Source organism: Platalea leucorodia (genome assembly GCF_965183815.1).
Source record: "Platalea leucorodia genome assembly, chromosome: 17".
NCBI classification, from domain to species: Eukaryota; Metazoa; Chordata; class Aves; order Pelecaniformes; family Threskiornithidae; genus Platalea; species Platalea leucorodia.
The window spans coordinates 6,707,419-6,771,657 of record NC_138839.1 but is presented as its reverse complement, the minus strand read 5'-3'; the positions used below and the strand labels follow the sequence as shown (position 1 = coordinate 6,771,657).

General features: G+C 39.7%; 2 protein-coding genes across 2 annotated transcripts; one reads left to right on the top strand and one right to left on the bottom strand.

Moving 5' to 3' along the window:
- Nucleotides 1-4,382: 4,382 nt before the first annotated feature.
- On the bottom strand, nt 4,383-19,929 carry PDPN (podoplanin; the record flags this gene model as incomplete). The annotated part of the gene is made up of 5 exons (XM_082328714.1): nt 4,383-4,498; nt 4,889-4,924; nt 6,945-7,074; nt 7,671-7,756; nt 19,860-19,929. The coding sequence occupies 5 exons, from the start codon at nt 19,927-19,929 to the stop codon at nt 4,383-4,385; spliced, it is 438 nt and encodes a 145-aa protein (XP_082184840.1).
- Nucleotides 19,930-39,612: 19,683 nt separating this feature from the next.
- Nucleotides 39,613-53,732, top strand: LRRC38 (leucine rich repeat containing 38; the record flags this gene model as incomplete). Its single annotated transcript, XM_082329203.1, has 2 exons — nt 39,613-40,363; nt 53,479-53,732. 2 exons carry the CDS (start codon nt 39,613-39,615, stop codon nt 53,730-53,732), a joined length of 1,005 nt encoding a protein of 334 aa, XP_082185329.1.
- Between the last annotated feature and the right edge of the window lie 10,507 nt (nt 53,733-64,239).

The following is a 64,239-nucleotide window of genomic DNA, read 5'->3' as shown; positions in this document are numbered from 1 at the left end:
CCGCCATTGTTCTTGAGGTTTGCTTGAAGCTGAATGGAATGTTCTACACTTGAGATTTCTAGGCAGGAAGGCGGTGTGAATCATCAGAATATTAAATGTATCAGTGTAGCAGCAGTTGCTGTTTCTTCATGTTGACAGAATAATGGAGGTCTTCTGATTCTTCAGAGCCCTTGCTTTCTTTAGCCATATACCGAGTATCCTGTACTTCAGCTGATAATCGGAAGGAAATTAATATCTTCACATTTTTGCAGGTTCAGATTTAGTACAGCACAATATTTAATACTGAGTCTCCAGTGCTGGAAGCCCCCCAAATTATGTTTCAGTGGAGCATGGGGCCATTTGGTTAGGGCTTGATTTCACCTAAGATTAATAAAACTTTCTTTAAACTAGAGGGCAGAATATAAAGGCACAGTTAAGACCAGAAAACCTAAATAGTTGGTATATGAAGTTAAAATTGCTCTTAGTGAGAGATTCTGGAGTAGGAGGAAAGCACACTTTACTTGAGCAGAATGCAGGCTGTTCAACTGGTGTTCTGTACATGATCCAGGAAAACTCCGAACTTCCCCAAAAGGTTGTCTGCTCTAATGCTATGCATTTTTCAAATGGGGTCTTGTTACTTCTGGCTTAACCGATATTCAGAACAGGCATAAGAACGGTTTTCTCATTTTGTGGTGTTTGCAAGTTAGCAGCAACTGAGCTAGTGCAGAAGGAAACTGGTGACATCTGTGCTATTCCCTACAATGCTTGAATAATTCATAATTCCATATGGCATGCATTTGGTCAGACATCAAGTGCATCTTACGGGGTAGATTCCAGTACAGACAAGAAATTGTTAAATCTAGAGTAACAGAATATTCTTTTATGTTGCTACAATAAGAAAAAGCTGTAATCTTCCTGCTTTCATATGAGTTTACATGCATTTTTAGCTAACTCAAGAAGTCACACAAGCAAACAGAACAGTCATTCATGAAACTTAGTCCTAATTCTCTTTCAAAAACCAGTGGGATGTATGGACACTTGGAAACAAAATACCTGAAGTAGTCTGGCCCCCTTTAAGTCCTCTAACCTAAAAGTACAGGGGCAAAGGATGTTAGTGTGAAAAGTTAAACTTGTTCTAGCCAAGACAAATGTCTTCAATGGAACAGAGTCACAGGAACTGGGAAGTGTATTAAGGTGTGTGTGAATTGTATTTCAGGGATGGGACCTCATCTGTAGGAGACTGCAGACTTGCTTTCTTGGAAGATAACTGATCTAATATACCAGAAATTTCAGAATTGATTGGGTAAACTGCATGACACTGTTACATGAGTAATGCTGCAGAATGCAATGAGTCATAGGTAAAAATTTACTGATGCTTAAGTTAAATAAAGATGCCTTTAAAAAATAAGAACTGAGGCCTCACGGCTTCAATAAAGGTAGTGAAAACTTTGCAACCTACTTCAAGCCCTCTTTTGGGCCTTGGATTTTGTACTTGAAAAATGCCCAATACTAACTTAGCATTAGTAAAGAACTGACTTAAGATATACACTAGGTTTAAACTTGTTACAGATTTTTATATAGTGCATACATGACTTTGTACAGTGGTATCATTAATTTTCCCCTTACTTTAGTTTTATGCAGCTTTTGAGTGTAAGCAGAAATAAACCAAATGAGATTATGCTGGAGGTGACATGGGAATGTATTATTCCATGATATTGTACTACTGTGAACAAATTCTGGGATGCATATGCCCTGGTATCTGAAGTTTCACTGCATGGGATTAGTACTTAAATCCAAACACATGGCAAATTCCTTAATGTTAACTGCATCCTTGGGTGGGTGCCTATATACTCCATAATGTCACTCTACATGTAACAACCTCGATTGTGTTTTATCAGAGCAAGGTATACAAGTAAAGGTATATTTCCATTTCATTATAAATTGCCTACCTGTGGATACTGCTTGTAATGTGATGGGAATAGTTATTCAAAAATAAGTCATTTCCTGGGGGAAAACTAGTTTAGAATCTTCGTTTAGTAAGGAAGAGAATGACTGTTCCAGGTGCAGTATTACTAGGAGTATAGGCTCAGCAGTTTGGAGACAACTATATTTACTGACAGTGAGCTACAAACCAAAACCTTGTCTCCAAATATGCTTTAATTCTGAGATTGACAAAAAGTTTAAATTCAGCCTTCAGAAAAGTAGTTGCTTTTTATAGATGGGACAAAAAAAAAGCGCACCTGTATCTGCACATCACAGGCTTTGGATCTAGTCTGCAGTTCTTCTCAGCATAGACCAGTCTGAACATAAAGCTTTCTACTCATCGGTCATCACAGACTGAGTGCCCCATTACATGAGCTTAAGAACTGCACTGAAAAGACTTCTAAATTATTTTTTCTTGCATGTTTAGTTTTGATGATAGTTTCATTTATCAGTGTTCAATGAGTTGGTTGTAGACACTGCACTGACAAGACAGGTAGCAAAATAATTTAGGAAAATTGAGGGAAGCTTAAAACGTAAGTTTTTTTTTTTAAAGAAAATAAAGAACAATTATTGTAAAATAAGACAATTTACATTATAATTTTTATTTCCAAAGCCCCAGATTGATATGATAGTTCATGGCACATAAAAGAAACAGAAAGGCAAATCTAGGTAAGTTGACATGTTTAACAAATATTGACCATATGGATTATGATTTTTACCCCAAACACTTACGTGCCTCAAAGATCAGAAAACGTGATGCATTGCAGGCACTTGACATATAAAGCCTTTGCTCTGAACTCTGTGCATTTAGGTACTGCTGCACTAAATATGCCATAGAAAAGCTGTAAAGTCCGAAGATGCCTTATACCTCTAACATGTTCTGATCTAGTGTTGCACACAAGTTATCAAACAAGCCAACTATACAGTCAGAAAATGAGACAGTTATAAAGAAAAAAAATTGTATACACTAATTCAAAAGCTTCTACATGTCAGCTCTAAAGCATGCTGAGTAACTGGTTAAAGTGACCCATCAAAATTGGGTATTTTCCAAGCACCCTTTAATTCAGGATGTGTATTTCAATCTCTGCATGTTTCTGTAACACGAGAAGACAGGAAATTCCTGGTGCAACAGTCAGATGAGCAAGCTTTCAGTTGGTAGGTCAGTTCCAGCTGGGCCTACCATATTTTGCCACATAATAACATAAGTATCAAGAGCAGAAAATCTGTATCAATAGTGGAAAGATTTTAGCTTCCAATATCTAGTGTTTTCTAAATTTGTAAATAATTGGTTCTCTCTGAAGCTAATTCTTCCTTTTTGATGTATCATTTGGTAGATAAACATGCCACAAGCACTTAACAAGCCAAAAACACTTAAAATATTCTGGATATCATTTTTAAAGAAATGCACAAAGTGTAATGAGAAATAACCTTTGGTAGCGTTTAAAAATCGAGCTAGCATATATTACCTGCAAATCACATTTCAGATGTAAATCTCATTGCTGCTGGGTTTTTTCTTACTGCATAATCTTTTTCTTTCTTCTAGTAAACTCCTGGTTAGTAAAAATCCTATGAAATGTTCCATACTCTGTAGTCTGGGGCGGGGGGGGGAAGGGGTGGGGGGAGAGTCCTTGGAGTTGTGTGGGATCCCCATAGATCTGGAATTCTTGGACCATATTTTCCATGGATCATCTTCTCACACCAATACAGGCATAGTCTTTAGTTCTTATAAAATAAGAAGCACTTGTATTTTCTGGTGTAGAATGGCATGGTTGCTTGTTTCAACTATTTTCAGGGCCTGTAAAACGAAAGACACAGACATTTTCATGTTCTTCGTAGTTACCCAAATGTGTTAATTACGTGATCTTTTTTCCTTCCTCTCCTTGTCTTTCCTGTTATTGCTTTATTTCTCTTCCCAGTTCATTTTTGCTTTCTCCTAATGCTGGGTGAATAGTATTTCTATAAATGTAGGGTGGTTTTCTTACTATTTTGGAGTTTGTAAAGCACTGTAGATTTGCATGGCAGCAATGAATCTTGTTGGTACCAAAACAGCTTCCACAAATGTCCAGAGTAATAAGGTAAAGATCACTTGTCAGTGTTCACATGTTACCCAGCACTTCTAGAAGTTGGTCCTGTAATACTCTGTAGTGAATTTTACCTCTGTGCAGTAGAGTAATCCAAAACCCATGCACCTGATGAATATTATAACAGCATGCATGCAGTATCTGGCAAATTTTTCTGAAGCATGTGAGGGGGTTGAGATCACCCACATCACACTGGCAGCTCTTGCTGAATCAACAGGCACTGTATAACATGAAAATAGGTTATTTTGTCAAAATAGAAGCATTAGAAACTTCCAAAGCGGTTCCTGTGACCTTGCTCAGAGGATGATGCTTGTTTGAAAAGCCTGATTAGCAATTTACTTACGAGTACCTGCCTGACATCTTCCTTACAACAGCAATGATTATTCCTGCAAGGATTCCAACTGCAACTATGATTCCAATAATTATTCCGACCAGTGCAATTGTTTCCAGACCACCTGAAAGAGGAAATCGGGAATGTTAGCATGTTTCTCCTAGAGACCACTGATAAGAGGCTACTGATAGAACTGACACTGTTCTGCTGCATCGCACTCCTTGGGGAAAATTTCCTTTTATCTTGTGAACTCTGAAGTAGGTTTGGGAAGTTCAGCAGGCTTATTTGTAGCCTGCAGGCCTGCAAGTGTGCCTTGGGGCTGGAGGGCTCCACGTAGATGTGGCTATGGAGACAGTAATCGGGTGAACCAGAGGAGGCAGATCAGGAGCAGGTTGTGGCTCCTCCTGAAACTTTTATTTAAGAATAGCATGGGCATGGCTAGTGGCTTCTAGAAGGGTATCACCTGGCAGTTAAGTTCTCCCTTGTCTTTATAAGAAATTCTTCTGGTTAATACCTTTTTCGGTGTTCTCTGGTTCCCTACTCAGTCCACCTGTAAAGCCAGAAAGAGAATAATTACTTAAGTACTCACACTGCTTTGTGCAGGGTTTTGCATCCCAATCTATAATGCTATATCCAAGGAAGACTTTGACTATATCACAATGGTTTGAGGGCTGCATAGTAAGTTGTTCTTCTGATAGGAAGTGAGCAAATGAAAAGCTTGAGAGAATGAGTGCAAAGAGCTCTCTGAAGTAATAAAAGAAATTAAAAATCTAAGAGACTGATTGTGATCTAATATATACTAGTGAAACTTAAGTGTGATCACATTAAGATCAATAGAATATACCAGTATAAAATAATCATAATTAAGACAAGAATCAGATTTTAATTGTCTGAGATTGATTTATACTGATAAAATTTTGCCTTGCTCTCAGTGTATTTGCTGAACTATTCTTTGTCTATGTATAAAGGCTTTTTGTCAGTTTAAAAGTTCCTCAAGTTCCTTAAGTAGTTTTTTTGTGTATGGAAGAGTGTACAAAATCTGTTTAGTACACTTCCCTAACTCTGGAATTGAATTTGTAGCTGAGTCCCCATCAGAAACGGATGAAACACAAATGCTACTTTTAATGAATTAAAAGTATGTCATCCCAAATCTTTAGCATATCGTTCAGGAAAAGTCTGAAAATTGTATCTAAAATTCAAAGCTGCTAAACACTGCTTCTATTATTTAACGGTGAGCCAAGACAAGAGGTCTACACTCTCAGCAGAGACAAGCAGGCTGGGAAAAGAGATAAAAGCGTGCACAATTTTTAAACAAGTGTGTCTGATTTATTGAGGGATACGAAACTGCTGTAGAACATGGAAGCTTCAAAAAGAAGCTAGCCAAAGAAAGAGAAGTGTTTGCTATGGCTGTTGTCTAGAGGTAATTGGCTTAGGCTACTTAGGGGAGAAGTAGTAAATAATATCCATACTACAGGGCTTTGTAGAAACACAACCACCACCAGATTTGATTTGACTATCTGTTTTGAAGCAAAGCCTATATGCTTAAAAACAAACTGACTTGAAATGTGATTGACAGACTGCCATTCATGTGAATTAAGTCTATCACTAGTGCATTCTGATAGGTGAATGTGACATACTTGTGAGCCTCACAGACTTCCAATATTTGTGATCTGGTTTTTGAGTTTGTACTTGAGGTAAAGTGCACTCTGAAAATCTGTTGGCAACAGCCACTACTGTTCACATAAATTGGAGAAACCATTCTTCATTTATTTAGACATTGTGCTAAATTTGCATTTAGTGATCAAAATGTTGGTCTGGAAACAAAGACCTCTTTTCTCATAACTTCCTCCTTACTTTTTACCGGTATGCACAAGAGGCAACTGCTAAGAACAATCCTGGTCCAAAAGAGGCTGTATCAAGCATGTGCTCCTTTATTTGTGCCCATATGTTCCTCTGTATGCCGTCAGGCACAAAGGCATAGGTACTCAGCAAGCTGTCTGGAAGACAGCTAAGCAGGCATACGGTAAACAGGTCAGAATGCATTTAATCCATCTTTTGCACTGATCTCTGGCTTGTTGACTGCTGTATGGATGTGGGTGCAGTTTGCTTTGTATGTGCATGACAGTAATTTGTCTCTCCAGGGAAGCTAAGGCAAACAACTTGGCAAAAATCGAGGGCAGCCAGGTTGTAACAGTTATGTTTTCTGCATTTGAGGATCTTTGAGTTGGTCAAATTTTTTTTTTCTGGAGAGCTGTTCCCTTTTTATACTTATCTGAAAAGGAAGTGAAGGCTTCAGAGAGTTATTGCACTGCCCGTTCTACCCCCAAGGCAGGCACTGGTGAACAAAGTGGTGCAGCTAACTCATTCCTTTTGTCAGCATGTGTTACGAAGTTAGGATGCTGAGTGGTTATTAAGGAGTAATTTTAAGAAATCTTACTTTTCCCTTTCAAAAATCAGCAATGCTACCTTTGAGAGCACCTTAAACTTGGTATTTGAATTTTCCAGGTATTGTTTAGTAGATGGCAGTAGAACTTTGATATAATAAAATAGAACTGAAAGATTTTTTTTACCATCACCATTTTCTGTGTTATCTTTGTAACCAGTAGAATTAACACTGTCTTCATGTGGGGCAGATGCACTGTCTGTAGTCATCAGTTGTCCATACAGCCAGGGACTTGTTACATTTAGTCTTGCAGGCAACTACAAGAATTGGGGTGAAAAAGAAGGGAAAAGAAAACCTCAGTACATTGAGTCTACGTGTGTGAAATAAGCATTTAAATCTCTTGGTCTGTTAGGTGCCCCGTGGATGCTTTTTTAGCTATCACCTGTCATCTTTGACTTGTGCACAGTGACCAAAAAAAGAAAAAAAAGTAAGCTGATTTGTCTTCCCTGCTAGAGGCTTTCTAAATCAGATGACCTCTCAGCTGGTCTACAAAATGTGTAGGAGACGACTGCAGAATATTGCAGACCTGCCTTTTTTCATGTTTTTAGCACTAGTTTGTCAGTTTGGTTTCACTGAAGCTAACGGAGAGGTACTGAATTAGAAGAGGCAAGTGGCAGTAAATAGCAGGTTATGAACGCTTTTTGCAGTACAGAACTGCCAAAAACATTTCCAACTTTGTTACCTACAACCTGATTGCTTGCAAAGCAAAAGCATTGGCATTAGATCTTTATGTTAGAACTCAAGGTTATTCTTTATAATTTATCATGATTATTCAAAATCTAAGCCACAAGACATTATCAGGAATATGAAATCAGGGCAACTTAAAGGAACCTTTATTTAGACTGATACTCACCAGGGTTGGTAATTCTTCAAATTCTGTGTCATTTCTGTCTCTGAAATCAATTGTTGCACTTTCTTCTCCTTCTAGAACTGAGCTTGCTGAATAAAATTTTAGAAAATGAATTAGGATTTTACTTGGTAGTCGTACGTTCTGGCTACTTTGACATGTAAATTTTGTTAAACATGAGATCTATGTAGTGTTCAATCTCCCTGCCTCTGCACATTTAGGTTTGCAAAAGTCTTTGGATTAACTTTGAATTCTGCTATAATCCTGTACAAAGCTGTAGCACAAAGAGCTTAAGTACATATCACTTAACCCTGGCACAACCTTGAAACATATTGGTTACTAAACACTTTGTCCAAGAAAAGGTTTGGGGTTTTTTTTGAAGAAAAGATTCTCCCCCCCCCATGGATGCAACTACTGCAGATTTCAAGTTAAGTATTAACTTATGTATCTGGATAAATTACTTCAAGCATCTTCTGTTTTCTAAACTAGTAAGAGCTTTCTCCCATCTTTCAGCTCAGTCCCAGTTGCAACCTTTATTTTTAGAACTGTCATGAATGTTTATGGGTGTAGCTATAGTTCAGAAAATATTCCTACACAAGTCTATTCAGAGATCTTTCTAAAGTGGCAAACCTTACTTGCCATAATATGATTTTTTAGGAAACAATGTAAGGTCTCAGTTTTTATTCTAGACCTATATATGTCATCTGTGCTCTTTAGTATAACAGACATTTAAATTTTGGCCCACGCAATGCTTTTTCTTTACAAATACAGTCAAACTTCATCAGTAGGAAAAATGAGATGGAACAAGTAGAACACGAAAGATATGGATATGTGAAGATAACTGGCAGTATCAAGAAAATGTTGAAATCATTTGATTGTTTCATGCTGATTCATAAAACTAGGACCATACACAGTATGATGTTAATGTACTGTGATATCTCTTGGGAGTTTCTAATTCTCCATGATTATAAAGCTAGGTGAGGCTGCTTGTTATGCTCTTGCCTGGGGCATAAGAGTTCTGCTAATTCCAGATACCAGTGTTTAAATTTAAGCAAAGAGCTAATAATAGACATTGTCCTGAGCAAAAACTTCAGGCAAAAAACCCTACAGCTTCTGGAAAATTCTTTCCCGGATTCAAACCTTGCATATGTGAATGAGAGCCGCGGTCATGCTCTTCAAAAGGCAGAGAATTTTTAGGGGGGCTGGATGCTCACACATCACTTGCCTATGATGTATGTAAGGTAACAATTGTCAGCTGCTAATAGGTTAATAATGAACAAAGAATACATAATCCTTTTTTCCTTTGCAAGATAGTTTGATACCTCTGTAATTTGGTAAATAGTAAGTGGTAGATTGGTAGTGCTGTGTAGTGATCTCTTTGGGGAGGACAGCTATTCGAGTTATTTTAAAACAGGGATTTACCGTACCATTTGAATATTTTATGTAAGAGAAATATTCATGACCGGTTTGTTTTATTAATCTTAACACTGTTTCTACTAATTTCACCTGGTTTTAGTGACCTAAAGCATTCTCATCTCTTCTGCATTTGAAGTTAGACTATTTCTGAATTGTTAGACTAGTTCCAAATAGTTAGACTATTTCTTATGAAAGACTCTAATACTCCTAAATGCACCCTACTTGTGTTGTATGTGATATGATATAGCGGCAAGTAAACAGAATTTTTGTTCTGTGACTGAAATTAGAAAGAATGGGCCTTTTGCTCGATATCAGTCAAAACTGAAAAAAGGATAGAATCACTCTGAATCAGCTGCAAATATATCACTTGGAAATTATTTTTCTTTAATTCTGAGTTCCATTTAACTTTTGTTCATTTCTTTAACTGCCCATTTTAAAATAAAAATGGTATTTCAAATGAAAAAGCCAATGCTTAATTTTGAAATGAGTGGGGAAAGAAAAAGCACTGGCACTGTAAAGGAAATTTTTCATACAGAGGATGAATGATTTAACATTGGAAAACATCTCTGGTTTTGCTTGAAACTGTCATCTGAATTCTACTGGAAACTTGCAAATATTTTTCCTTGCTCCCAAAACTCAGTTTTGAATCAAACTAAAAATCTTTCATCCATCTCTAGCAATGTAAGACTGAGAGCTTTGTCCCATTGCCAAGAGACTAAACACTGATCGAAACTTAGATTTCTAATTCCATGTTTACTCGAGTAAATAGAATTTTATATTTTTATACCTTTAAAAGCCTGAATACAGATACACTTTCAAAAGGGTGTGCAGTAGTACTTTAGGCACTAACAGATGAAGAAAGTATATCCATGTTATGCTAACATAAGGCCTAAATGTAGTGGCTAATTAAGCCAGCCAGTCTCCCAAAAATTGCCTTATAATCCATGGAAAGACTATAACAGGCCAGCGTAAATCATATTTCTAAGTTAGATGGTAAAAATAATGTTTTGGTCATTTTCGATTGAAATATCCCAGGAGAACAGCCTTGAAAACTTTCTGTTGAGATAGCATAAAGTGGGCTTGACTTTTAGGTGTGTTGATTTAGCCACCTTCTAAATATCAGGGTATTTTAAGATATGGCACTACTTTTACAATACTTAGTTTTTGCTTATAAAGTAATGTCTCTAAGTACAATATTGGGATTATGCTATGTAAATGTTAAGGGTAAAGAAAGAAATAGCAATAGAGCTCAACAACATGAATTGTGTATGGATCAGTTTACCTTGTAATCCCAGCTGGAACTGAAAAAACATCCTTTATTCACTAGTTGCAAAATAAGCACAGATGGAGAAAACCAATTACCAGAGAAAAACATCAAGTAGAAAGTGAAATAGGTTTTGTATGTTCACAAGCAGCTTATTCAGAGAAGCTGCTTATACTTGGCATGGCAGTAGCTTTCAACCCTGAAGAATTACCTGATAGTGAAGGCAGGAAAGGAAACAGTGTCGCAGAACAAAGGTGTAGAGAATTAGTGAATGTCACAAAGAAACATGAAATAATCATTCTTTGTGTGGTAAAGTTATTGCAGGTTCTTGGCAATGAGCGACATGTAGAAAATGTATTTCTGTGCATTTGCCCTCAGCGTACAGCGACTGACAAAAGGAGGTGGCCCAGATTAATCTTGTCTAATTTTAGTGTCTTAATAAAGGTGCCTAAAATAAGGTGTCTGCTTGTCCTTATCTTCTTTTATAGTCTGTAGGGAAAGATAAATACTTCCAGAAGGTAATTCAGCTCACCTGAGATTTGGGTCAGCCTTGGAAGTGCTGCCTTTCCTTAACCATAAAGGGAAACTAGTGTAATATGGCTCCCCTATTAACTTCCTAAAGCTCACAGATTGCACTGATTTCTATTGATGTGGAGGTCTTGTCCCAGCCCTGTCCAATCTGCATAATACTGCATTCAAGCTGAGGTCCTGTATTTGCTGGAGAACGGCCCCTGGTCCGTATTTCCAGGTTTGTTTTTCCGGACAGACAGTGGAGGTGGTCGGAGTGGTGGTGAAGCAGACACTACTGAACTATTACCAAAAGGAAAACCGGGAGGTAATTTGTTATCAGTGTACTGCATTTGTAGGAAGGAACATTTGATGCCAGACAACTTTTTGTCAGAGAAAGCAGTAATAAAGTCAAAAATATTTAAATGAAATTGAGAGAAACTGCTGGACATGAAACTTCTTTCCCTGCACCCATACAAGGTGCATATGCTGCTGACATGAAAGAGAATGTAAATGGGCTGTAAGGGTGTATGTGCTTTAGTCACTTGTGGGTTTTGTCTGATGTGGGCCAAACGTAGCAAGAGCCATAGGGTTAACCAGTGGTTCTGCATATGTTCTTAATATTATCGTAGAGGAGGCTGTAAATAAAAACAGTGCCTCACAGTGCTGTGATTGTCTCCAGCTAGCCCTATGGCCTCTTCTGTTTGCAGCTATATGTTGCTGCAGATGTGAATTAATCATTGCATCTCTTTCTGCCAGAGTTCCAGCTGGGTGCGTTTCAGTTCAAAGTCCCCAGCTGCTATCAGGCTGCAACTTTTCACACCAGGAGAAAATGTGATGTCTTTAAAAGTTTAATACTGCTTTAAAAGCATCCCATGGTTAAGCATCCCATGACCCACTTAGGGGAAGATGAGCTCACTACTCGTTGTTATGCATGGAGTGACAGTTTACTAGAAAAACCTCTTAGGGTTGCTTTCAAAGCACAGTGGTTGTGTTGGAAAGGAGAGCGAGTTGTAAAACTGTTGTTCATTAGCATTTCTTTCAGGTATCTCCAAAACCAACAAAGATACTTTTGAAGATGAAAAATGTTGTAGGATCTTGTTTCTTTCCCAACAGTCTGAATAAACCCAGACACTAGTGGGCAAAGGCAATTGCAAGCCTGTATTTTAGCTTAGTCCTTGAAATAGGAAGCCTTCAAAATAGAATGAGCTTCCATCTCTGTGATAAGAGACCAGCAGGTAAAAGTGGCTAACCTTAAAGGACTCTCTGTAGTGAGAACTGAAATAATCTTTATTGCTTATTGCCCCTCTGCTGCTGTTTTAAAAAAAAAAAAAAAAGAGAAGCAGCCTCAGTTATTTATAACAGCTAAAATAAACCTAACTGTCAAACAAAAGCTTGGATCTTAAAATTCAAGTTTATTTTTATCTGTATCTTACTGATATATTTTATCCTATCCAGCTGTGCTAGATAGGTGCTTTGTGAAATGCTTCTCTAGAAAAGCAAGGGAAAGAATTTAGTGGGACAGGTCACTTGGGAGATATCACTCTTCTGTTTAAGATATTACTGAGCTAACTCTCTGGAGTTGACTGTTTTTCAGTATCTGCTTCCTGAACTGTTACAGACAAAGTGGTGGTATTTGAAGAACAGTGTGTGTACATGTGTGCGAGCCACCCTCGTTTGGCCATATTTTACTCGGCATTTATGTCCTGATACAGGAATTCCCTTTCTGAGGAAGCGTTCTTCCCTCTCAGACTGTAGTTTGATTGTGAGCAATGTGAGACTTAAAGTCAGTATCTCATTATTGGAATCTTGTTCAGTTGTAGTTCAGTAGAAACTTTTATTCTACTTCCACGGTGGTGGAAGTTTAACAATAATGTATGATTTGATAAGGTATCTGCCTTTTGAATACATAATGTCTCAGCAGCAGCTCTGTAGTTTTTAATGCAATTTTGTCTGTTGTTTGGCTTCATCCTCCATTTAAACATATTCCAGAGTCAGGTCCAAAACCTACCTCATCAGCTTATTTTTCTCTGAAAGTAGCTTTCCATTATTTTTCTATAATTGCTTAAGCATTTTCAGGTATTTAAAAAAAAGGACACAGGTGTCTCTTTTTTTTGTGAAATGGTTCAACACTGCCAGATCCAGGCTACAAAATTTTTTGAACTTTGAGAATTTGAGGTTTTGAAGAATACAATATAGTGGATTCTGGATTTTGCCTTCTGGATTTTGAGCCTTTGGACAGTTAAAATTTTCAGACTTGAGAAAGGCAAGGAAGTTTCTTAATGAGAACTGATTCTCTTTTTGTACCTCTGTCTCCTGCAAAATTCATGACATCTGCAGTATCCTTAGCCTGTTTGGGGCCACAGCATTGGCATTTTCTTTTTCTGTTAATCCTTTCTGGAAGTTGGAGTAATGTATCATCCCATGATAAAGAAATGCCCTGGCATATGTTTAAGTGTCTAGACTTTTTGTTGTTCAGGAGGAAGTATGTACTGTCTGTCCAAAGCCTGAAGTGCTTAATGCAGTTTCCTTATACAAAAACTGACAGCTTTGCTTCATATAATGAAGGAAGCTGGATGACAAAATGCCATAAACTTTAGAAAGTATCTGCCAGTAGAAAAATGGCCGTGATGCACAAGGAAGGATTTAGCTCAGCCTTATTTAGTGTGTGACTGACTTTGTTCAGGTATTCCATGTAGCTCATGATGACAATATTTTGCTGAATTGTCAGAAACATTTCCTTTGGTCACCACACCCTATTACAGATGGTTTCTATTGCTGCAGCTGGCTTAGCCAAAAGAACAAAGCTAGAGTTTAAATCTACAATGCCAAGTGGCAAAGAACCACTTGGCTGCTTCTGAAGCAAATCACATGTCTTCTGAATGTTACAATATTCTACATTGCCCATATGTAGGATACCCACAGAAAAGCAAACCAAAATATATTTTAACTGGGCAGATACAGAGAAAAATAACTGCTCTTCAAGTGCTTGCTATATGTATATGACCCACAAGCAAAGTTATCAAACAAAACCACAAGAGGAAAAGGTGGTAACTTACTATGCTTTCTCTAACATATGATAAAATTGGCCACGGAGCTGTGGGGATTAAGAAGGAAGAGACTATTTAACTGCATCATGGGATATTCCTTTAAAATATTTCTTGCAGAACTGGAGATGAGTCTTCCAAGGTTTATGCTTCTAATAATGTTGCTGTGTCTGTCTCTGATTTCTTGTCTGGTAAGTACACTGACCTCAGAGTTGCTATCCCATAAATGTGGAATAAAACCACTTTCTTACTGATATTTGCTGCCCCGTGACCCTGTGGCAACTGTTTGCAGTCCTACTAGCAGTGTCTGTCTTTTCTCTGAGCAGTAAGGGTTTGATTGGGGCAACAAGATGAGTTGTGATCAAGATGTGAGTCTCTCTTTTGCATCATTCTGTAAGTGGCACCTGAAACTGCAGCATTATGGGCCTGTGTTTATCACTGCATGGCTGACAAGGAATGAGCGTTGGAGCGAAGACAAGGAGAAAAGTACAGAATTTCATGTAAGGGATCAGCAAATTTTACAGGGTGTGTGGCAGAAAGCAGACAATCTGTGTACAAATATTGGGCTGTGTAAATGCAAAGGAAATTATGAAATGACCTCTGATACAGTAATAAACTAATCTTTTCCCTGAATCACTTCCTTCCCAAAACTCGGAGCCTGTACCCATATGCCCTTTCACAGCTGCATTGATGAAGGTTACTAACCCCTTGGATCTGCCAGTAGAACTCTTTGCATGATCATTTCATAACTCATTTGTTTGAAATATGCATGCTAAAGACTATAACTGGAAACTGGTTAGGCTTCCATTTTGTTCACACAATGATTTTTGGCTAGCTGCTTTAGATTGCAACACAGCAAGCAAGATCCATTCAAATATATTTAGTCTGAGTTTCATACTGACTAATAACATACTAGCTTATATTTGGATGGGTTTCATAGTCATAAAAACACTTTAATATGCATTTGGAATTAAGTGTATCCCCTTTACAGATTTACCAGCAGCTCATATACTACTCAAGCCCTTCTAAGAGAGTATGTTTGCCTGAAACGGTGTACGCAGTGAAATTGTGCCCTCACAAAGGATTATTCTGATGCAATTTATGCTGGATGTTGTAGTGTTTGTAATCAACAAATACAAAGATGGAAAAACATGAGGAAGTCATAAAGCAACATGAGAATGAGCACAGCATCACAGTTTCTATTTCCTTTGAGAGTCTTTGGCCAGGCTTCTGAGACAGAGTTGGAAATCAATAGTAAATTTGTGTCTTATTTTTCTCATTTGTTTTTCTTTACAACATCCCAACATACCTATACTCCCAATCCCTACTTTTTTTTTAAAATGCTGTGTAGCAAGTTGTGCAACACACAGCTATGTGAGCTTTGCTGCAGCATTATTTCAAACTGAGGGTATGGTATGTGCAGGCAGAAATCGGAGGCGGCCTTTTCAGAGGCTGCCTGTCTGCAGCGTGGATCTGGGATGCAGCGAATAGCAGGACCTGGCAGCATTTGGGTTCCATCCTGTAGTCCCTGACCACATCCAGACAAAAAGCAAACAAACCAACAAAACAAACGTGCAACTGAGACAGACCATATGTTAGAGCTGGGCAAACAGTAGTCATTTCTGTGGTATGTGTGTATGTATGGCTTCCCTCAAATGACACAAGGAAGAAACACTGCATGCTTCTGTCAGAGCCCAACAGCCTGCATGCTGTGGGCTATCCTTCCTTTACTGTTTTTTTTATTATCTATTAAAATGCTCTTTTATCTTTAGGTTCTCAGCTGCTTATTTTTGCAGATAATTCACAAGTACTAGATCTGGGGTAAATGCAGGGGTTCAGTGGAATCTGTTGAATTACAGGAGCTGAGAATCTGGCTTCTCTGTTTCCAGTTTTCACTGTGCAGCCTGAGTTAATGAAAGGTCCACTTGTGAGCTTTTAAATGTGACTATTCCTTTGCTTGTAAAGCTACATGGATTCAAAAACTAACTTTTGAGATACAGATGGGAACGTCTGCTTTCCCAATGAAGAGGAGAAAGCAAATTTTATCTGTTCTCTGCTGGTGTCTTACCAAGACACTGCAAAATAGACTTGCTAATTTGCAGACCCACTAATGGAGATCCAGTAAGATGTTTTTCTCCTTTGTGATAATTAAATCTTGGGTATTGGACATGTAGAGCTAGATTCATATTGTGCTAATGTAGTTTACAAGAGGCATATATGGGGACACGTGCAAGTGCACTCTTTCATGATTCAGTCAGATGCAGGGTGAAAGGTTTTGTCATGCTTATTTAGTAGAAAACTGGCTCCCTTTTGGAGTCACGTGTCACTGTTCATCTTGGTTGTTCATTTTGTATACTACCAGCAGTTACAGAACTTGATTTTCAGGAGAGTTTAGAGTTGCATGGCTTTATTTTTTTAGTTTTGCCACTGAACTGGCAACGGAGTTCGGGTAAATAAAGATACTTTTGAAAAAATCCTTTCTTATGATTTTGTCAATTCTGGATTTTGATTTGACAAAAGTTTTTAGTCTTTCATGGTTGACTGTAAACTTCAATTTCCTTTCTTACTATAGAAACACTTTTCATCTGAATTATCCTGTCCATATGCTTACTTTTAGTCAAAAACAAATGTGAAGTAACATGACCTAGTATAAACCTGTTTAATTTTGAGACTTGCATAAGGAGTTATAATCTAGTATTTGCCTCTAGGTAAGATTAGGCATGTGGACAGTTGATACGGGTCAAGTGACATGTGGTAACTTGTTTAACAATCATGTTAATTTTTGTTCATGTTATGTGACAGCCAGTAGAGTGATCTCCTTTGTGATGATGCTTGTACCATGGGAAAGGTTTCAAATTAGGAAGTGTGTTGCCTCTGTAAAGCACTCATTTGAATGCTTGTGCTTTTAATTGTTTGATTAATGCTGTGCCCAGAAAAATTGTAAGCCAACTTCCATTTTAACTCATTTGGTCTGATCCTGTGTGCTAAGATTTGCCCGAGTTTTTTTTTTTTTTTTTTTATGCTGAACAGGATCGCAGAAGGACAAATATACGTCTGCTAATCATTCAATAGGAAATGCTTTAGTCTAAAAATTCATCAGCTTGTATAGTGCTCAGGGCTGTCCTTGGTTGTAAGAAAGACAAACTACTTGGCCGTTTCAGTCAGGATTTAAACCATGAATAGATAACAGAGCATGCGTGAATGTGTTTTAAGTAGACAGTGATGTAAGATTTGTTAGTAGGCTTTCTTTCTGCATTTTTGCTAATTTCTGCCATTAATTTTATTTGGAAGTTCACATATGAAGAGTGAAATTAATAAGTTAATTATCTTCTCTGCTTCCACATCACTATTGTATTTTATGCTTTTACAGCTTTGTTATGTCTTGCTTTATGTGACCCAATTAAAGAAGCTTTTATAGTTTCTTTTGGAAATGACGTTGCTGATGGGACCAAAAATTCCTGTTAAAGAATAGCACAAATCCAGGAAATTTTAAGAGAAATCTTCATTTTTAACTTCCTGGTGTTAGATGTAATTTGCACGTTCTTTATGAGCAAAGAATGTCTAAGCCTTTCTGACTTCTCCCTTAAGATTCATAGGTTCTCACTGATATGTTGATCATAGGTTGGCTGATAGTGCTGTATTGGGTCAGTGGTAACTGCTGTTTTTCAGTCACGGTTCTGATTCACGGTTGTCCTGAAATGGTTTCTGCACCTCTGGCTTTTTTGTGAAGTTGCAGCAATGCAAAGCCAGCAGATACTAATGAAACTACTCAAATTGTGGATCACTGCCTGCAAGGGGAAAAATGCTATGTTTACAACTAGGATCAAAGCTGAATTCAATTTATTTGGCAATTCAAGGAGGAATTTGGAACCAATAATAATCCTTTTTGAAATACGCTTTCTGATCGAAACAAACCTGCTTTTCCTGATTCAGTCTCAATCCAGAAAATGGAGTGCCTGACTATAACGAAAGGGTAGCTGCAGATTTATTTATGGCCTGATCACAGTTAAGAGGTATCAGAATATAAGGAGACTTTTTTCCCTCTAAAACCCTCAGGCCAAATTGTCTGCTCCAGGGGTTTGGGTATCTGAATGTACACACTTCACCTAGTACTATACAAGCCAAAAAAATTCTCAGTCTTCATTGTCAGCGCAGTCACAGATTGCCAAAAGTCGCGTTGTCATTTTAAGTATGTTCTAACTTGTAATTGCTCATAGCTGTCAGTAAACAGCGGTGATATACATGCTAAATATTTGAGACTTGCTTATTTTATAGCTGGAGTCTATTTTCCTGGTGCTTCCTTTGGAAGTTATCCTAAATGATTGGCCCCATGTGAAGAAAAAGTCATAAAACCTAAACAGACACAGAAAGCCTTTAATACCGTAAACCATGTTCTAGATCCAACTGCAGAGTTCAATGCAAACTGTACTGGTAATAAAACAGAGGTAAATCTTGCAAGCAGGAAAAATTCTGATATTTGTCTGGTTGGTAGGGTTTCAGCCTGATCATTGCTGGATTCCATCTCTGAGTTGAGAGGAAAGTACGCTTAAAAATTCCCCAAAAGCCTAAGATGAGAGACCTTTTTTCTACTAATTCTGGTATGCTAGAAAATGCTTAAGCTAATTCTATAAAATGGTGGTGCGTTTTGCCTCATTTATAATGGCTTTAAACTTCAGTACATTGAATATTGATGCTTTTTAAGGGTAAGCTAGCTGGGTGAGCCATAAGCGCTTATCTCGGAGAAAGCCTAGAAAGCAATATTTGAGAGTTGCCTAGTATCTGTTGATTTTAGATTTTCTGTGAAGTTCTTAAGCATAACTCCAAACTTTCAGCCTCTTATTCTGACATACAGAACACCAGGAATTCCCATTAGAACTTTCAAGCCAACATCTATGCGTACCATATATTAATATAGCTCCATTATTTCTAGCAGAATGATACTGACTGTCACCAGGCCAAAGTCAGGTCATATGTTGCAGTTAGGGTCCCCAAATCCAAGTTGGACAAGTAGGTTTATGCTTTGGGGGACTGCTGGGCTGAGTTTCAGGTTATCGTTCTCAGAGCGCTAGTACTCGAACGTGTTCCGTAGCAATGGTAGCTGTATTTCACCACTACAGCCATGCTTTCTGTTCGCACCTACATCATACGTTAGGCACATTGCCTGATCGCCAAGTCATTCGTAATGAGTCAAATACTGTGCAGAAAGACTGAATTTGAATGTGATGTTCCTGGAATCAAGTACTGCTCAGGGTAATCCTGATTTACTGTTAATAAATCACTCTTCTCCTTTAGCTGTAAAAAGACTTAAACATCTGTTTTACCTAAAAGTGTATACTGTATTTTTCTTATAAAATTCAAAAGAAATAGTTTGCCAAATAAACTTTTTCTGAGTAGATACATAACACTTTTCCAATCTGTCTTAGGTAATAATTCTTCCTGTTTTAGTTTCCTTAACTTGTATATATTGCTAATGGCTAAGTTAGTATTAGCAAAACCCTGCGTAAGGCTCAAATTCTAAGCCGTTGTAATGCCTCTAAGTACAGAAGCTAAACTCTTGAATGGAAAGATTTACACATTACTTTCATGGAGTTTCATGACCTAAATGCCAGTTACAACTAAGTTGTTGCTTGCAGTCTCCTTTGCATGTACTACAGTGAAACTGAAGACATTTCCAAGGGCTGTTGATGTAACGCCTTCCCTGGCTGCTTGCGCTGTTCTGCTTCCCTTACAGACACACACAGAAAACTCTTTTTTCTAACGGAGCATAACTCAGCCCATCTGAAAACTTTTGATGTCTGTCTTCCCTGATTACAGCCATAGTAGATGCCGAGTAGTAGCTTAAGAGTTCAAAAGAAAGTTTTATAAACAGGACAGAGCAACTATATTGCCTATGATTAAGCACACAAACTGTTAAATTACAGGAAATGACTGGAAATAATTTTAACCAAAGTTTCTTCTTACCTTCTTCAGCAAGTGCTATGAAAGGCACGCTCCCTAGAACGAAGATGAAGAATTGAACTTTAATAAACATCTTTGATCTGGTTAGAGAATAGATTTCCAATCTTGAGTCCAGATGGATTCAAATTCTGATTAATTATTTAGAGGCAGGGGAGAATTGAGATCATAAAAAGAAGTAACTGCAAAAAAAATACTTTGGTATTCCAAATATTCCTTTAACTGCTGTAGTCTAAAGGGGGAAGGTTTTCCCAGATCATAACTATGCGGCTAAAGAGAACTGAGTAGAGTCGGCATTATTTTCTTTAGCCAAGGGGTGGGAGCATGCCTAAGGTGGTCCTCAAAGAAGAGCCAGGCCCGCCCTCTGCACTCTGTTTGGTCAGTACTAAAATTATGATCTCAGCCCAGGTTTAAAGTTACAGGAGCCGTTGTGGCTTTCAGAAGACTCTTATTTAGCAAAGGGGGAAAGGGTGTTTAGGCAGAGCGAGGTGTTCAGGGAGTTCCCTCCCTTCTGCAGGCTGTCCCTAAAAATATTTAAGGAACAACACTAAGGACATTTTTCCTGTTATTTCCAGCAGTGAACTGATGTGTTTTTCATTTCAAAGTGAGCCCCCATGTTTATCTGAGCAAGTGTGGTAGTGAATGTTCATTTAGGGATACTGAAATAGTTTTAGGACAGGTTATTTAATTCTGCAGTAAATACTGTCTGAATTTTTCTGCACGTCCAAGTCTCTCTCAGCTTGTGTCCTCAAGTGACACCCTAGCTATACTCCAGCATTCACCTCTGCCCACAGGCTTGCTGGCCTCAGTGTGCTAATATCGCCCTACCGAGATGGAGGATTTTTTGGTTTTGTGTGTAACTAGTAGTAGTACAGCTGTACAATGGTCTGTACAAGACTGCTTGCTTTTTCTTGTATATGTTTCTGCACATCAGCATTGCATGGCATATATGCAAGACTAGATTAACACTCTACCACCATCTGTGACAGGTACTTTTTCTCACAAATAATGGTTGTTAGACAGGAACTGGGGCTGAAGCAGGACTTGGGGAGCAAGGAGTTAGATACATTAATCCTTTTCTGAATCTTCACTTGTCTTGAGCAAGTAATAATCTGCTGATTTACATCTGTTTAGGAATGTGGTGAGTTTTAGTCAGTGCTCACGTGCAAACTACCTGTACAAGTGTGCCCCGTAGCTGAGTGGAGGAAGTACGTGACCTTCTTCCTTAGTTTCTGTACCTTGAAGTCCTGCAGCGCGAGGACACCAGACTCCGAAGCATAGCCGCAGAAGCATGGATGTTTCCTTTCTGCTGACAGTTGTGGAGGAGGTAACCTCTGCAGAAGAGTGGGGCAGACTTGTGGGAGAGGTTTTATCTTTTCAAAAACAAACAAACAAAAAACCAAACAACAAAACCTAAGACATGGCTAGTTTGTTTTGCTTAGTGAATGTGAGTGAGAGCTGTCATTAAGACCCCACAACACTTTGCGCTGTAAAGGAGTAAAGCAAGTCTAAACGTAAGCAGTGATAGAGTGATGTGAAGAGGGATGCAGGTGGGAAATGCAACACCTTCCATAGGGCTTGGCTTTTGAAAGTGATAGGTGCCAAAGGAATTTGTTAGCTATAGATATAAATTATGGTGCTATAATTGTGTCCTTTGTATTGAAGATCACTAGGAGAGTAGGATGAAAGCAGTCAATGCTAATGCAAAGAAACAGGCAATATTGGCTTATTGTCTTTAGAAAAACAGTAAAATAAATATTCCCATATACTAACTGTCAGCATGTCTTGAATCTTAAAATCTGGGATTAATTATTCCTCAATAATGCTGCTTCAGATTTGTTTAAAAGAATGTTTGCTTATTGAGAAATGCCACTCATGAAACTGAAATTTGCTGGGGGAGTATGTCAGTTTTAATGAAATGTATTTTGAAAAATCAAAACAAATAATTTTTTACCTTATCAAAATGGAACATTTGGAATTCTGTATGTATTTTCAGAACAAAAAATGAGTGTAGTACACTATGAAAGACAAACTGGAACAAACAGTGACTTTTTAAAGTTAACAAATTCTCATCTGGAACAAAAAGAAGGTATTTTAGGATTTCATTCAATTTTCTTCAAAGGTACTCTGAAGACCTTTCACTTTTATGATTATTCATATAAACAAATTTGTCTCAGGTTTAGGAATAAGCCTTTCTAAAGAAGGATAAGCTATTTGCTGATTTAAATAATTTCTTCCTTTAAACTGTACCTTATTCTGGGTATAGAACTGGAGCTCTTGAGCTTTCAGGAATTGCAGATGTCCAAGTTCCAGTGGCTACTTCAACACTTTTTAACATTTTTATTATTCTTCCCAATAAGGAATAGTTTCTCTTATACCAGCCTATTTCTCCTGCTCCAGCCTGTTCCTCAAAGAAAAACTCTTTAGATAAATCTATTGAACTATGAAGAATTTAATAAAATCAGCTTCTATCACAGTATCAAAGTGCAACAAAGGGAAAGAAATTTGCCTGCAGATGCAAAACAAGTTAGTGAAAAAGCTAGGAGTGTCTTACTAATTGTCATCTTGGGATGAAATTGTTCCTTAAGGACAACCATGACAGGAACTTGCCTTCTCGTGAGGACAGCATGTTGCTGAGTAAGGAGATGAAGGCTGGGAGCCATTGCTGAGCCCTCTGATTTAAAACATCAACAGAGTTCTTTCAGAAGAGCCAATATACCCTTGGGGAAGAGGGTGTGGAGCCGGAGAGAGGTGAGGGAGCAGTTTTCCTCTGAACTGTACCAAATTAAGGGTTTTTAATAAAGCTATAGTTCACTGTATTGTAATTCTGTTAAGCCAATAGGTTTTGTGAAAATAAAGGAGTTAATCTAAGGTTCTGCTGTAACAATCCATCTATGCTTAAAGCAGCACTTAATTATGTGGTCTATTTGTTTCAAAACAGAAGGTAAGTGTACACCTGTATGTAAGTGTATGTCTTTGCTGATTGGTGGTGGACTTGCGTGTGTGCTCGAATGCTGTAATGAAACGAGGTGTAGGTCTATGCAGAGATGTTGTAAGTTGGTCTCTTTTGTTCTGGGCGTGTTATGACAATTCCCACAAATTGCCAGGATATGAGTGCATGGGTCACCCACTTTTTTTTTTTTTTTTGCGCCAGGCAGCTTTGTGTGGTTTTTAATCACAGTGGTTTAAGGGAGGAGGTGGAAAGGGTCTAGAGTACAAGCAGCCCTTATGTTTTCATTTCATAATCTGTTCTTTCTGTCTGACCCTATCAGTCATTTGCACAGCCTTGAGAGAGGCTTAGGCTGTCTCTGGTTCAGTAAGAGCAAAGAATGAAACATAGCTGGGGGAGTAGAAAAATAGTGACTATATCCTGCAAAGTGTTATGCCTCAGTGGCAGAAGTCGTGTGGGATGCTGTGTTTTCCCCTGATCAGTCAATGTTGCAATATGAACCTGGGAGCACTGAAGTCAGTGGAAGGCTCCCCATTCTCATAAATGGGCTTTGAACCAGGCCTTTAAAGAGCAGCTCCAGTATCAGCAAGGGCAGCCTTGCCACTGGTTCTGTGTAACTCCGCTGGTAAGATGGGTGCCATGCAGGGGTAAATATAGGCAGCTTGATTTCTATGCCTGTGCGTGACTATGTGTGGTTGCTTGCAGTATTAGGGTTGGTCAGTCTGCCTAAGAATGCTCTTCTGAAGGTGTAGTGCTTTATGATGATCAAATTGACAATTTGTCTGGCAGTTTATCCTGGAATTGACTGCATTTCTCTGCTGAATGAAATAATCTGTACGTGTACATTTAATTCACTTACACTGCAAAAACCTAGCTCCAGATTTCCTTTCCCTGCAAGTGAACATTACTATGATCCAGAAAGTAAGGAATACTACGTAGGGCAAAGTGTGATAATGAACTCTGGGGACAGTGATGATTCAGCTTCTGGGGTAAATGGGCTGGAGAGAAGAAGGGACTGTTGTTAGAGCTCCAGGTGTAGCATGAATCTGTTAATTGTACTTAATCTCAAATGACAATAAAATTATTACCATTTTCCTGAAATATCAGGAATGATTCCTGTTTTCACTACAGCTATCTCTAAAACAGAAGGAATTACATATATCAAGGTCCAAACTTTTTAGGGCTATCTTACCAGAATAGATATTTGATTTTTTCATGTTAGTTTTTTTTTTTTTTTTTAAGAAACCCTTTGAGGACACTTCCATCTTCTAGGGCTGATGTTCAGGAGTGCCAAGCATGCAGACCTCCTGTAAATTGTCTGAGCCTGTGCATGCTTGTCCCTTCTGCAAACCGAGGCTCTAGTGTCTCAAACTGGACAGAAGGTAGTTTCTATGGTTTGGGGTTACATATCAAAAGAAGCTGCCTAAATATCAGTTATGAAAAATGCAACCTCTGAATAGAATTTGCTTTCTATTACCACTTCCAGAAGAATTTGTTTTGTGGACACTCTCTGCTTGTGACTTATAAATGTTTTCTAAGACTAAATCCATTATGTAAAGGATTCGAAAACTGAGCCGGGCAATTCTGTACAGCGTGATTTGCTGACAGATTGCCTCAAAGTAAAGCAAAGTTGCCTTGCTGAAAGCAGGTAACAAAAAATTGTAGTTATCATTTTGGGTCTCCTCCTCTTTCAAGTAATAGAACATTTCCTCAAACTGAATCGGGTGGCTTTGGGTTTCAGTACCTGCCAAAAGGGGTGGGTTTGGCTGCAAAGGGAAAACAGGAAATGGCTTGGAAGTTAATACAGCTTGCAGAAAACAGTTTTTATGCTTCTGACCAAATATTGCAGGGCCCACAGCTGCCCCTGGGGTACAGAAACAGGAAATTCGGCAACAGAAACAGACAGTATCTTTTTAGTTTACAGAGCAGATTTGCATAGGATATCATCAAATTGGATGCTTAATTTACTCTTTTCAATTATATTTTTAGTGAAAGAGCAGGAAGGGAAAATATGGGTTTACTTTCTATGTACTGGAGATCTTATAAGCTAAGAGCTCACTTGTACTGGAGACAGTTCTGTAAAAGAGAAGTTCTAGCAGCACATGGAGCTGCACATTCATGGAAAATTCTGTAATAAGTCAGGCAGAAGCCAGGACATTCAAATCTGTCGCCATGCTACAATCTCTGGCAAGTTGTGGGACAATAGAGGGATAATTTGGATGTTCCTTTCATGAGAGGAGACATTTGTGTGGCCTTTTTATATATGTGTGTATATAGCGATAAGTCGTCTGTATATGTACGTGCACATACTTGGGTCTACATAGTGGACTTTAAACTGAAAGTATGGATGATAATGTTCCCATTTTATGGAGCTATTTACATGGAAGTCAAAGATTCTTAGAAGGCTTTTGCAGAAATACAGACCCTTGCCCTCAGAAATAGCTCTTAGCTTCCCTTCTTCACAAATGGTTAAAGTTGAAGTCCATATTTCTTCATTGATTTGTGTGGGCCTCAAATAGTTGTGGCTTTGTGGTAGCTTTTGGTTTTGAGACACTGTGCTTTTAGCTTCTAATTTCTGTAAATGCATTTCATATGCAAGATAGGAGAATACACATTAGCCTCCATTTAGCTTTTAAAATGGCAATCGACAAGTCTTTCATAGGGCAGGTGTCAGGGAATGGCAGGACCAGAGGAAGCTACTTTCACCCTATTTATGTTTCAGGCATCCTTTTCTGACTGACAGGGACACCACTTTTGATGTGAAGTCAGACTTGCAGCTGATATGAGACAGAAGAATTCACTGTTTGAAAAGTAAAATGTGTTCTATATGAAGGGATTGGTGTTGGTATTGACAAACTCAAATATTCATATTATGGGACTATTTTTAAGATAAGCAACTATAAATCAAATCCTGCTCCTTGACCATCTGTGCTCCTGACTATGAAGTATTATGTGCACAGATGTGTGAGCAACACTAGCTGTCAGATGTAGAGAAGAGATTATTGAATCAGAAAATTGCAACAATGCTTGGAGATCTTAAGCTAGAATAGTAATTATATTCATCAGTCAGTTTTAGAGATGGGGCTAGATTTTCAGCTGATATGACTCAGTTTCACCAAAATCAATATATACCAGTGTTCACAAACCAGTGCTCCAATCTATGGGGCATAGAGGCAACCTGAAATATTTTATGATCTGATAAATGGGCACACCCTGAGCCAGTGCCTCTGGGCGATACAGCAGGCTGATGGAGAGAGCGCGGTTCTGAAGCAACCAGATACCGTCCTAGCCAGGAAATCCAGATGTATTGAATTGACTCTCAAAATAAACTAGTGTTTAAGGGAAAAGAAGTAAGCACTTACACTTGCACTAGTTTCCTTTTAGATTTATGGGGAATTGTTTTCTGTACGAGCTGCTTTTCTCCTTGATGTCATTTCAGTCAGTCCTGACAAGACTTGATTAAGATGGGCTGGGGGAGGGAAAGGGTAGAGAGGGCTACACAGTGGTTTTGGGTAAGAGAGAGTTGAGCTGTGTAAAATGTTAAGATTTCTCTATGACGTCTCAAAGTCTGTGGTTTGATGTTGAAGTGACTTTATTTCCTGCTTTTATGATTTAAAAATTGAAATTGTTTTTGGTTCGTACTGTAAGGCTCTTCATTAGAAGCAGATGAATTTGGGCTGTTTAACACAAAAGCATGATTTTTAATCTTTTTTTTTTTTTTACTTGAGAGTAACACCATTGCCTACCTGAAGCAAAATACTGGTTTGAAGGGAGTAGGACAATTTGGTAGACAGTCTACAGTGCCTTTCTCAAGAGGAAATGTATGTTGGCTGTTTATAAAGAGCCCTGGAGCAGAGCTGCTCAGCTGCTTTCCCAATGAAGCTTTCTCCTGAGAGAGTAAAGTTCTCTGGGGGCACAGTCCTGAAAACATAAATTTCATTGAATGCAACAGGTTACATACGGTGTAAGAGCTGATTGCAGGGAGCGGGCGTGCTCCCGAGGGCACCCCGGCGTTGTTGGGATTTCTGTCAGTAAGGACTTCACCCAGAAAAAGTCTTCCCAAAGTCTGCCAGCAGTTGTTTCTACGTGACATACAATGGAGTGACTCAGAGTTAAATATGGAATGCCCACTCTTTACTACTTTTAAACCTGTGGATGACCACCATGTATTTAACAAAAAATTATGAGGTTGACGTAGGTTTTCTTAGGTCAGGAGTGGTCTTTTAACTAGAACAGTTATATAAGGAAAGCAACACAGCAATGGAGCCAAAAGTGGGGGAAAACACAGACGTGTGCTCAGTCTCTCATGGATTACAGAATGGTTCTATGAGTTTGTTTCTTAATGCTTTCAAAGACTTTCACCGCTTTTATAGTGAGTTTATACAGATAAAGCAAATGCCTGTCACTAGGAATTTACATGTATTTTTTTAAATACATACTGTGTTAGTGTGCTGAAAATGCACCAAGCAATGTTGTAATGCTGATGACGCGGCTGAGATCGCACCTGCTTGGAATTTGAGCAGAACGCGGCACAGTCCCTGGCTGTTTGCAGCTGCCCTGTGTCCTAGCAGCCAGGCCGCCAGCTGTCGGGGCGTCTTCAGCGCGGGGCAGGGTTTGCCCGGGTTTACAAGGAGACGGATGGACTAAGGCGCGTGCAGCATAGGGGTGCAGCCCGTTTTTCTGTCAATGAGTAATTGTCTCTTTCAATAAGCTTGTGTGTCTTTTAGAAGGAATGAAATGCACATGGATGAATAAATGAGAAATACTACCCCCATTCAGTTCCATGACAAAATTTCCATTTCAGCTCTGATTTTAGGGAGGAATCACATACAGAAGAATGTGATTTCTTTTCCTTTCTGTATACAAAGCATCTTCCCAAGAATAAGCAGCTTTATGAAGGAGGTGCAAAGATGCAAAGATGAGGGTGTAGAGACCATCTACACAGGACTCTGCAGCCACCAGAGGGAGTGATATGTTCACAGGTACCGCTTTGGTTGAAGCCCACTCGCTGCAGGGCTGGATGCCACCCCTGCCCCCGTCCCAGGGAGGAAACTGAGCACAGAACTATGCTCCAGACAAGTAAGGCTTTGCGCTGCAGATTTTTTGCCACAATCTTCAAGCAGCAGCGTGTTTTTCCTGCCCTGGCTACGTGTCCAAATGGGTATGAAAGTGTGTGCTTCCGTGAAGGGTTTGGTGAGAGAAACAAGGCATGGTGATCTTTCAACAGCAGAAACCGTGGGTTTTCTTGAAATGACAGCCATTGTGGTGACCCCAGCTCACCTTCTGACTGGCAGCCAAATTCAGATAGCTGCAATTTGAATAATTTTATTAAGGGGCAAAGCCTACTTCAAATGAAAATGAAACCAAGCACTGAAATCAGGGCAGGCGTCATGGATGTTTCAGCTATTTTGCAAAATCTGGATTCATTCACATATTCCACTGACATGTAGCTGAATCATGTACTGTAATCTCTTAAAATGAAATACTATACCACTGAATTTAATAAAGGGTCTCAGCTGCAACTGCTAATGCTCTGTCTAGGAGAAATACTAGACTAATAGCATGGCTTCACAAATATTTTTACCAAATGTTTATAATATTGGATTGTTTTCCTGAAAAATAAAGTGAATAAGTATCATAGCAAGGGAAACAAGAACAACAGAGGACACCAAAAAATGTAATGAATGTTGACCATAGTTAAAACAATGATTAGATTCACGGCTTGATTATTCTTTGAACTACACTATAAATCTGGATAAAATGAAATGATGACTTGAGAACGTGTAGAGGGGTGGAGTCCCAGTCTGACTGTAGAAGGTGGACCTAGAGGAATGCGATTAATCTGGAATTCACAAAGATAGACCTTATCTTTGCATTACGCAAACCATTGCATGAGATGACTTTTTGTGCTATCTTGTCATTAATAACTCAAGGGAGAGAAGGGAAGGTAGTTCAAATGCAGGATTTCCCTGTCTAAGGGGTAAGTTAATTCATGCTTTAAATTAAGAAATAAATGTTTTATGCTTTGCCCTGTATTTGCAAGACCTGTCTTGCATAAACTAATTCTAGGACACAAAGGAGAATGAGATAGTTGCTCTCTTGGAGGCCTGCTCACCACTTTAATAGCCCCAAGCTATTTACATGTGTCTTCAGATCAAGGCACTATTGTATTGTTAAAATATAAATATTTAAAAGCCTTTTAAAATGGAAATGCTGAAAGCTTTTGAGGTGAATATCATCTAACTTTAAACCTCCATCCTGTTGCTGCTTCTGGTTATTTCTATCTGAAACAGTGGGGAAACTGAGGCACTGAGCGCTGTAGTGACTTTCCCAAGGTTGCACAGTAGATCAGGAGTGGAAATAAGTATTGCAGATTCTCCCTCCGGTGCCAACACTGTCTCTAGTCTATAAATTATTTCATTAAATATAAATAGTGAATTAAGAGGGTTTTTTCTTTATTGAAATGTTAATATCTTCTTGGTTTTGCTGCAGGAAACTGAATTAGAGGACCATGATTCATGTATTTGTAGGCTTAGGCAGCTGTCTGCCAAGTACAATACAAAGAATATTAACAATTTTAATCACCTGCAAGCACTATTGATAATACAGCATCTTTCATAGCAAAGATGATTACTCCTAAAATAAGGGATTTAGATCCATATACCTTATACCCTGTGTAGCCCATAAGTCTTACAGCAGTTTTATCCCTTCCCCTGTTTAAAAAAGGGAAACTGAGGCCCTGAGGTATTACAATATAAGTGCGAGTAAAGGTAAGAAAGACGCTGGTTTTTAGAAGGATTTTTTTGCCTTAGAACGTGTATCCAGGGAGTTTGACCTGTACTTTATTAATGCGTAGAATATTTTTGTTGCATAAAACTGTGTGTGCATAAATCTTCCAGAAAGCTCATCGGGAATTATGAAGCTCTATTCTTGGCTCAGCAGTTGTGACCCTGCATCCTTCTGCTTTTGCCCTCTGTCACTTAAGGTAATAATCACGTGCCACAAGGCAGCGGGCAGTACCGGGCAGTACTTCTTAAAAGTAACAAGAAGGTGTCTGCTCTACTGAGTGATGCCCAGTAGCCATGTTATCAGTGACAATATCTCAGTATACTGTATTTTCTGAAAAGTGACAAGTCTAAAAGCAAACTAAAAATCATTAGGGCTTTCTTGACCACTTGTATCAACTAATCCTTTATTGGATGATTTTTTTAAGTATCAAAAGTACATCTAGAATGGTTCATCATACTCTAAAACTAGACATTAAAGTACTTCTCAGTGGTACAGCTTGTAACTATATTCCTTTGGCCATCCCACAGAATAGCATGTAATAATACTTGGTTGGAATAGTAGCCAGAGGAGATGCTCTTCTTATGCTCTTATGTCATTTTGGTGAAAAGAAAGGTTCCATTTTTAGGGACCCAACAATAGCAATATAACAAAAAGTAATTTTAAACCAAGTGCCCTTCCCACCACCATCAAAATCTTTCATTGTTGGTAACGCCAAACGCTCCGAACTTGTTTCTTGGTGGGTGACTTTTAAGGAGGGCTGCACAGATGCCATCTCAATGCCTTGCCAGCTATTCCGTGCCTGTGTCCGTGGTAGTCACGTAAATCCTTTGACGCTGGTATAGTACTGTCTGTGATAGCTTTGAATGATTGGACTGCTGATGCAGGTACTAAGAAGTTAATTTCAAACCATCTTCCTTAAAACAAGTAAAACCTTGGTAAAGGAAAAGCAGGAAGCTAGACTTGTATTTGCAGGAAAAGCAAATAAAGTGTTTATAAAGTAAAATCTCTATCAGAAGAAGCCACACGTGTAATTTTAGCAAGTGTTTGCCTAGGTTCAGCAGAAGGAACTAAGTAATTTGTGTAAGTGTCTATAAGAAATAAATTGAAGCTTTTCATCATATGCTTAGATAAGACATTTCTGACCATAAGTTATAGGACATGACTTTTTGGAAAACTCAAAGGTGGTATGCTACTGAGGAATATCATAGAGAAAATGTAAGAATTAACAAATTAAATCCCTGGTTAAAAACTGAAAACATGTTCTAAAAAGAAAACAAATTAGCAGTTAAAATTAATTTTTCAATTTTAGTTTTTTGTTGAAAGGGTTTTGTTGGACATTTTTGGCTTCTCTACTTTTGGTCTGCAGCCATTCCATGGTCCCTAAAAATATCTTTTTGCTTATAGCACAGCCTGAGAAGATGGAGAGTATAGTGTTACCACGTGTTACCACGTGAGCAATTTTTTTACCACATTCATCTTCTGTGCCATTCACTTCGTGAAAAATTTACAAGAGCCTGAAGCAAACATACTTTTTCTTATGAGTTCCCTTCAAATTTGAGATTTAAGAGACTTCACTTATTCCATTTTTGTGGTACTGATTTATTTTTGATGTCACTAAAGCAAAAAAAAAGATGTAGAACCATCCCAGAGATTGCGATGTGAGAACTACGCTCTGCATACTGCCAGCACTAATGCCCATTAACTTCACTAACATTCCCCAGGGAGGAAATTCTGCATGTTACTTTCTTTTGGTGACGTTTCTCAGCTTTAATATCTCTGAAATGAGGCAGCCCCCAAAACTGCAGAAGGCTGTATAAGCAGATGTATGAAGGAGTTCATCCAAACATTAATTAATACCCAAACCCGATATGCCTCCTGACAAAGGGCAGGGCGTTACCTTGCGCTATAGCACTGGGGGGGGGGGGGGGGGGGGGACAGCCACTGGGTGCTGGAACCGTGCAGCTGAGTGCTAAGACACCTCCACCTCCCAATACTAAGGGTCCTGCTGAAGTTGTAGTGTTTAAAACTACTGCGTACCAATGCAGGAGCAGCACGTAGGCTGGAAGAAGTTGTGTTAAAGAGAGCAGCTGTGCTAGTGATTACTAATGCAGCATTCAAAGTGTGACTGTAATAAAGTTCTGAAGGTTGTGTCTGATATCACTGAGTACCAGAGAAGTACCCCCAATTTGTTGTCAGTGAGGTAAGTAATTTCTGAAGCAATTATGAAAGCTAGTCATTGTAATAATTAGCATTGGTTATCAACATGTTTTTGAAAAGCAAATCTAGAGGCAGTATTACAAGGCTCCAAACATCTCCCTTTCGGGGATTGCTGCAGTCGCTGATTTAATTTCACCTGACATTTTGCCCATCTTATTAACAAGGCGAGTGAAATGTCAGAAGGCATTAAGTCAAAACATGCTGCATTCCCTGAGGGACACTCCACTTCTGTATAGCCAGAGAAACTTGTAAGAGGATAGAAAGATCACTTTAGAGTGAAGACAAGGGAATGACCAGTATTATTGACCATGAACCAGACTGTGGATACTTCAGTTATACCAAGAGATTGGTAACTACAGTGAATCTTTGTCATCTTGCAAACATTTTTTGCATACAGTAAAGTGTATTTCAACATTTACTTTATCCTTTAAAGGTAAAAACAAGTCTTTTGCATCAGGGGATTTCATCCCATTGGTTCAATCACCTTTGTCACCGTTTTGTTTGTTTTGTTCTTCATGTGGGTATAAAAGAACTAGGTATTTCTTGAATTTAGAAACGGAGTTTGATTTATTTAACATAGGATTAAAAAGGATGACAGACCTGTCCACAGAAAGAGCTCTACAGATAAAGTGTAAGGGCCAAACTGCCAGTAGTTTCCACTAGATTGCCTGCTCTGGATTTTCTGTACTTGATTTTTTTTAAAAAATAAAGGAATTGCACATGCATTCATTCCGATATGGACATGCACACACAAACGTACATTTGCACACCCTTATTCCGTCAATTTACTTCCATTTGAACATGGTGCAAGATTCTGGTGTTCCTTGTCTTGCCTCAAGTCCTCATCTCTTGTTTGTTGTCCCTTTGTACTTCTTAGTCCTGTATGGTTCCAGTGCAGAGATGGATGCATTTTTGTGGAGTCATTATTTTGCAGAAAGCCAGTTGTTCAGAATTCACCTGTAAAATACGGAATTGCACACTTGTGGGATTGGTGCATGTAGTTTAATCAGTATGCAATGAACTTCAAAGGGCAGTTTTTAAGCCCTGTTTTGCAGTTACAGTCTGATCTTTTAAGCACTTTGTTATGTTTTTCATGAAGTATTTCTATGGTAAAGAGCAAGAGAGAGGGGTGTAATAATTATTTCTGTTATTTCTGCCACTTATCTGATGCTTGGAATTCCCACGGACACAAACGTGCTTTCTGCATGTTTAAATCCCTGAAGTGTATGCAGCAATAGTCACTCTGGTAGATGGGAGAAGGGAAGTAAGCAGAAGTGACGGTCTTGAGGGTTTTTTCTCTGTATTAGAAAAAAGATCTAGCAGATCTAGCCTGTTTTTTTTCGCCTGTTGTGACTAGCTTGTACCACATCAAATAGGTTACATTAATCCAGCCAAGGAAGGTAGCTTGTAATGTCTTTGTGAAATCCCCATATCAAAGCAAACTGAGGAGTCATGAAAAGACCTTGACCTCTAATTAAATGAGCTGTGCCTTTGTAAATGGAACTGTGTTCTTGCTGGGTGTATATTTGGTATGAATTTGCATAAAACCCTCAAGTGCACCATCTTTGGTCTAGAAAAGACATTCAGGCCATTAATGTTACAATGTTAGTAGCAAAATGAATTCAAGTCCTTTTTTTGTTTGTTTTGGGTGTTTTGGGCTTGTTTTTGTTTGGTTGGTTGCTTGTTTGTTGTACTCTCTGCTGTACTGTGCAGACCTAATGATCTGGAAGGGTTTTATACTCAAAGAAGATATATGTGGTGTTTTTATAAACATTAGCTGTCAACAGTTTTCATTGCTGTGAATCTATTTGCTGCTCATTAGAACAAAGAGAACTCTCCAAAGGGTTTTCTAGGTAGCACAGAGTACAAATTAAAACTATATGCTTCCTACTGAGAGAATGCAAACTTGCTTCCCAGATATTTCAGAATAACTTCTGGTTTTCCATCCTTACAGGAAAGGCAAAGCTGCCTCCTTTTCACCAGAACACACACCATTTACCCTCTGCTCAGCCAGATTGCACGGCGGCACATTCAGCCTCTGAAAGCTTTGATAAAGCATTTAGCAGTTGTTCTTTATAGAAGGGCTAGAAAGAGTGAGTGTGCAGTGCGTGATTTGGAGGAAATCAATTCCCAAGAGTCATTAGTTCGTCTTTTGAAGCAAATATGCTATGTTTATAATGGCAATCGTGGGCTAAAAATAACACTCTGCTTAGCTTTACATCAGAGCGGGATTACATTTTGTGACATCTTGGGGCTCTGAGAATTTGCTCAAACTTCCTTCTCTGTTTAGCTTCACTGCTTGGAACTTAGCTGCAGGTTGAAACAAGTTTCAGATATGAAAGTTATGTTCAACTCCAACTGCTGCTTCAAAGTCACTGACTTTCATAAATTTTCCTCTACAAATCCTATGTTGGATTTCTTATATATATTTTTATTTAGAAACTCGGAGCTTCTAAAGAATCTCAGGTCTCTGATCTCCGCGAGGTTTTTCAGGTCTTGACAGACCCGTTGGTGAATCTGACCAGATAAATAGCGTTTGAGAAGAAACCCGAGACCAGCTTTACTTGTGACTTTGTTACGTACAGGAGTAGCAGTGGATATACATGAGTGTATCTCGGTTCAACAGCTTAGGAGAACTTTCACTTTTAGTCACATTTAATTTGCTTTAAAGCTGTGGTAATACTGGATCAGTATATAAACTATGTAGAGGGCAAGCGGTTGACTACGCTGTAGTGGCTGGATACAAACTCCTTCCTGAGGGGAAAAAGGAAATACAATTTACACTGTTCCGTCTCTCGGGAATGCTTTTAGTGATTGTAGATGGTTTACAGTGAGATAGTGACCACATGTCTGCGTACGCCACGTCGTCTAGAGCAGATGATGGAAGTCTTTTGATGGGTTTAGACTGGTCTCATTTGGCTGCTGAACTGCAATGTCTAAAGTTTTCAAATTCAATCATTGCTGCTGCCACGTTGATTAATTTTGATGTAATTTCCCTCCCAGTGGCATGGCAGCAGCAACCACAGCAGTGAAGAACTGGGCGGGTGTAATACGAGCTCCAGTTCACTTCGCAGTTTCTATCATCTCATAAATCGTAAGACAAAGGAATATACCCTTTTTCTTTTTTGCTTTTTCAGTCCTTAAATGTAAGATCAGAGGGAAAACTGTCCAAAGGTGCCCCTTGGCTGCAATCATAGAAGCATGCCTGGTCATAGCAGGGGAAGGTTTTTCTCAAAAGGAAAAAAGCACTGAAGCCAAAATGGTAAATATCTGAATAAAGATGGGACTTCTGTTCAGAGATGTTGTTTAGCACTTGATTTCAGTGTTTGATTAATTGATTAACAAGCTGTTAGTCATTCAAGTTCGAACATTGGTTCCCATGAGACATTGCTAATGTATGATAATGAGGAAAACCCCTTGCAGTCACTATGTGCACCTGGTGCAGCAGCCTCGGACAGGACATGTACCTGAACTCACTGAAGCATAAGCCTGGAATAATAACTTCCTTCATGGAAAAATATGCCCAATTAGCTGTTCAAAAATATGAATGAGAATGGACAGTTTTCAGTTTCAGTCTCTTATAGGTAAGGATTTATTGGCTGAGATCTGAATCCTTCATGTATGTCCATACTATGATTGCTCTTTCTTTTTTCTTCCATTACTCAAATTATTTTGGGAAGTTTTGAGCACTTTTAAGGTGAGGGATGGAAGTTTCTAAGGGAAAGATGAAACCTCTGTCATTTCTCTGCAAAGCTATTTCTTACTTCACTAGGCAAAGAAGCGAACGATTTTTCTGTTTCTTTCCTACTGCTTGCCTCGATGTAGTACTGCAAGCACACTAAAGATCCAGGACCAGTGTGGCGTGTCACTCCCTGGTTTATTTTAGAGGTTTCTCTTAGTAGTATTCTGAATAGAAAATTAAAGGAATGGAAAGCCAGATCTTTGTTGGTTTAGACCAAAACCTGCCTACTGTTGTGCTTATTCAACTCCTACAACTGGGAGGTACGGAGAGAAATTGGGTTTGCGTCCTCATTCTGCACAAAAGGATTTGACACAGATTCCTCTCTATTTCTGAGACTACTCCCTGGAGCAATTTTGTATTTTACCATAGTGTCAGTTGAAGCCAAGCAAAGTCTTGATATGCATTAGCTATCGTGATGTACTTTAAAATTTCCTCAAAAAAAAAAAATCCACATCCAATAGATGATTGGTGATCTATGATCTGGTGTCCCTGTTACTGTAACAAATGGCTAAAAGCTGTGACAGGCTGTGGAGGTAGAACGCAATTCAAATGACAGGAGCGGCAGCATGCGATAGGTTTGTAATTTGGCTCCTCTGACTTAGTGCAGTCAGGGAATTAGAAGCTTGCTTTGCTCCTTGCGTTTGCTTCCCTTCTCAGGCCTATGCATTAGTTAGGCTTGCTCTGCGACACCTCTGCTGTCCTACCGTACACCTCTCTAAAAATAGTCCATAACACCACCTCGATTATATCTTTTATTTTTTTGCATGGAGTGATTGGGGTTTCTTTAATGGGCCGCTGGAAGAGGGAGTGAAGTTCAGAGTGTAGGTAAACTATAGGTGTATGGTAAAGCTTGCTAACAGCTTATCTGAAGAGACCAGAGTGGTTGTGGAATGACCGCTGTCCTGCGGGGCACAAGAGGGTGCTGTGCACTTAGCAGATAGCAGGCTAAACCCCTTATTTAGTAGTACCGGTTACTGTAACTGACTGATGCAAATAAAAGATTAAAGAAGTAAAGCTTTAATATCTTACTAGATAGAAAGCTTTGCAGAATCTCCTTTCTGCTATCCAAAATTGCCCGAAATGTCTGGCAAGTGAATGAAGCTTCAAAAAGATTCAAGAGGATTTCTGTGCTGTGAGGGAAACAGATGAGGTACAGAAATAAGCGGTAGCTAAGGAATGAATAAAGCTGAGCAGGCAAAATGAAAGAGGAAACGTTATACAGAGAAAGACAAGTCGGGAAGAAACTCTCCAAAATCAAAGACAAGAAGAGAAAGGTGTCAGACCGTGGCAGGCGGCCCGCGATGGCAGGCGCTGCAGCTGGTCTTGCGTAGCTGAAGATCAGTGCTGTTACACATTGGCAGTGAAACTGTGTGCCTGCCTGCTGTGGGAGCAGGGCTGATGTTTGACAAACCTACGGGATACCTATCCCGAAATATCCAGAGCCCGGTAGTAATCCCTAGTCTCCTGCCAACCCCTTCACAAACATCTCAGGAAAGTTCCACAGATTCTGTAGAGAAATTGCGAACTGCATATGAGTGTGCAGAATAAGCTGTGAAGACAGTGTTGCTTACAGCGCTTCCCCTACAGAGGGTAACATGTAAAGAATACACACGAGCAGCTGAGCAAAAGGAAGGTCTGGTTCTTACAGAAAGGAGTGGTAGTTTTAGCGAGGGCTGGTGGAATTTTTAGGGAAGCTGAGTCCTGTTCCTACCCCTGCCACTAACATGTTCTTGGATCTTTCACAAATTGTGCCTTATTGTCTGTAGTCTCCCATCTGTGAAATAGGCATAATAAGGCTGAGGCATCTTTGAAAAGAAAATGTCAGAGTCTGATTCTGTACATTTGATAGAAAAAAGGTGGGTATGCATAGGAGGAGCCATAGGGACCCTTAAGTCCTGTGTATTGATAACTTCACTAAATAGAGAGCTAGATCTCTCTATATCAAGTTATCATTACTACAAGTTATCAAGTCAGTTCTGCTTTCCTATGTTAGGAGCAGTTTTATCTTTGACCTAAAGCCTTAACTGAATTAGGGGCAGAAAAACTGTAAATTACAGCAGGAGCAAGTGTTTGCAAGGTACAGCCTTAAAAGTTTAAAAAGCATCAATTCTGCATGAGAAATACCAGTTGCAGTTACTTGTTGATGCCGATTCATTGAATCCTGACCACGAGTTATTTTGCATGGCTGTGTTTTTATTCAGAGGTAGCCTATCAAACTTCCACTTTCTCTGTAATTTAAAGGTAAATAATCATCTCAGGAATTTAACTGGGCTTTGCCCTGGTGATATATACAGGCAGCTGTGCCCATTTCTTTCTGGGCGGTGGTTTAAAAGTAATTCAAGACATGAACGACATCTGGAGCGGGATGTGTGTTCACGGGAGGGATCTAGAGGCTGGCTCAAGGTGGTTTAGCTAAAAGACCTATGAATTAGAAACAAGGTGTGTGGCAAAATGTGAGAGAGGTGTTCAAAGGTGTAACCCTTCCCAGCACGTCCATTTCCGAACAGCAGTTGACAGAAGTGCTGAGGTTGGAAGGGACCTCTGGACATCATCTAGTCCAGTCCCCCTGCTCAAGCAGAGTCAGAGCAGGTTGCCCGATGCTGTCTCCAGTTGGGTTTTGAATATGTCCACAGATGGAGACTCTGCAGCCTTTCTGGGCAACCTGTTCCAGTGTCTGACCACCTTCACAGTAAAAAAGAAGTGTTTTCTTGTATTGGGATGGTTTTTAATCTGTGCCCATAGCCTCTTTGTGTGCGCTATCGAGAATGGTCTGGCTCCCTCTTTGCTCCTTCCAAGCAGTTCAGTGCTTCTACGTACTTACTGAAGGAGAGGTTGATAATGCTGCTTTCATTATTTAAGTGCAGGTGTTGTGGGAGGATAGGCTGTCTTCGATGGAAATTTTTGTACCCTGTCATGGATGAAACATACTCTGAATTCAGTTACAAAATATGACCCTTAAATTGAGATTACCGGCCTCTCTCTGACCTCAGAATGAGCTTTCCAAAGGTGTTTGAGTTTGTGCTCTGATCTTCAGGACACATACACCTGAATCTGTCTCTTTAGAAAAATCTTCCCTCATAGCGCGTGGTGTGGCCCAAGCACTGGAGTCCCATTTCTGTCTGCTTACACAACGTGCATAAAGAGGCAGGGATGGAGTTAAAAGTTAAGCTTGCAGCTGGGAGAGGGCTTGCCTTTCTGGGTGTGGATTTGGGGGTGTCAGAAAAACACAGATGCCTTGTTGCAAAATCATCTCTGCTGTCCCATGAGAGACAGGCAGATTGATTGTCATATATTTCAACCCCCTGAAAATGAAGAAAATCTGTTCAGTTTTAACAGCTGAAGATTTGATCCACAATTTGCACTTTTATGTGGCCCAACAGACATTACCGGTGCTGTATTAGAAAGTAGCAGGTTTGGTCATTAGAACAGGAAGGAAAAAAACCCCTCACTTTTGAGACCGTATTCCTTGTTGCTGCAGTAGGTTATACTTCTTGGGTAAAAGTTAATGAGTCATATTTCAATAATGTTAACATGCTTGCTGTAAAAGCGGAGAAGGCATCCAGAAACAGCACAAGCCAGCGTTCCTCGTCTTTGGGCTGCTCTCCCCTTGCTGCTCTTCTGCTCCCTGCTCTACAAATGAAAGGGACAACGTTCCCTAGCAGGCAGCCAGGGTACTTCCCTCACCCTCGCCTGCATTTCTGTGGGGTATTGGTCACCTTGATGTAGGCTCATGCTAAGAAACAAAATAAGTGATTTCATCAGGGTTTATTACCTGAAGGGCTTTTTAAGCATAAGCTGTTGCTGTCAGAGCCACAGGATCAGGTGTGATTTCCCGCTTGCTGGAATATACGGCAAATATGCAAACAGGCTCTCAGCTTTTTTTAGCTCACAAAAGCAAGGGAGTCCTTTGAAAGATCCTCCGTTTACCCAATCATCGCTTTCCCTTACACTGTACAGCATTAGAATATTCTGACAGTGTAAATCCTCACATTTGCCTCCCTCCCTCTTCCCTTCAGTCGCTCTCCCTCCCCCCTCCCCAGACTGCTGCTATCGGATCTGTGATGATATGTGATCTCCTGGATACAATCACACACACACACACAAGTACCAGGCACTGCTGCTCAGCTGAGCAAAATGTCTTTCTCTTAGAAGTGGTGCTCATCACAGCTTTCAAATCCTTGACGATGTTGCCATGCTTTCCTTTCTGCCTTCTGCCTTTTTCTGTCTTTGTCTGCCTGCTTTTCTTACCCGTGGGTCATTTTTGCCCTGCTGTCTGTAGCTGTATGGACTACCACACCATAGATTGCCGGGATCAAGGACTCCCAAGTGTTCCTAATCCATTTCCATTGGATGTACGGAAACTTCTTATAGCTGATAACAACATTCAGGCAATACCAGCTGACTTCTTTATATTTTATGGAGATCTAGTCTATTTGGACTTCAGGAATAACTCCCTCACCTCTTTAGAAGAGGGCACTTTTAGCAGTTCTACCAAACTGGTGTATTTAGACTTAAGCTACAATAATTTAACACAGCTTGATGCTGGGATATTCAAATCAGCAGAAAAACTGATAAAATTGAGCCTTGGAAACAATAACCTGGTGGATGTGGATGAGGCTGCCTTTGAGAACCTGGAACAGCTCCAAGTGTTAGAATTGAATGACAATAACTTACAGAGCCTAAATGTGGCAGCCCTAGAAGCGCTTCCCTCCCTGCGGACTATACGCTTAGAGGGCAACCCTTGGGTCTGTGACTGTGACTTTGCCAATCTTTTCAGCTGGATACAGGACAATGCATCTAAGCTCCAGAAAGGTAAAGCTCGGTGCCTTGCAGCGCAGTATGTGCGTTTCTGTCTGTGTGTCTTGGAGGGAAGGAGGGTTCTTGGTCAAACTGTCTGTGTGCTGCCTGCAGTGACCCAAACTGCATTTTGGTCAAACTGTAATTGCATGCTTTCAACAAATGAGTCCAGTAAAATGATGTTGGCTTCTTTTTAGCAGCGGGTCCTCCTCCCAGTTAAGAAATAACATTTTAAAAGTAAGCCCTAATAATTTTGATTTATACGCTAAACTTGCACAGGCAGTGAAAGAGCCTTTTCAAATTCATTCAGCCCAGAGCTGGTTCTCTTCCAGACTTCATTTTCTCTCTGGTAAATATATTTTCTACAGTAAGCCCTTTGAGCAGCTGAACGTTCTGTGCCCGCTCCTTAGGAAAACTGATTTTTCTCTCATTATGCTGATCAGCTATAAAGCTGCTACAGAAGAGTTAAATCCACATTTTATGCAACTGTGGTTGTCAGCCCTTTCCTGCAAGTATTTTGTTGTGATACCCTGTGTTTGTGACTCTCTTCAGTAGCTTGATTTTCGCTCTTCTCGTTAAAATAGCACTGCTTCCAATATTAGGAATAAATTGAAGTGTTTCTGGAACACCCCAAAATGCAGGATATATAATTCTGGTATTTGGGCCAGTAATTTTCAGAAAAGCATGGGGGAAGCGGGGGGGGGGTGGGGGGGTGGGAGTATTAAGACTGCCATGTATAGGGAATCCAAACTCTTGCTCCACATTTCCCACCCAACCCCAATGCCTCTCTTAATCCAGCTTTAGCAGGAGATCATCTCACGGTTCATGCCTCCCAACAAGCACTAGGGCATAAACTCATGCCATTGAACTGCCCAGCTGCTCGCAGAAGGCAAACTGCTTGGAGCATAAAAACTGTGGGAGGGTGTACAGGTATTACCTGACACGAAATCAGTGGTGTCTGGGCTGTGTCTGAGGGAGGGGGTGTCTGTGCAGAAGATGGTGAGAGCTAAAAGGCTGGGGGAGAAGAGCTCGGGAGAATGGGTTTGAGGACAAGTAACTGTTTCTTTGAATTCAGACAAAAAGGGGGAAAAACACAGTGAGCCTACAAATTTCAGAGGTCTCTTCTCTCCTTTCTTAATCATCAGAGTCTGTAGACAGTTATTCAAGTTCTTCCTGTGCTCATCACCTTGGGTAGCATTTTTTTAATATACTCATCTAGGTTGCCCTAAATATTCTTAGCTGTAAAACAGCTGTTTGAAGGACAAAGTCATTTGAGGAAAAAGCGTTGCGTTTTTTTCTGTCTGCCTCAGTGAAACTATCATTTTGATTCTTTCTAAACCAAGCCTGGGCCTGTTCTCCCGCCTTCCCTGATGCTTTAGCTAAAGTTTGCTCTATTTGAACCAAGTATTTGCCCATCTCTCACGCTAAGCATCAGTTCACTTTCCCCTGCTTTCCATCTCTTTTTTAATGAACTTCTAGCTCCTGAGTCTGTTCAGTTTGAGAGTCCAGCCCAGCCCAGCTCTCTTTTCTCTTCTGCCCTGTCGGTGTTAAAGCGTATCTGAACTTACGTCTGGAAACCTCAGGTGATTGAGCTTTCCCATAGTATTGCTGGAGTTCCCCAGTGTCTTGCAAGCTCAGAGATGCTTCCTCACAGCATTTTATCTCATCCACAGTTGTTTTTCAGCCAAACAGCTAAAAAATTACTAGCTCATCTGGATCTTCTAAACTTTCAGTTAGATTTGATTTGGGAAGACAAGGAGGGAAGGAGCAAATACTCAAATGGTTGGTTTTATCAGAGCTGTTGCCCCGACATGGCCTAAGCAAGTGATTTGCATTTGTTCCCAGGAGCAAGGCCCCCGATATCTTTGCAGCCAGTCGTATCAGTGAGACCTAGTGCATGTATCCAGAAAAGCGTGCAAAGTCAGCGTTTTCATTGCTGCTTGTGAGCTGCTGCCACAAAAATACTGGCTGTCTCCTTTAATAAACTAGCAAAACACTATTCACGAAGGTGAGGGCAAAACTAAACCCAGAAATGAAAGACTGTCTCAGTGACATCAATACTAATTGTTAGAATTATGATTTGATTGCATTTTATATCCAGTTTTCAGTTTTTAATGATGTCACCTTATACCCATTAGGAACTAACCACATTAGCATTACTTGTCTGGTCCTACTTGTCCAAAGTCACGTTCACCTGGCCTTTCCTGAGAGGGGTGGGAAGAGCAACTCACGGGAAGAGTCAGCATTCAGGCTCCCTGGCTTCCTTCTGATACTGCTGTAAGGCTGGAGAGAGAAGCGTTCTTGCAGCAAACACATCAAGATAAGTAGGGCAGCAGGCATTATGTCTGGAAATACAGCAAAAGAAAAAGATAGGGATACGTTTTCAGGGCCCAAGAAAAGAGCTTCGTTATCTTGGCTGCATGCTTTTCCTTTATAATTCTGCAGCAGCTCAAACATTTGAATTTCGGCCTGTACAAATGGGAAATGGCAGGAAGGAAAATGGAGTTGGCTGGTGGTTTTCTTTAAAAATGAACTGTGATTAGCAGTACAGCATGGTTTCATGACAGATGGAAGTTCCCCAGCCTTTAAATGGCAGACTTACTTTGTAACCTGGGTATACTGAAAAGGGAAACAGTGTGGAAGGGTGAAAGACAGTAAACTTGGATCGGTGATCCCCAGTCCTTTCGTGAAAAGTACAAAGCACTGCAAAGAAACTAAAGGCTCTGTACACCGTTGTGTGTCTTACGCTAGCTTGGGATGCTTCAGAACGGGGTAGACAAGAAGGGATACGCCGAAGCAGAAAAGCAGCACGCTCCAACCAGTCTGCGGATGAACTAGGATCCAGGGCTGCCGTTTGCGGGTGTCGCTGTAGCATGGCGGTCCCTCACCAGTCAGAACTGGGAGCAAGAAACAGGAGGTCAATAGCTGGGAGAAATACAGTGACAGATAGATTTAGGTTCTGGGCATTCATTTTGATTCCTCGCTTTGAATGACACTTAAACTAGTTTAATGTGTCCTGTCTGCATGTCTGAGAGAAATCACTCAAGCTGTTAACTATTTACTAAGTCCAGCCACTGCTTCACCTTTTAATTTTAGCGCTGCTGTAAGATGGCATGTTAGTCAAAGCTACCCTTGTTTTTTGCAAAAGAAATACCAAGTTGATTTAAATATTGGAGTTTTGTCAGTGTGAACTGAAATCTCAGTAATTGATCCTGAAGCTCTCTACCTCTGTAATTAAGGCCTCTGGAGAACTCGGTGATCTGAACAAAAACCATATTTCAGCTCATTAGTTTTGCAAAAGCCAGGTCCATTTTCTTTCTGGCATGCTACCAGAAATAGCTTGTAAAGTTATAACTTATGCTGACCTGCCTGCCTGCCTGACTGTAAAGCCTCTTCCCAGCTGAGCTGCCTTTGCACATCGAACTTGTCGCTTCACACAAACAGCTGGGATTTGAATCATTTTACAGATCCCAGCATTTACTCATCTAACCTAAATTTCTAAATAAAGACTTAATTGGCAGAAAGTGAATATTCTTACATGCCAGATTTACAGGCAGACTTATTAAAGAAACTGCACTAAAAGTTTTGCAATCAAACTCAGCACTTTAAAACAGCAAAAATATTTTTATACTCGTGGAGAGATATTAAAACCAGCATTTTCATCATACTTCAAAACCAAGCCACATTTTTCCCCTCTGATTTGGTTATTACTCAATTAAAAACATATCAGTGTGTGTAGTGCAAAGCAGACAAAGGAACTGTGAAGATCAGGGGGGTGGTGATAAGTGGAGAACATGTAACGGTTCTTCTTTTCCCTAGAGAAAGTGTGCACTATGGGTTAAAATGGTGAAGCTATAAAACTTACAAAGATTTTCTGTAGAAGGATGTTTGATTTTATAGGCATTTGTTATGCCTGAACGGCAGCATGGTGGCCAATGATTCATATTAAAGGCTTCCCATTAGGAGGAGCATGGAGATTAAGAATATTGGACAATTTTTCAGAAACAGAAAAGTTGTTTTAAGATCTCTGTCCCTTCAAAGATAGGTGTAAAAACTTGCATGGAAGGTTTTACTCCATGGGGAGCATGCAAACTCTCAGCACAAAAAAATACCTTGAAAGAACAAAGGTCTAAGCGAGCGAGCGGCTGTGTGGTGCTTAGTTGCTGGCTGGGGTTAAACCACGACAGTCGGACTTAAACGTATTATTCAAAGAATTCAAGGAAATCGTATATCTGAGGTGTACGCTATTATGTTCTATCCTCTGCTTGCCTGTACTTGATCCCTCTTCTTGAATTTTACAAAAAGCGGTTGCCAAGGCTGAAGTTTTTTAAAGTGAGAATTGAAGAAAGCAGAGGAGGAAGAAGAGAGTTTGTTTGGACTCTGGTGGAAGAAATTAAGAAAAATATGAATAAAAGCAAGGGAGGTACTGAAGGGAAGGATGGTTGTAGGTTGAGTTAAATAACTTGCGGGCCTAATGTTTCAAAATTTTGAATTCAGTGAAGTCTGAGGAAATTTGGCATTCATTTTTTTGAGATTGAGTCACCTTTGAGATTTCTTGCATCTTCTGCTTCAAAGGGAGCTGGAAGTCCTACAAAAATACACGCAATTTCTCATATTTGGAAGGGCTTTCTTCTGCTTTCAGAGCTTGTTCTGTATCACATTTTATCTTGGCTAAAAATGCAGTTTTCCCTTCTTGCCTCATCTCTTCACCTACTTTTTTTAGTAATACTGTTTGAAACTCAGGGCTCGTCCAGCAAAAGGTTGTCACTGGTGCACATGACCTACAGAACTAAGGTTTATGAACGCTTCCGTTTCAGTGTTTGAATAAAAATGGCTTCGATAGAATAAACTTTTGGTGAAAGGTGCTGTTTAAAAGTAGTGCGTAGAGCTGCAAAAGACACTTTTTTAAACCTCTCTGAGGATCTCATCTCGATGAAGGGGTTGGATTCAGATAAAATGCATGTTACGAAAAGAAATACAAGCAGTCTGCAGTGACCGCATTGACGTGCTTTGTAGAGATCTCTGTAGCTGATTTTTACTTTCTGTGAACATGCTTTGGGCAGCTCTGCCTGTGACCTTGTGTGCTAATGACTAATGCATTTTTTAACCTTACTTTTAATTAGAGTTTAAGTATTCCTTGGAGTGACTGTAGTGTCTCCTTTCTGTCATCTTGCCCTCCTTTTGCTTTTTACTTTTTTTTTCTTCTCAGTACCTTTGGAAAAAACTTTTCAGGAAGTTGTGTAGAGTTTCTGAGATTGCAAGAAATAGTCGGTGTCTGTGCTTTTCATGCTAGATGCAATGGTGTTTTCTCAACCTTTTGTGTTTAATACAAACTCTATTTAAGTTTGCCGCTATCCATTGCAAGAATGAAAAATTTTGCTGCCCTCTATTAAAAAAGTATTAGAAAGACTTTTAGCAATTGGATGAGAACGTTTAGACTGAGCATTTTTATGGGTAGCCTGTTATATTTATTATATAAACACTGATATTTCCAGAAAGACTTGAAAAATTTGTTCAGAATTGGCCAGCGACAGAATTCCAAATAGATTTGTGCTGCCTGTGTGATAAATAAAGGAAATGGATGTTCTGAAATCAAAGTAGCACAAGTTTCAGTGAGGATCAGTGCTCAGTGGTAGACTTCCCTGTTACAGACGGGCTTAGCTGGCACAGTGTCAGTGCACCATCCTCCTGAATACCAATGTTGCGTTCGTACCACGAGAAGCAGAACTGGTAAGAGAAGCCTGAAGAAGACAGAACTGGGTCCACTTGCAGAACTGTGTCCTAAACTAAGGTAATCGCTGAACTTTACTGGAAGAAAGTTCATTAGTGGGAGCAAATCCCATGTCACAACACAAAGGTCGTACCTAGGACCATGTTTTCGTCTTCATTTGGTCAAATGTTGCTCCACTTTGGAAAGTCGTGTGTACAAGACTAAGAATTTTTAAGGTACTTAAAGGGGTTTTTAGTGCCAGTACTGATAGAGGTGCTGTTTGGCTACTTTCAAGACTTCTGTAGCTCGTACCTCCTCAATATGAATGAAGTGGCATATTTCTGGGTAGAAACTGTCTATGCAAAAGAATAGGAGAGAAGGATGGCAGTGAGAGGAGGTAGGAAAAAAGCAAGAGCTGGTGACAGGGAGGCTGTAAGCAGCCTTCTGGAACAGGAAACTCAGACTGAATTCAGTACTAAAAGAAAGCAGTTTTGGGATTCAGAAGTGAATCGGTGTAGTGAGAAGAATGGAATGATTTTTGTAAGCCTGTTTTAGGAAGACTGTGCCATGAGGTGATCATCTCTTGCTTCTCAGGCTCTTTCTATAATCTCATTCCAATCTAAGATCTATTACTAACCTTATTCTGTAGATAAAATAAAGTCTTACTTCTCTAGTCCAGGCCTTTATAGCAGCCCTGGGCTCACTGAAAATGTTAAACATCATCTTCAAAACAAAGCGTCATAATTACATGAGAGTAGAGGTTTCATTTGACCTTCTAACCTAACTAAAAGCCAGTGAAACAACTGAATGTTTTGTAAGTCCTCTTGACTTACCATTCTTTATCAGTACCTATTTATTTATCTGCTATGTAGAGAAGGCTGCCTTAACTTCACGTACTAATATAGAACCAGAGCAAGCTTCAGCTAAAAAGGACAGGCTGTTCTGTCCATTACAGCCATTCGGTTCTTCCTTCAGTGTCATGCACATGCTAGCACATCTCTAGTACAGAACATAATATCCATTTTTTTGGAAAGGAATTAAAAACCTTAAGACATTTCACACATTCAGCAGCTTTTATTCTGTTCAAGCAGAAACTCTTAACAGAAATTAGATTCCCTAGCAAGCACATCAAATCTGTTTCTATATATATATATACATATATAAGTATATAATTTGATATCCTAGTCATTTTCAGTAAAATGATCTGACCGCCACTGGCTTTTCACTCTGTTTCTTCCATCTTGGGGTTTTTTGGAGTAGTTCCATCTTTCACGGCTTTGAAGATGTGAGGACAGCATTTGCAGATGTGAACACCTAATGTTAAACTTTATATTTAGGCATTGAGACAAACTGTTAAGTACCCTCTAATGTCGATCGGTGAGGCTCTAGGGCACTTGGCCATAAAAAGTTTTATTTAGGGACCTAAATCTAGGCTTCAGGTTTTTTAAGCCTTACTGTTCTGATAGCTTGAGGCTATTTCCAAGGAAATTTCTCGTGTCTTCAGAGGCAATGCCTCTCTCACTGCTTATTAATACCTCTAATACATTAGTGACAGTGTTTAAGTAGACTAAAGAGAACTGTAGCTGGAGGCAAAATACCATACAGGAAATAAAATGCCACGTTTAAACATTTCAAGTCTGTGTCAACTACATTCAGCAAGACGAGAGAACAGCTAAATTCCATTCAAAAAGGCAAATACCAATTTTACTTTAAAAAAAAAAAAAAAAGAAATAGCATATTATAATGCTCTTACATTTATTGTATAGACAGTAATGAACATGTGTGCATGAAGCTCACTTAAATGTTTATGGCTTGAGATATTTTTCTGGATGTGTTTCCTATGCATACCGGTGTATGTATGAGTGGGCCTTTTCATTATCTCATACTATTGCACGTTGCTGAACGTTAGGAAACTCTTTCTCTTGATACCTGTTTTTTGTGGACTCTACAGAGACCCAACAGAATTGAGGCCTCTTTTATTAAAACTCAGCATCCAAAATTATAGCTGGGAAATATCGCTCTTAGGGTTAACAGACAGAGCATAATATTGAAGTAATAATGAATTTCAGAAGTTCTCCAATAAAAGATATAGTTAGCATAGGTATTAGAAAGAAGCAAAGACAGAAGTACTCAAGGAGTCCTTCAAAATAGGGTCAAGTAGACCTGAAGTAAGTGATACCTCGTGCTGCTTGTCTTTAGCTGGAGGAATAGAAAACAAAGCTCACAATACGATACATCATCAGTCAACATATCTAGGGAAAACCTGCGATCCAAGAGCAGGCAGTTCCAAGGTACTGTTTGAAAATTCCTGATCAAACAGCACCTATGAGAAACATGGTTGAATTATGGCTACAAAGTACCAGCAGAATGCTGATGAAACTTGGTATCTGGCGTTTTGTGGGTTTCTTGAGATGGGAAGATCAGTACAGTTACAGCTTGGGGCATTACAGCATTGTCAGTCTGGTTTTGTTAATTTGCAAGGAAATTATCGATTATTTGTGTAAAGACTGGTTTCAGGCTGCATCCATTTTCTAAGAGCTTCATTTTTTACAGGGGAAGTATTTCAGCCTCTGACTCTGCAGGACAAGTAGGCCTGTGTGTAGTCCTTTCCAGAAACAAATGCAAAGGGTTTATTAGGATCTGGCTGCAGCTTAATTGCTTACAATTTATTGTCAAGGTTTAAGTGCTAGACTTCAGTGGAGTTATAATCCTCTAACGGTAAGGCATCTCAAGGTCATATTGTTCTAGAACCTATTAGGGAATTTTATTGAAATAAACTCTACCTGGAACCCTCCTGCATCACTTATTTATAAACACATGTATCTTTTTTTTTTTTCTTAGAAACATGCCTCTCCTTTTAACATTATAGTTCCAGAATTCTCGCATTTTAACACTTCCCATGTTACTTAGACAATCTATTCCTCAGGGTACAGACCCATATTTTCATCTTATTTTATTTTTTCAGTGTTAAGAGACAAGCCTATATAGAATCTAGCACCTGTCCCTTGACTGGGACTTCAAAGCATTCCCCTTTTAAAAGCAAACAATATGTTACAGCTTGCCAGTGTAGTACATCTGCTTCTTCAGATGACATAGCAGAAGGATACAGTGTGTGTGACATTGTCCTTGGGACAGCTGAAGTCATTACAGATACTGTGATGGCCCTGACCAAAATAGCATAAGCTATATATTTATAACACACTCACACTTGTTATTTCATTTACAGATTTGTTCGGTATGAAGAAGCAACTCTTTGAACACATTGTGGCAGCAATGAGATATATATATATATATATAGTTATATATGAGATATATATATATATATATATATATATATAATGAGATATATATATATATAACTATCATCAAAGGTTTTCTTGCTGCAGCCAAACACTAAATATCAAACTTCTTTGAGAGATCCTTTACATGAAGCCAGGCTGATTTTTTTTAAAAGAATAAATTGGACAGGTTTTACAGAAGAGAAAAAAAAAAAAAAAAAAAACAACCAACCCAAACAAGCTATAAAAAAAGTACTATTGAAGTGGTTAAAGTGTGTGAAAGTAGAGCACTAAGGTTAAATGGCACTCTGCTGTCCTCTGGAAGTCTTGTGTGTGGGGACAGGTAGTTTGATTGAGCCAGTCTATATGCAGTGGAGTCACCCAGAAGAAAAAAACCACACCATATAATTAATACTGATTGCTTTATAGAAGCTGTTCTTTTGTTCATTCTTCACGCAGAGGGTGTATGATGACCTGGGATTACTTTCTGCTCAAGCAAAGAACAAAATTGGATCTATTGCTAGGCCTGAATGTAATAGGGCAGGTGGAGTACAGAACATCAGTTCTCCACACAGACTGGATTCTCATGTCATAAGGACAGCCTACTTCTAAAGACTGTTAAAGGGAGGAACATATTGCTATGGAAGGAAGCAGATGAAATTATATTGTTCCTATGTCATCTGAAGCAGGCATGTGTGTGACCTTCCGATTACGGTGTTTTCAGCTAAGCAGTCAGAAGCTCTGGTGCATTAGCTTTGGGAGGAGAAATTCCTTGTGCCACCAGAGATATAGCTGCTAGTCTTACTACTGTTACAAATGAACCGTCTGTTCCAAATTCTCTTTGGAGTCGAAAGAAAAGCTTTCGTTAACTGTATTGGGTTTTGCAATAGTGTCACAATACAGCAAAGACAAATGTTCACTGAACAGGGTGGACTCGTAAATGTTCCTCTCTCCCTTGGTCACGGGCATGTGCTTCCACCGGGCTCTACAGTCCTCCTAGGTTGCTTCCAGCACAATTTTAGCAGACTGCCTTGTGTGTGGGTAGGAGAGGTCGGTTCATTCCTGTCTTGTTGAAAAGATGTTGCATAGCCAGGGTAGCTGAAACTATAGCTGGGAGCTAGCAAGGCCTCTGGACTGGCCCCTGGTTTATGATGCTGTGTTTTGCCTATTGGCATCTATTATTCTCAGTGACTAAGAATTCTGTAAAAACTTGAGGCTAAGCTAGCACATTGGAGTGTCACAGAATAAAGCAAGTACAAAATTCCCATCTAATCTATTTGGTTTGAGAACATGACCTAGATTCCAGTACTCATGGCTACATGCAGAGAAGCTTTTTTATTTCTCATTATTGTATAATCAGACCCAAAATCATTACAGTGCACTGATTCTCATAACAAGAAATACCCTTGAAGTGACTGGGTATGTTGCAGATTCTTTTCCACTTGCGTTCTCTGTGTTGTGATGTTAGGTGGAAGCATCTGGGAGATGGGAATAGAGCTCACAGTCTACAGGCTCAGTTGTGATCCGTGGCAAAACCTTTGTTGGTAATGATAATGAATAAGTGGGCCCTTACTTTTCCATCTCTAGATCCTGGGCAAATAATACCATACTAAGTTATTTGTAGAGGCAAGGGCTGCAGTATGTAGATCAATAGTTTTCTTTTTGAGTCTTTTCTGCTCTATCTCTTTAATATATTCTTTTTCTGCTTCCTTCCTTATGGAAGCTTAGATCTGATACTCCAGCTCATCAAGGCCACTCCAGCACAGAGGTCTTTTAAAAAGCCGGCAGGAGAGGACACTAGAGAATGTCTTTTGCAGTTGGTCAGAAATAGCAGTAGTAGTCGTTTACGGTCACCTGTGCACCCTTTCTTTAGACATGCTGCGAGCATGGCTCAGCCGCTATGAAAACAGCGTTCTCATGAGGTCTCAACAGCTATTAGTGGGGTTTGTTTTACAGAAAGACAGTTGTATAGAATCTTGATTTTCTGATGCTTGCTACAAGTGAAATGGAATTGGTTTAGGTGCCATATTCACTTGGATCGGGCTTTTCTGCCAAAATACTGCGATGATCTTTTCCTGTTAGCAAGGAACTTCCTCTTCAAATGAATTTGCGATATGTTACATTCATTTTCTTGCTGTTTCTACAGAACAGCAGTAACTGCTTTGATTACTGTCAACATCATGCTGATTTACTGAAAACTGTTTGCTTTTAAAAATCTGATTAAAAAGAGACAGGTCTTGGAATTCCAGCCTATGGCTTTTCACTCCTCCCTTATTTCCCATGGTTTTGAACAGGAAAGGATATCCATTTGTGTCCCCTTTCTTTTGTTACTCCCATTAACCCCTGCAGTTGCTATTCCCAAGTCTTGATGAAAAGAACATATGGACTTGGTGAACAACTCTCACTTCTTTCAGTAGAAAGGTTTGTACAAAGAGCTCTGTCACAAGCTATAGAGTGCAATAGCTGGCAGTCACAGGCACACTCAAGTGTTCCAGTATGTCAGCTTGTATACAAGACACGATATATATGAATACTGCAGGTTCCGGATTTCCAAGAGTCTCAGGGAATGTTTGAAACCATGAGGCTCCTTTACCTTCCGGGCCAGTTCCATAGACAGGAGGTTTCAAAGATCTGCAAAGCAAGTTGCCTCACCATCTGGTGTACACCGCCAGTGCACTCCAGGCTCGGAGAAAAAAATGTAGCGTGTATTCAGGTGGCAGTTTGCCTAGAGGAAACCAGTCAGCCTTGGGCACACTGACTGTTGTCCTGTTCTGCTGGCAGCTTTTATTACGTTGTCAGTGAGAGAGGCATGAGTAAGAGGGAAGGCAACAGAACTTTAGGCAAATACGAGAGATACAGGATGGCTTTTAGGGATCAAAATTTAGTACAGTCATCGTTACAAGGTCAAGTAAGTCAGGGTGATAATTGAATCCATAGTAGACTTAGCTAAAACTCCCTCTCAAATCAGCATAGCAGCTGGGCTGGATCCAGCTAACCAGTCGGATTTGCACTAGTAACCCTAGGAGCCTGGGTTTAATGGTAAAACATCATATGCCATAGCTATTCAGCCACAAGAAATATGGGATTCAGAAAAGCAGAGGAAATCTTATCCTCATGCATTCCTTATTTAAAGTGACATAATGGTTATATGGTAGATAGAAATGCTCTACACACTGTGCGCAGACAGCAATGCAGAGTCAAACTGGGAGTCCATTCGGTGATCATTAGCAGACGCAGAGTAAAAGTGTATGAAGTAAAGCAGCAGCAGCTCTCATGTCATTAATACACAATTCTTGTATTTCCCCTTTACCGTTGTATCCTTAATAGCAAGATAAAAGCTGTCTTGCCAACAGCCATACAGACTTAATTCACTTCATTATTTGTTCCATTCTAGCCCTGTTAATATACTCTTTGATTTTCCCCTGTTGTGAATGAAGAGGGAGTTGAGCATCTGCAGTGAGCTGTATGCTTTTACTGTCTGGTATCAAACTTTGTTCTCACCAGTTTTCAAATTTGGATTTTTTTGCTTTCCCTATGAAGAACCCAGCTCTAGGCATTCTTCAATAATGCATGGAGGAATAATATCTGCTAGTCTGCATGTCCTTATTACAGTCAGAGAGAAAAGGTGAAAGCAGGTCACAGACAAACAAGCACCCATTAAACCTAAGCTGTTGTTTTGACCGGAAGAAAAAGACAACTGTAGTTTAAGAACCACATGGAAAAAAGTTGTGCAGAAGACACCAAGGTGTGGAAGGAACTTCAGTATCCCTGTTACCCTGTTTTGGAGTCAGAATTTGTCTTCAGTTGGAGTAGCTGGGAAGTGCTTCCAGGTCTCCAGATTTAGATGCATCCAGGTTCAACATTCACTTTTTTTAAATCCTCAAAATCATGGTCTTAGGTCATACCTGACCTCCTGGAAGACTGAAGGTGAAATAACTTAATTTCCAGGAGCCACTCAAGGGGGTTACATAGAGGCTTTTGGATAGTGACAGATTTTGTTCCATTTTTTCCTGAATTTTGTACGAATTCATAAACCTGGAATTAACCCTAAAACTTGCCTTCAGCCATTCAGCCTCTGACCGGAGCAACAGGGGGATTCATCAATATTCTGCTGATTTGTTTCCCTTTCCTCTTCTTTGCAGGTCTCCATGAAATCCAGTGTTCCCTGCCTGTAGAAAATAGAAGAATCTTTCTGAATGAATTATCTGAGGTCAGCTTTAGTGAATGCAAATTTAGTTTGTCATTGACGGACCTTTTTATCATCATCTTCTCTGGAGTCGCAGTCTCCATTGCTGCTATCCTATCAAGCTTCTTCTTAGCAACTCTAGTACACTGCTTCCAAAGATGTGCTCCCAGTAAAGATGACGATGATGATGAAGACGACAGTGAGGACTGAACTTAGTCTATATACTTAAGTTTCCTTGGTTTATAAGTTACTAATCATCTGCCAAAGTCTAGGAAGAAAACAAGTAGAGTAAAAGCTTTAAACATGAATTAAATGAAATCACAATGTGTAAGGATCCCTTCTAGTCTCATGATGGTCACAGGTAGGAGTTGCAGTTTGGATCTGAGACTGTTAGCTTTTGCTTACATATGTAACCTGATGCAATGAGACCGGGTTAATTTCTATGATCCTTAATCAAACACTGCATTTAAATTTGAAGATTGCAGGAAAAAGGGCGAAAGGCAAAAAAAAAAAAAAGTCCCAGTGTTTTAAAAGACTAACTCACACTTCCAGATTGTCCTTCTGATGAGATGCAGATTCCTGTAAGTGCTTCATAGCTTGTTCTAAATGCACTTTGAAAAGGACTGGCTAGATAGAGGCATTTCGGTTGGAAAACATGGAAGCAATTTAAAGTAGTGTCCTTCCTAGATCCAAGTAGTGGGAGATTCTATTAAGCTCACGCAACTTTATAAGTAACAAAATGCAATTAAAATGATTCCTAGAATTGTAGAAAGCATTATAGGAAGGTTGGCATTTTCTCTCTATGAATGTTCTCTATAAACATTCATCCTCCATTTAATGACAGCAGTTGCAGGCATCATTCAGCCAAAAAAATTTTTTTCTATAAGCGAATATGATTCTAGGTCTGAGTCATCCACTGCAGCTGCCTGGCACCTTTTTGGTCATGGCACAAATACTAAATATAACATTCTCTTGCATTTTTAGATGCAATGAAGTAAAGGATTTCCCTTCCCTGTAATGCTAGGCACGAGTAAGTGTTGCAGTATCCAGTCCATTTAGTTATTTTAAAACACTAAGGGCTATATTCTGCTCCTGATTATACTAGAGTAACACTGAAGCGAACACCATGATCCAAATTGGCAACTGTATAAACAAGAGTGGAATCTGGCCTAAGATGTTTCTGACTGTATTATAGATTTGTCAAAACTTGAGCTCTTCTGTATAACGGTAGATATTTTTGTTAAAATTAAAAAAGACATTTATTACAAGAGATTTTTGGAAAGTGCTGGCCAGCTTTTTAGGATAAGTATATTTTTAAAATATTTGTAATGGAAATATTTTTTTAAAGCTCTGTGTATTTAAAGTATTATCTAGAGTAGCTGTGAGGGCTTAAAGTAATGAATAACAGTAATAAGCAATCTAAGGACTGTATGCTATTATAAAAGAATTAGATCTGATACAAAGTAGCATCTATTTAAAGTACTGTAAATGCTACTATTTCTTAAAAAACACTCTTTGGTTAAAATATTGCCTTGCTCAGTTAATATGAATGGTCTTTTATGGACAGTTAGTTCCAAATCTCTTATATCTGTTGTGCTAATTGTTGGGGCAGACAGGAGTGAATTCCACTGCGTGCGTCACGGGGTAACACGGTCCGGCAGGCAGGGTACAAGATTAGGACTCGACGCTCCTGGGTGATGTCCCCATCTAACAGTGATCAGCTAGAAGACCTTCAGCAAATCACTATCTGTCTGTGCCTCAGTTTCACTACCTATAAAATGAAGATCATAGTAACTATTTATCTTCGTCAAGTGCTTCGAGATATGCAATGGGGGGGCACTATACTGGGGCTACATATAATGATTATCTCTGTTAGGCTGAAGCAGATGTTACGCAGTAGGTCTGATCTGATCTCATATCAGTATGGCTTCACTGACATCAGTGGAGTCACTCCGTTGGCCAGCAGAGTTTGCAGTGGCGTTTGCACCATGCTGAGGTCAAAACCAGGACGAGAGTGTTTATTTCTGTTAGCTCTACAGCTTATTCAGTGCGACTCAATGCTACCATTGTTAACATTATTATTTCTGAAAACACGCTGAAACAGAATTAAGTAGGACAGTGAGAGGATATTCTGTATCAATGCTGTCTTATTCTATTCTGATTCTTTCAAGAAAAATGAAATGACATGATTTTCACTGTGTAGTGCCATGATTATAAATAACACAAATATATTTATAATTTCAACATGGGCTTTCATGTTTATTTGCATGTGGATATGAAAAAAAGGAGAAAAACGGTGCCTGATTCTCTCATCATTTATAAGCGGGGTTTTGCAGTCTGGTTGGAAATATACAACTTGTTGCCCGGTGCGGTTCATGAAGTACACTCCCTTTGCAACAAATACGGATATGTTACCAACAGTTTTATATTTAGAGCTGTGCAAATTGTTCAGTCATGGAACAAGAAACTGGCTCACACTTTTTTGTCTGCAAGTTTTATTATGGACTCAAAACTTGCAACCAATTAGCAAAATGATTTGCCCTACCAAACTTTTCAGTGAGACATCAGTGAATGTTTCAGCAAAGGTCTACTCTTCCTTTGGTAACGAATTTATGGCTTTGTTTCATTATCCTGTAAGGCTGAGTAGTTTTGCAGAGGTCACATCTCACACTCAACTATTTTGACTGGGTTCTGCTCTTACTTGCAGGTTCATCCTACCGTGGTGCCTCAGAGTGAAGATCTAGATTTGTTCATAGTTTGTAGCTTTTTGTTCAACCCAACATAAAACCCTGAAAGCACTGAGTATATTTGGAACTTAGCACCCCTCAGAACAGCAAGGAACAGACCAAGCTGACACCCACATAATCCAGTGCAAGCTGAAGAGCAAGGCTTAGGAAAGCTTTATTTATGAAGCTGCCATTCTGGATACTCCATCACATCAAAGCGTTTCGCAAAGTATGTTTTTTTCTGGATAAGAAACTTTAATGATATTTTCCCCTACTAAGTAATGTATATTTGATAAGTATTGAACTCATCCAGTTAGTAATATTTATTCATTGTAAGCATCAGCAGTTACCTACTATTAATACTGATTTTGCATAATTCTAATTGCTAGTAGCTGAGACAGAACTTCGATTTAGTTCCTACTAATCTGTAATCTTCAGAGTAAAACATTCTCCTGTTGGAATATTGCCAGAACTAGTGATCACCATAATGATCCCCTGCAAAACTTTGAAAGCAAATTTCATCATGAGTAGGAAGTGGCCCGAAGGCTGCATTGTTACTGCGGTTTTACCTCCGCAAAGGTAGTAACGTGGAGGTAATCCCATCTCCAGCTTTGTGGATACGGGAGGTGTTCCCATGTGAGGATGCTTCTGTGGGTGGGATCTAGCGAGTATGTGCTCCCTTCTCAGGCTGCGGTAACCCCCATGGAGACTGGTGAAGTTGCAGTGGTGCCAAGTACGAGAGCCGGATTTGGCTCCCTGTGCAATACATGGCTGGCTGAAGAAGCACTGCGTGTAGGTGATTATAAATGTGCAGTAGAAAGTTTGTCCTCATTTACAATTTTCCTTCTAAAATAGCTTTGCTTTAGTGGTGGTATCTCTCACTGTCAGAAACGAGCAGAGATTTTACCTGCTTCAAGGGGAAGGAGAGGGACTGTGCATGACCCAAATAAAATGCTGCAGGCTCAAAGAGCCAGGAAGCAGCTGTCGCATTGCCTGCAGATATGTCTCCTTGATGAAATGCTGGATCTTGGCATGTGTGAGGATCCAAAAAATGTGCAAGAAAGCAAATCTGCATAACGTAATTGAGATAGAGTCCGACTTTCTAGAAGTGTGCGCATTGGTTTAAAGAACCTGTAATCCACAGAATATTGAAGTAAAGATCACCTGAAGTGACTGTCCAAACCTAGCATTTCATCCTCAGTCAGCCAGCACCTTTTTGAGGCAGCTTCAGTCCTGCTGTGATTCTTACTCAGATGTGAATATTAATGGATCATTTTTTAGAGCAGCATAAAAATGCATTGGGAAAGCACCTTGAAGGGGTGGTTCTGGAAGCTCATAAAGAGGAGCATACTGCTTGCCTACCTCAGATATATAGTAGAGAGTGAACCATTGTACACTGACAGCTGAAATTTAGCCTGCCATACTTAGCGGTGAACAAAAATGGTCTCATCCTTTGTGGGAAGAACTGCGTGCAGTCACCTATATATGTGGATAGGGTGTCCGCGCTTGTGCGGTAGGGAAAAGGTGTGTGTATAACAATACTAGAGCTTGCTGTAACTATCACCCCTGTAGACAGCCTCAGTGGAAGAGCGGAAGCCTGATGGGGATGCTGAGCCTGAGACAGTCCTTCATCCCTAGCGGAGGTTCCTCTGTGCTAGCTTTCAAACCCGCGGGAGCAACTGTGTGCAGGACCTTTTACTGATCCAGCATGTGCTGCCTACCTGCTACGTGAGTAAATTACTTTAGTTTCCAGGGATGCTAGCTGGCACATTGCTTAAGTTCAGCTCATGTCCCCCAAAATAAAGTGGCAGGGGTTTTGGTAGCTTTCGAATCTGACCGTTCCCCTGAGGGAACGATGCTCTAAGTTGTGGTGTAACCTGTCTTACTGACCTCTAGTGGCAGCTGAGGAGCTGTGCTGCGGAGGTAAGTCACCGGGATTCATTGTGGTGAAGGTGATGTTGAAATGCTGAATCCTTACATGCTCTTTCCAAAAAGAAACCAGAAATGTACATTAGGAGATTAAATTTATTGGAGAGTAAGATCTGCCATAGTCTCTGAGTGCCAAACAGCCTGTGATATGCACGGGCCACCGGAAACATTTATTTCATGTCCTATCTGTTAACATTGGAGCAATACAACTTTGTCATAGAATTGTAGAAAATAGCTATGAAAGAACCTCCAATACATCATCTAATGATAGCTGGTACTTTGTAATAGAAATACTTGTTTTTCTAATCAGATTCCTACTCTCATCTTGGCATCGTCTTCCCCATTGTGTCTTGGTTCCTGTGTCTTCCTGTCTTGACTGTATCTGGAACAACAGAATCCCAGTTTGGTACTATCTCTGCGTGGTACAGCAATACAAATCACTAACAGCAATAACCAACGGCAGACGAGGAAAAACACAGCTTTGTTTATGCTGACCAACTATCCATCTATGATTGTAAAGAGCAGGGAAAAAAAACTATTGAATTTTAAGCTGACAGAGAGAGCAACAGGAGACCTTCTGTTGCAAAGCAGAATGCCTGAATTATGATGTGTCTCTCCAGTTCCCATCAGCTCTCACACCCCACCCAGAGCTCTGTGAAGCCATTTGAAATTGTGTAATACTGGGTTAGCAGCATATAATGTGCTTTTTTGAGGGTTGTCAAAAAACATACGAGTAAACACTTCAGAGCAGGCTTCTACTGTTAGTTTTGTGGGAAGTGAAAAGTTTGCAGGGAGGTGAGCAGCGAATAAGGAGTGAAACAGCTTGGGCCAGAGTTGTTCAGTAGAGTCAAGTTTGCTTCAAAGCAGTATTGTTTTGATCTCAGAGCTGCTTTTTCACCAATTTCTGTTAGTGGTGAGGTCTAAAGGTTAGCCAGTTCCCACCCAGGTATGAGGTAGTATAGTCTATTTCAAGCAGAAATTGATCTTACTTGAATTTTTAAAGTTTACTGCTCCCAGCCAAAGCACCGTTTGCCTATTTAAAAGCTTTAATTTGAATCTGAAATGTGATATGTCACTTGATAGGCTGTATAAAAATCTCTTATCAACTCAGAACTGACAAAGTCAAAAACATCCATCCAGACAATGGTGCTAGCAAGGTAGGCTTCAATTGTTTTGTTATATGAGGTCACTCCTCCAAGCTGACATCACTGGAATATAAGCAATAGGACTCTGACTTCCTTTTTTTTTTTCCTGGTCACACTACTCACCAATAGCTAAGCAAAGTACAAGATACAAGCGTTGTACACCACCTTAGAAACTCCCCTTAGCTGGAAGAATGAGAAAAAAAGAATAGAGCAGGAAAGCCAGCTTTGTGACCTTTGCTTAAAATCTGAGTGTGATACAGTCCAGCTAACTGACATTCCAAGGCACAGCTTGCTGTTGTTGTGTGGGGGTTTTGCTCTTTAATTAGGGCAAGTGTTGAAAGACTTTGCAGTAGAAATAATGTTTGGTCTTCATGGTATTTAACAGGGAATGAAATGACTGTGAACATATTTGACAAACAATTCTAGTCTATTTTTGCCCGCTGTTTTTTCTCAAATTGAGAAACTGTCGCTCTCTTAAGAGTAGATTAGGTTTGCAATCTGCAGTGGGTTAAAGTATTACTCTTTATCCTTTGAAGATCTGGCTTCAAATGTGAATTTGGGTCACAGGAGGAAATGACCAGAATAAATCCCTTAAGGTCATTTTGGTCACTTGGACAAATGAGTAGAGATGCCCTTATTAACAGTATGAACTGTATACTTGAAGATGGGAAAACCCGTCTCTGAACTTCAAAAGATTCCATTTAAATATGGCATTTGATGGTTTTAAAAATACAAAGCTAAACAGAGACATGAGACAGATGTAAATATCATTAAAAAGGAAACTGAGGCATAATTAGATTGACTAGTATTTTCATAGGTGACAATTGGTTTTGAGTTAGTTGCTTTGTTGTTATGTTAATTTTAACATGGTGATGTTAAATCCTATATACTGGCAGGGAGGTGTGAAATATTGGCTACAAATTAGCACTAGTTATGGATTTAGAGCTGCAGTGTTCTAACTAATAACGTGAAACGTCCGCCTTTCAGTGCTGATTCACTATGCAGGCCCTTGCTTTGTTCAGAAAAATTCAGTTGCTTTGTGATTGTATTAATTAAAAAACAAAAAAACCCACCAGCCAACCAAACCCCAAAAGCCTAGTTTGCATCTTCAGCAGACGGAACAAGGAAACTTTCTGTAAGTGGATTCACTGCTTTCTCCTTATGGCAAGTCCTAAATGTCATTGTATTCACTGACCTCAGATAAGAGGCTGGTAAAAAGTGGCAGGGGGTGATATATAAATATATTCCAGAAATACTTTATCATAGAGTAACTTGAGGTTGGAAAGTCTCAAAATCCAATTGTAAATTATGTTTCCAAGAGTAGTATTATGCTGTGAGCGCAGAGTTAGATATATTGTCCACAGCTTCAAAAAAAATCTTCTTTGAAACAAAAATTGGAAGAAGCTGCTTTAGAGATTATTCAGTCTGGAATGCTTTTTTTTTTTTAACAACCAAATTAAAATAAACCCTGCAATGTAGGATTTTAAATTAAAGCAGAAGGTATTCTAACCATAAACTTATTAACGTTATACTATATGGAAGGAAAATGACTACAGGTTTAACATAGTCTAATTTATGTTATTTCTTGAGGGAACAGAAGTCATTAGGCTGAGAAGTTAGTATTGTTTTCAGAGGAAAGTATTTCATACAGGCTGATTTCTTCAATATTGGCATATGGGATGCAGATTATCCACCGCTGTGTGGGTTTTGTGAGACAGTGCCAGTGCATCCAAGGAAGTAATTGCTTTCTCTTTAACCTGAAGTATGTTTTGACAAAAATAATGGTAGTTGTATGTTGGTCTCGATTCTGTTTGCACTACTAAATTATTTGGGATCCAGTCCTTATCTGGTAAAGATTGGTAGGGCTCCATTAACTTTACTACTGCAATATGCTGATTTACCTAAAGAAGATACTGCCTGGACAATGGAAACTCTGCAGTCGTGTGTGTGTGTTTATCCTCTATGTTTTCGTACAGAAAGAAAGAAAATAACTCTATGTGGGCCTTTTGTAGTGGACATCTGTATGTATGTTAGTAACCTGTGTTTGTGGTTTCTGCATTGGAGGGTGAATGCTTATTTTATTTAGGATTATACATGGCATTACCTGGAGATGGCAGACATTCTGTGCAAAGAGAGGCCATATAGCTTTTCCAGATTCTTTCTGGATTCGGTGGTATTGCTCTCTGCTCTGTGAAGGGAGGATCTGACCCTGCTTACCAAAACTTGACTGCAGTCTTCTGTAGCTCCGGCAGCAACACAGTAGTTGTCATTCTAAGCACATTGCTTCGATCTGATAATCACTGTACATCTATGTCCTAGTTTGATGATGGATTTATAATGAATGTCTTTACCCTCAGCCTAGCCCAGCCATCTGCTCTGTGAAGCAAGCTGGCACTTCAAAGCCATTTTTTTTGCTTCAAGGTGTCTCCTTGTAGTCTTACAGAACAAATAGTGAATCATCTCCTCCCACCAGAATAAAGCAAGATTGTAACCTAGCTCAGTTCCTAGCCCAGTAGGAAAGACAGGTTGCAGAGAGCACCACAGTCAAATACAGGAACAGCCTTTGCACTGAGGAAAATAAAGGCTGGTCAGAGCAAGTAGTATAGATACATGTGTGTCCTCAGCAGGGGCTCTGAAGGGGGCTGGAGTAGTGATTGCATTGCCAGGCTTGTGAGGGGTCACTTGTAGAATCTCCTTGGGGGTACAGTTATGCCGAGACAGGCAGACATCTGTCGGTGAGCCTTCTTGAAATGCAGAGGGCAGAGAAATCACACAGATGTTCCCTATTCTGTTTCATCCCTCTTACTGCAGACTTCAGAGCTATGTATTACTGAACACAGGCACCAAACGTAAGCATTATCGCTTCTCAGCTGACTCGTAGAGATATGACACACTAATCTCTTGAGGGATGTGTTGGGGATGGGAATGTTTAACTTCTATGGTGTATGAAGGGAGGGATTTTCTTGCATGTAGGATTGATGATCTGATTAAAACAAAAATAAGAGATAATTGCGTTGTCTGGACTAAGCGGTTGGAGAAGTATCTCTGCTATGCTGGTTCAATTTGTTACTTCTCCAAATGTTATATCAAATGACAGGAATTTTAGACTGATTGTTTGGTTTGGTTTTGGTTTTAGATGATCTTTGATTTAATAGATATATGTGGAAAATATTTTAAGATATGGGGTCATTACTGCTGCCTCATTCTGTGCAGCACACCTGTAAGGCAGCACGCATTGGCATAGCGTTGCGTACAGTACTTTACACAGCCCTTCCACTGTATTCCATGCACAGAAACTGTGGCTTAGCATAGTTTCTCTGTAAAACCCATGGTCACACAGGGAATCAGTTCCAAAGCTGGGCTTCAACAGAAAAATATAGATTTCAAATTTCCCTATTATTTTACCACTTTGAATCTTTGAGAACCTGATCTAAATCACACAGCTACTGAAGAGGAGACCCCCCACTGACCCGACCCCCTACTGTATAGGCTTTTATCAAGCCTCTGGATTCTTCCAAGGACATATGGTCTATGTATTTATTTAAGGAAAGCCTGCCATTCAGTTAGTTGCCCGTTTGCCCATCCTGAAGTCCATCTGTTCTTTTCTTAGATGCAGGAGTTGAGATTTCACTGTCAGCAAGATACACTATTCCTGCAAGCCTCCATCACATACCCCTTTTGCAGCAAGGTGAAGACCCTGGCCCACGTCTACAGGCAACAGGGGAAACCCAGTGCTGCTTCTACTTCTCCAAGCCTGCCTTTGCAGTTCCTAATGAACTTCTCTCCTTGCCTGTTTCACATCTGTATCACCATAGATTCCTGAGACTTTATTCTTAAGCTGTTAGGGCAACTGTCTGTTTTTCTATTTAACAGGATGGCTCAGAAAGGGAAAGTGTCAGCGAAGGCGCTCACTTCATTAATAGAAATAATTTTGGGGTTTTAAAACTGCTCTCCACCTGCCTACTGTTAGCAAAAATGAACCTTTGTCATGCCTCCAGGATTTTGGTCTGTCTTCTATTGCAGTGCAAAAAAATTAGGGACATCCAATCTTAAATGGAAAAGTACGAGAAGTTTTGTCTCATAAAGTGACACGTAAGACTTGTCTGTCTTTTTTTCCATGTTCTTTACTAGATGATTCCCCCTGCTGCCACCTTCAGATGAAGCGATTTAAAACGGATGGGATATTAAAGCTTTAAGATGGGGTTTTAAAACAAATGAAATGCTATCAGGACTGTAATAGTAACAGCTGTTGTGTCCGCCAGCTGGACGGTAGACTTAATCACTCGGTCAAATCCCACTTTCCACAGTGCTGCGCTTGTTTTCTCTACCTTCTGCCCTTTCGCCAAAACCACAGCATAAACTCAGCGGGGGGATGCTTTCCTGTGGTCCAGTGCTGGCTCTGTCGGAGCCGTGGAGGGAGAAATCTCTGAGTTGTCAGCGCAGCATGCGCTGTGCAGCTGAGTTTGCCTTTCCTGGAACGTGCTTTCCAAAGTCCCAAAATCAGGAAGGAACAAGAGCTCAGGCTTAAACCTATGTACATGCTTTTGTTTCCTTACATGCAAGATACAGGTAGGAATGTGCTGCTCAGTGCACTGCTATACACTTTACAGCTACAAAGCAGGGCGTTTTGGAATCTGGTTTTGTAGATGTTGGCAAAGTAGCTCTGAAGGCAGAAGTCCTGTCTTCTGAGCCTGCCGCTTGCAGTGCTGTTTTTCAGAAAGAGGGAACTTCTGTATTCAGTATGGGATTGAATATTAACTATGTCAAATATATTTCTTGAATACCGTCGCTTTGAAGAAAAAGAACTTGTCACCGCTGACTTTTAAGCTAGCACTATCATTCAAAGCGGTTCCAGGTACCAGCCAGTTCACCTGTCAAAACTTATTTCCAACTGAGTCATCTCGGAAAACAACTTGT